Here is a 72,089-nt window from a genome sequence, read left to right as displayed (position 1 = left end):
TTATTGATGACCCAAAAAGTTTTATAGAGAATTGGGAAACAAGGTAAAAGGAACTGAAAGACCACCAAACAAAGAAGAAATAGCTATATTTTGGAGAAGTATTTATGAAGACTATGGACCAAGTTTATAAAGTGCAGCACTGCAAACCATATAGTTTGTTTTGCTGCTTGTACCCTGTACTTGTCTCAGCATTTCACTACAACCTCCTCCCATACTCGCGGTCAGTTCAAGAAACTCCAGACTCAATTCCAGTGATTATAGACTATGGGCCAAGTTTATAAAGTGCAGCACTGCAAACCATATAGTGTAGGTTCCAGAAACCTCTAAGTTTATCAGTATTCACAGTTTGTATTTTTATAACTGCAGTCCCCTTTTCACTTTCTTCAGAAGATCTGCTCTGTCCCCATCTTCACAAAGTAGCTGAGCATTATAATTCATTGCCCCAAGACCTATTTGATATTTTTAACATATACCTCCCTCAAATGATGTAAAATAGAACACTCCTAACTTTGTTTAGTTGCTGAAAATTTAATCCCTAGGTTCTCAATTGACAGTCTTTTTCTAGGCATTCAACAGTTTATTTAGACCAACTCACTATATATATATATATATATATATATATATATATATATATATATATATATATATATATATATATATATATAAAATGTATATATATATATATATATATATATATATATATATATATGTGTGTGTGTGTGTGTATATACATATATATATATATATATATATATATATATATATATATATATATATATATATATATATATATTTATAGGTTCATAGGTAGGTACTAGGCTATTGGCCCTAGGGCCTATATAAGCCAAGCCAAATGGTACCCTGGCTTTTGCCAACCAAGAAAATTATTTTCCTGTGTCCCTGTCAAGCAGAGCCACAGAAGTGATCCCTGGGGTGAATTTCCTATCTCCCATCCAATCATCAAGATTTTTCTTAAAGAGTGCTAATGAGGAGCTTTGTTTGATATAGATAGGTAGTTTGTTCCAGAATATGGGAAGTCTCTGGGACAGGAATCTATCCCTCCAGCATGTTCTGTTTATTGTGGTGACAAGGTTTAGGTCCCTAGAGCGTGTAGCTTGGAGGGATTGGGATTTCTTTACGTGGAACATGTCCACCAGCTCTGGGTTTGACATAGCTTTGTATGTTAGGCAGAGATCACCTCTGAGTAGGCGATATGTGACAGAGTAAAGCTGAAGTTTTTTGAGACGGTCTGCATAGGGCATCTGTTTGAGGCCGGTAATCCTCTTTGTGAGGTATTTCTGTGGCCTTTCCCATTGTTGTAGATGTCTTGTGAGGTACATACCAAAAGGGGCATTGTACTCTATAATGGGTCTAATGAGTGATAAGTAGAGGGGAACAATGACCTCTTTTTTCCTGGATGAGAAACCTTTTGTGATGAGGTGTGTGGCACATGGCGTAGAAGGATTTCTTGACTACTGTAGCGATGTGATGATCAAAGGAGGGACTACTGTCCACCTGTGTCCCAAGGTCTCTTATCACACTTTAGGTGTTAAGTAGACTACCGCCTATGTGGTAGATCATGGGTACAGAGTTTTTACCAAAAGGGACGTTAATGCACTTTTTGGCATTGAGCTTGAGGCCATGGCTTTGACACCAGGCATCTGTCTCAGTGACACCCTTTTGTAGGATGTCCACATCGTTAGGAGTTTTGATTATGGCTCCTAGTTTGCAGTCATCTGCAAACTTTTTTAGCCAAAGACCTTCTGTGTTAGTCTGTACTTCAGAGAAGTAGATACCAAACAGGAGAGGACCTAGGACTGAACCCTGTGGTACTCCACTTGTTACTGGTCTGAAGTTGGATTTATAGTCTGCTACTTTCACAGTGTGGGTTCTGTCAGTGAGCCAGTTGGCAACCTATCTTGTGACATAGGGATTTATACCTAGTTTAGTGAGTTTGTCTATAATTCCAGAGTGGGGGATGGTGTCAAAAGCCTTGGCAAGATCTAGATAGGCTGTGTGAACCACCTTACCCTCATCTACGGCTTTGGTGACCTCTTCAAAGAAGTCTGTCAGGTTTAGGAGACATGATCTGTCTTTTACAAACCCAAACTGTGTAGGGTCCAGAGTTTGGAGATTACCAATGTCATTGTTTATAAGTTCCATGATGATACGCTCCATAGCCTTGCAAACCAGGCTTGTCAGGCTAATGGGGTGGTAGTTCCTGGGGTCCGTGGTGGCTCCTCCTTTGTGGAGTGGGATAATCATTGCTGTGCGCCATTTAGTGGGCACAAAGCCTGAGGTGAAGCTATGACTGAACATGGTACTTAGGTGGGGTGCCAGTTCGTTCTGTTGTTCATGTAGAATGCAGCCTGGGATGTTGTCAGGTCCCATGGATGCTGTGTTCTTGGCTTTGGAGAGTGTATTTTTTACCTGTGCAGCCATGATTACAAGTACTTTGCATTCTTCCAGTATAGAGATGGGCCCTTTAGGGGATGAGAGAGGGGTAAAGTTAGCACTGAACCTATCTGCCAGGATGTTGGCAATATCAGTTGGTTCTGTATATTTAGTGCCATTGCGCTGTAATTCAGAGCAGATCTGAGTTTTGCCATTGAGATTCTTGACATAGCTATATAATGCTTTGTGGTTGTCTTTAGAATCAGTGGTGATTTTGTTTTCATAACTAGCTTTGGAGGATTTTATGAGGGATCTCAGCTTCTTACTGAGGCTGACCATGGAGTTCCTCCAATCGTGGGATTTTACTCTTTTTTGCAACAGTTTCTTTCTTCTGTTGTAGAGTTTATTTATAGCAGGGGACCACCAGATTGGCTTCCTTTTTTTGGAGGATAGCATCTTGGATCTGTTAGGGATTGCATGATCGATGCACTCGTGTAAGTGCTTATAAAGTGCAATTGTATAGGATTCAGCAGTCGTATCTGTATTGTGCATCAGCATGGGTGTCATGAAGTTTGCCACTTCTGTCTTAAGAAGCGTGAAGTTGGCTTTGGAGAAATTTTTTACGGTGGCTTCCCTAATAGGGGGTGGGGGTGGGATATGAATGTCTAGGGTGATTTGCTTGTGGTCAGATCTGACCAATGAGGAATTGACCTCTGGTGTGGAACACCAGTTGCCCATGTTGGTAATGACCAGGTCTAGGATATTGCTGCCCCTGGTGGGGGTGTGGATAAGTTGATCCAAGGCATTGGAATTTAAGAATTCCAGAAAACGGTGAGCGCAAGAGTTGGTACATGAGTAGTTTTCCCAGTTAATGGTGGGGTAGCTGAAATCGCCCATTATTAGGGTGTTAGGTTGTACCCTAATATTTTACAGTGTATCAAGAAATGAGGAGAGGGAATCCTGGGGCATGGTGGGGGAACTGTAGCAAGCTACAATTTGCATTGCGGTCTTGCCCAGAGTTAGTTGCACTTGGATAATCTCAGATGCATTATGCTGAGCAACTATCCTGGAGGTGTGGATAACCTTAATGAATATGGACACGCCTCTGCCTTTAGTGCTTCGGTCCAGGTTAGGTGGTCGATAACTGTGATATGAATTAAAGCCTGGTAATGCAGGGGTGCTCTATGGAGCCTTGAACCAGGTCTCTGTCACTGCACAGATGTTGATGTTCTCCATTTTAAGGAATGCCTCGAGTGAGTGCATTTTGAGGTTTAGACTTCTAGCATTAAGTAGCATTACCCTCAGATTTTGCTTGCTTGTACTTGTTACAGTGGTGAATTTGTCATTGAATCTTGCCTAAAAAAGGCACTATCAGGGTGGCAAGAGCCTTAGCCAGTATCCAGAATCCCAATGGCGACAGGTGCCGGCCATCTCTGGCAAAGCATCGTGGTTTGTCGATCATGTCATCCCAGGCAGACAAATACTGGATCCCCTTAGAATGACACCAGAAGCTTAGCCAATTGTTGAAGTCAATCATTTTGTCCTTGTACCGTGGTGTCATTCTGGGTGATGGCAAGATGCTACTCAGGGCTAGGGTCATACCTGTCTGGGCTACATGATCAGAAAGCTCCTCCATGTCTCTTTTCATGTAGTCCAGGGAGGTATGTCTCAGGTCATTCACACCAACATGGACAATGACAGAGTCATATTTGCACTTGCTGTGGAGTGACGTGAGTGCATGCGTTATGTGGTGGATCCAGGCACCTGACAGGCAGCTGACAGTAACTTTCTCCTTGTTTAGCCTGGTGAGTGGAACATCAGTGTGCCTAACTATAGAGTCACCTATGACTAGAGAGTTTGGTGCGTTGTTATGCCTTATGGGTTGTGGTTGAGTGGCACACAGAGTTTGTGGGCTATGTGTCATTTGGGCTGTTTTGGGGGGGTGAAGGTTACTTGCGTTTCTGCTTTGGAGGTCCCTGCAGCTTGGGTAGATTTTTTTGAGAGCATCAGCGAATGTAGGTGTGTGTTTTGTGTTTCTATGTGTGTGTTTTGGTGGTGTAGGTTTTGAGGGACTGTGTGATGAGTGTGGCGTGGTGCAAGTGTTTACCTTCTCTTCTTGACTGTCTAGTCCAGTCTTGGGTGAAGACAGTTTTGCTTCCAGTTTGGTTATATAAGTGCATCTCTCACAGGTTGTAGTGTTGGGTGGTAGGAAGAGAGGGTTGTCTGTGTATATGAGGCAATTGCTGCATTGCCCCAAGATGCCCAGATTCATCAGGTAGACAGGAGAAAACACCAGGAGCTGACCCTTAGACATGCCTGGATAGGTGTTTATTTATTAGGTACTAAAAACTGTTCTCCTCTAGACAAGTGAGGAAAGTTGAGTGCTTTAGTAAATTGTAGCTTATTTAGTGCTTACAATGAGTTCTGAACAAGTGCTGAGCTAAAAAAAAAAACAGATTTGAGTACTGAAACTAGAAAACTGGCTAGTTCTAAAAACAAAATTAGGCTAGAAGGCTTCCCTCCAACACAGAAAGGCTTGGAGGCTAAGAAGCGTACAAGCAGTCCTGGATACAGCAAATATGTATCTGGACTAGACAACTTATATGAAAGGCAGGAAACAAGCTGAGAATTATTTTTTTCGTAAAGTGGAAAGGGGAAAGGAGGAGCAAAAGCTAACAGGTTTCGCCTTCTCAAATGCTCTCCCTGGAATAGGTAGACTGAGGTAATGACACTAGACTGGGAGGAGTGTCCCAGATCAAATTTACAGTAGGGGTGGGCAACTGCAAAGCCATCAAGTATAAAAACAGGATACCAAGAGAGGGGGAGGGTGGGAAACAAAAATCAGTAAAAAACAAACCCAACCAGATGCTTAACAATTGTAGAAACTTCTACTAAATACCTCACACACAGTGAGTAAAATAAAAGTGCTAAAAATAACTCAGAAATAAACAAAAAACAGGATAATTAATTTTATATATCACAGATTAGTTAGCTCAGAGCCCTTACTCTGACTTCCTCTGATTAGCTCAGTGTGAAATGGCAGAAACAGTCACAAGTTAACTTCTTAAGTAATGAAGTTGAAACCTGAAACAACTTTAAAAAAAGCTTGAAAGATCCAATGAGTCACTTACTCCAAGGCATAGTCCAGGCAACCCCAGTCAGCCAATGACCACAAATAATTCACTCTCACTGAAATGCTATACTGGCTTTGACTAAGCTATGTTGGCTTGGGACATGTGCTCTGACACACAGCCTCTACTAGCAAATAACTAGGCCCAAAACACAAGCCTGAATATGGATAATGCTACATTACCAACACTACTTAGATAGAAAAAACTGCAGAAATGTTTAAACAGATAAATGATCAAAGAGGCTCTAGTGAATGCTACTGAATGCAAACAAGTTATATGACACAACACCAATAAACGAAGCTCCAGCTACTAAGAAACAAAGCACTGATCCACGCCAGATAGAAGTAAAAAATCCACAGATTTTATTTGCGTACTAGCGGTAAAAAACGGACAGTGAAACCATAAAAAATACACGTAAAGCGCTTTTCGTCTGGATATGCATCCGGACTTCTTCAGACAAACACTTCATTCCACATACACTGAATTCAAATAGTTAGCGCAAGATGCACTAACCAATCAGGTAAAAACAATGCAGTAAATTGTTAAAGTAACAAGCACGCTTTTTTTAAAAAAATGTTAATACTATCCCTACTTTACAATTTAGCATTTATTCTACCATAGGTAACTATTTCTTCTTCGTACTTCCTTTAAATGGTCAGGTCCACAACAGTTAATGAATATATGTTTCCTACAGAGTTTATATAGCAGTCAGTAGTATATCATGACAACGTAAATTTTACTAAACATCCTATACTGTTTACAGTTTACTATAGAAATAATATAGAAGTCAGTAGTATATCATGACAACGTAAATTTTACTAAGAATCCTATACTATTTAAATGTTATTAAAATATTCTTAAAATGATGCGCTCAACAAACAAAATGAGCGAATTTCGTTTATAAAACTAAGTTAATAAATTCTTTAATAGAAAATGATATGTTCGTGAAATATTTCTTCCACGCAGTGTATTGTGTCTAATAACTAATAAATACATTAAAAATATATGAAAAACATTGTGTCATTCGACAACTACAAGTAAGTAAGTGTAAAACTGAATGTTTGGACAATCCAAACCTAAACTGAAATATATACACATAGAGCTATGAATACTGATAGTGTTTCTAAACATCTATTTATACCTTGTTAAATTATTACAATCCAGTTCTATTAATAATTACTACTTAAAGTACAGTTGGTAACCTAACATTTACACCAAGAATAAGGAATTCCTGTTCATTTGCTTAATACTGTCATAATGACATCTTAGTAATTGTCCTAAAAAGTAAGCCTTATGTATATATATATATATATAAATGTCTTTTGTCCAGTCATAGTTAAATCCCCTCGATGTTCTATAAGTGGATGTTTTACCCCATTAAACTGACAAACATGCCTATCTCAAAATACTTTTTAGTTTAAGTACACATGCTATTGAGCATGTTTCATTTAACCCTGGTTTTATACATGCTCTTAAGCGCAATTGCCAAATCAATTCGCTTTTTTCAAGCTCTAATTTCAAATATTTGTCATTATAATATTTTCCTCCTATATTTTGATTGTTAATTTGGCTGATAATCATAAAGTTAAATTTATGTCCAACATTTTGCTCACAGTGCCTTGCTAACGCGTTGTCACATTTTTTCCTTTTTATTGCGTATAGGTGTTCATAAATTCTATCTCTTAACCGGCGATCCGTTTTTCCAATATAGAATGACGGGCATTGTAGACATTGGGCCAAATATACTATAGAACTTGTATTACAATTGTAGATGTCTTTAATAATAAATGTTGCTTTTCTTATTGTAAACATGTTTGAAGTGTCGATATATGCGCAATATTTACATCTACCACACTTGTGTGTACCACCATTATTTTTCTTAGTTTTACATTTAGTTTCCAATAAGTTTTTCATATTGGGTCCCCTTCTAAAAGTGATTGTTGAACCATAATCTAGTTTGTTGGAAATATCTTTATCCATAGATAAACAAAACCAATATTTTCTCACTATTTTTTGTATCTCACCAGCTTCTGGACAGTATGTAAATGTGAATGCTAGTGAGTAATTCTTTCTTATATTGGGGGTAACTATAGTGGTATCTCTTTCCACTATCGACGTTAGTTCCCTACCATCTTCGTTACAGATAAATTCCATATTTAGACTTTCTTTTCGGTTAGTCATTGTAGTATTTAAAATTGGGGTATATATCCCATTCTTCCTCTTTCTTGTAACTTCCTGGAAGATTTCACTAAGCAAGTGACTTGGGTATCCTCTGTGGGTGAACATACTGTGTAGTAAGTTGCACTCACTTTCAAATTCTTCATCTAGTGTAATCATCCTCGCCGCTCGGACGAGCTGGCCCTTCACCACCGATTTCTTTTGATGGTGAGGATGTGAACTTGAAAAGTGTAAAAATGTGTTTGAATATGTTTTTTTTTCTATAAATTTTTGCTGTGTATCTATCTTCGTGTAAGTTCTTTCTTAGTTCCACATCCAGGAAGTTAATCATATGTTCCTGGTAATTTTTTGTGAATTTTAAAAATGGAGTTGTTGAATTTAAAAAACTAACTAATTCTTCTGCCAAGAAACTATCCCCATTAAAAATTATGAAAATGTCATCTAAGAATCTCTTATACATAAGAATTCTCTCTTTCCATTGACTGTTTAGTATGAAATTAGTTTCCCAGTAGGCCATAACCAAATTTGCAAAACTTGCACCTACTGGTGAACCCATTGCTATTCCTATCTTCTGTAAGAATAGTTTATTGTCGAAAGACATGAAGTTGTTCTTCAAAATTATGTCCAGGAGTTGTTCTATTAAAAGGCATTCATTTATTGTTGCACCTTTTTCCCTAATGAAATCCACTACCCATTTAGTTCCTATGTTTTGTGGTATACATGAATAAAGGTCGCAAACATCCACTGTTAGGAAGTTTAAATGGTTATTGAATGGTATTTTATCCATTTCTTCCAAGAAAGACCAGGAGTCTTTTAAAATTTGAGTTTCCTTCACCACATATTTTTTCAAGATTGTGTCTGCAAGTTTTGCACATGGATATGTGATAGACTGTCTTGCATCGACTAATGGTCTAAAAGGTGGGTTAACTAAATCCTTGTGGATTTTTGGCATACCAAACAGTTGGGGAATCTTGGGGGACAACATAGTTAAGTAGTGGTTTAAATTAGTATCGACTAAACCATCAGTATATAAGTCACCTATAAACATTTTTATTCTAGTGTATGCTTGATTTAATTGGTGGCGACTTACTTCTTCATAAGTATCTTTTTCTAAAACTGATGTCATTATTCTGTTGTAATCTTCGTTGTACATTACAACCAGACCCCCACCTTTATCAGGTTTCATAAGTCTAAGGGGGAGACTCCTGAACATTGCTAAAAGTTGCCTTTCCTCAAATGTGATGTTTTCAGTCTGCTTGTCTTTCCTAAAACTTTTTAATACTTGTCTAAATTCTTGTTCACACAGTTGTTCAAACATAGCAATTGTTATGTTACATGGGGGGTTGAAAGTGCTAGTCACACTTAATTCATTGTTACTATATGAAGTGTTTCCTAATAAAACGCCTAAGTTCAGTTTACGAATAAATTGTTTAAAATCTATTAATAATTCAGCAATATCACATTTCTTTGATGGAACAAATGTCAAACCTTTTGCAAGAAGTTCGACCAAGGTACCATCAATACTACATTCAGTGTAATTGAAGATTTTAAAGTCACCTGCTCTATTAGTGATGACTGAAAATAAAGTCAAACCTAAAATTTGCTGTTGCTGCGTGTATTGTATTTCTTCTTGGGGCCTTGTTGCAAATTCGGCTTCCAATTGTTCCCCCTCCCACCTCTGTAGTTTTTTTGATTCAATTGTTCATGCCATTGGTTGTCATCTGGGGGGTGTTGTTGTACGAAACGTTGGTTTTGGTACTCTGGTCTTCCTTCATCGTTAAAAGACCTCCCTATATTTTCATTTATAAAATCTGTGCTATTGTGCATGTCTTCATTTCTCACAGTACTATTCCTTCCATTAGGAACCATCCTTTGTTCTTGTCTTGTCCCAAAGTTGTTGTTCATTTTATTTCTGTTCTCATAATTCTGTGACCCTGGTGGTTTTGGATATGCATAGCCTTCATTGTATGCTTTTAAATCCCTTTCTAATTTCTTAATTTTAGTTGACTTTTTATCAGAAAAACAAACCCAACCAGATGCTTAACAATTGTAGAAAATACTAATCACACAGTGAGTAAAATAAAAGTGCTATAAATAACTCTGAAATAAGCAAAAACAGGATACTTAATGTTATATTCAAGATTATTAGCTCAGAGCCCTTCCACTTCCTAATACTCAGTGTGAAATGGCAGAAACAGTCACAAGTTAACTTCTTAAGTAACTAAGTTGAAACGTGAACAACTTTAAAAAGCTTGAAAGCCTGAGGTGCTTCTCCAATAGTCCAGAACCCCAGTCAGAATGACCACAAACATTACTCTCATGAAATGTATTGGTTTGCTAAACTATGATGGCCTGGGACATGTGCTCAGACAGCCTACTACAAACACTAGGCCCAAACAAAGCCTGAATATGGACAATGCACACTACCAACACTACTTAGTAGAAAAACTGCAGAAATTTTTAAACAGATAAAGGATCAAGGAGACTCTAAGAATGCTTTTAAATGCAAATAAGTTATATGATCACTCCTGAGGAAATCAGAACAAACAAAACCAGATGCTTCAATTTTAAAATTTCTAATTTAATTAGTTGACTTTAGTCTTTCTATACTTGTAAATGTTCTGTTAAATTAATATAAATATTGAATCTCATCTACTTTAATTGAATCAAATAAGTAATTAATATTGATACTAAAGAAAATTTAAAATGACTTATCAGTGAAGTGAACTGACCTGAACATTTCAATGCTCTTATAATATGCTTCGTTTAAAAATTACCCAAAAATTTTAAAAAAACAATGAGTTGAATTCCCATACTTTAAAAAACAACCAGGTTAATGTAAATACTCCCCAACTTAGAAATTGAATTTGCAAAACAGATGAAAACTTAATTCAAAAAATTAAATTTAGGTAACCATCGGGGGAAAAAAATTAGATTTAAAAAAATATAGAAATTAAAAATTTATTAGTAAGCCAATATATGTTAAGAAACATTTATTCGTTTTAACAATAACAAACAAAAAAAGCTAAAAAAAAACCAGAAAAAAAGAAAAATCCAAAATTAGAAAAAGGTTTAACCAATAAAAACAGAATACCACCCTTACAAAACCCAATCCTGAATATGAAAAATGCCACCAACTTAAAAAAAAGAAAAAAAGTTAAAATTAAAAACTATTACAAAGTAATAAATTTTAACAAAACCATCAAAGGCGTCAAACATTTTAATGAAATTTTCCCAAAAAAAAATAAATATAAATAAAATTTTAAATCCAAAAAACTTTACTAGAATAATTATAATAGTATTAATAAAAATTTCAAATTTTAAAAATAAATAAATATTTAAAAATTAAGAACAAGGAAAAAGGGGGGGGAACAAAGTTATTTTTTTTTTTCCCCTTTTTTTTTTGCAAAAATTTTTTTTTTACAAATTTTTTTTTTTTTTTTTGAGGGGGGGCATTTTTTTTCAAATTTTTAATTTTTTAATTTTTGGCCTTTGGATTTTAAAAAAAAATTTTTTAACCATCAAAAATTTTTTTTTTTAAAAAAAAAAAAAAAAAGAGGGGGGGGAGAAAAAGGAAAAAATTTTAAAAAAATTTTTTTAATAAAAATTTTTAAAAAAAAAAAGTTTAGAACTTGCCTGCATACTGCCCAAAACTCATTATTCAACCAGGATTTAATGTCATACTCACTGGAACTGCCTTTGATACGGTTCCCTTTTGTGGGTCAACCTTTGCCCCATTTTTAACTTTTTTTTTCCCAAAAGGGTAAAAAAGTTTGAGTTTGTTGTTGTCCCTTATCTGGTTAGTGCTCCCCCCTTTTTGCTTGACAAAGGTCTACAGCTGAAATGTCCAAACATTCATAATTTCCCTTTTGGGGTTACCCCTTAAAGAAATTTTTTTGTTTTTTTTTAAAAAAAAAAAAAAAAAAAAAAAAAAAAAAAACCAATTTTGGGAAAAAAAAGACATAAACCATAAAAAAACAGGGTTAAATCCGACTTTCAGACAAACACTTCATTCCACATACACTGAATTCAAATAGTTAGCGCAAGATGCACTAACCAATCAGGTAAAACAATGCAGTAAATTGTTAAAGTAACAAGCTGCCTTTTTAAAAAATGTTAATACTATCCCTACTTTACAATTTAGCATTTATTCTACCATAGGTAACTCTGTGTAAGTACTTCCTTTAAATGGTCAAATTCCGCAACGGTTATTAATGAATATATGTTTCCTACAGGTTTATATAGTAGTATATCATGACAACGTAAATTTATAAACGCCTACTGTTTACAGTTTACTATAAATAATATAGAAGTCAAGTAGTATATCAAATAATAAACACAGAATCTATTTAAATCATTATTAAAATATTTCTTCAAAATGATCGCTCAACAAACAAATGGTAATTCGTTTATCAAAACTAAGTTAATAAATTCTTTAATAGAAAATGATATATTAAGTGAAATATTTCTTACACGCGGTATGTAATCTAATAACTAATAAATACATTAAACTCCTAGAAAAACATTGTGTCATTCGCTTCTTCTAAGTAAATAAGTGTAAAACTGAATGTTTTGAAATCAAACTGATATATATAAGGCTGTAATGCGATGTTTCAACGTCATTTGCCTTGATTATTTACGATCAGTTCTATTGTGTTTACTAACAAGTACAGTTGGTAACCCTAACATTTACACCAAAGAATAAGGAATTCCTGTTCATTTGCTTAATACTGTCATAGCCAGCATCTTAGTAATTGTCCTAAAAGTAAGCCTTATGTATATATATATATAAAAAGTGTCTTTTGTTCAGTCATGATAAGATCCTCGGTGTTCTGCTAAATTGGATGTTTTAACCCATCAACTGACATGCTATCTCAAAACTTTGGTTTAATTATGCTATTAGGCATGTTTCATTCTCTGGTTTCTGCTCTTAAGCGCGGTTTCAATCAATTTATTTTTTGATACACTCCTAGCAGGAAATCAGAACAAACAAACCTAACCAGATGTTTAATAATTGTAGAAAATTCTACTAAATACTTCATGCACACTGAGTAAAATAATAGCTCTATAAATAATTCTGAAAAAAGCAAAAAACAGGATACATAATGTTATATATCACAGATTAGTTAGCTCAGAGCCCTTCCTCCGATTAGCTCAGTGTGAAATGGCAAAAACAGTCACAAGTTAACTTCTTAAGTAACAAAGTTGAAACCTGAAACATCTTTAAAAAAAGGCTTGAAAGAACCAATGAAGTGCTTACTCCAAGGTGTAGCCCAGGCAACCCCAGTCAGCCAATGACCAGAAACAATTCACTTTCACTGAAATGCTATACTGGCTTTGGCTAAGATATGATGGCCTGAGACATGTGCTCAGACACACAGCCTGTACTAACAAACAATTAGGCCCAAAACACAAGCCTGAATATGGACAATGCTACACTACCAACACTACTTAGGTAGAACAAACTGCAGAAATGTTTAAACAGATAAAGGATCAAAGAGACTCTAGAGAATGCTATTAAATGCAAACAGGTTATATGATCCACTCCTAGCAGGAAATCAGAACAAACAAACCCAACCAGATGCTTAATAATTGTAGAACATTCCACTAAATACCTCACAAACAAAGAGTAAAATAAAAGTGCTACAAATAACTCAGAAATAAGCAAAATACAGGATACTTTATGTTATATATCACAGACCAGTTAGCTCAGAGCCCTTCCTCCAACTTCCTCCCATTAGCTCCGTGTGAAATGGCAGAAACAGTCACAAGTTAAATTCTTAAGTAACAAAATAGAAACCTAAAACAACTTTAAAAAAGCTTGAAAGAACCTATGAGGTGCTTACTGCAAGACGTAGTCCAGGTAACCCCAGTCAGCCAATGACCACAAACAATTCACTCTCACTGAAATGCTATACTGGCTTTGGCTAAGCTACAATGGCCTGGGACATGTCCTCAGACACACATCATCTACTAACAAACAACTAGGCCCAAAGCACAGGACTGAATATGGACATGGCTACTACCAACACTACATAAGTAGAAAAAAACTTCAGAAATGTTTAAAGAGATAAAGGATCAAGGAGACTCTAGAGAATGCTTTTAAATACAAACAAGTTATATGATACACTCCTAGCAGGAAATCAATCTAACAAACCCAACCAGATGCTTAACAAGTGTAGAAAATTCTACTAAATAGCTCACACACAGTGAGTAAAATAAAGGTACTATAAATAACTCAGAAATAAGCAAAAAACAGGATACTTAATGTTATATATCACAGATTAATTAGCTCAGAGCCCTTCCTCCGACTTCCTTCGATTAGCTCAGTGTGAAATGTCAGAAACAGTCACAAGTTAACTTCTTAAGTAACAAAGTTGAAACCTGAAACAACTTTAAAAAAAGTTTGAAAGAACCAATGAGGTGCTTACTCCAAGGCGTAGTCCAGGCAACCCCAGTCAGCCAATGACCACAAAAAAATTCACTCTCACTGAAATGCTATACTGGCTTTGGCTAAGCTATGATGGCCTGGGACATGTCCTCAGACACACACTCTCTACTAACAAACAATTAGGCCCAAAACACAAGCCTGAATATGGACAATGCTACACTACCAACACTACTTAGGTAGAAAAAATTGCAGAAATGTTTTAACAGATAAAGGATCAAGGAGACTCTAGAGAATGCTTTTAAATGCAAACAAGTTATATGATATACTCCTAGAAGGAAATTAGAGCAAACAAAACCAACCAGATGCTTAACACTTGTAGAAAATGCAACTCAATACCTCACACACAGTGAGTAAAATAAAAGTGCTATAAATAACTCAGAAATAAGCAACAAACAGAATACTTAATGTTACATATCACAGATTACTTAGCTCAGAGCCCTTCCACCGATTAGCTCATTGTGAAATGGCAGAAACAGTCACAAGTTAACTTCTAATGTAACAAAGAAGAAACCTGAAACAACTTTAAAAAAAGCTTGAAAGAACCAATGAGGTGCTTACTCCAAGGCGCAGCCCAGGCAACTCCAGTCAGCCAATAACCACAAACAATTCACTCTAACTGAAATGCTATAGTGGCTTTCACTAAGCAATGATAGCCATAGCCATGTGCTCAGACACACAGCCTCTACTAACAAACAACTAGGCCCAAAACACAATCCTGAATATGGACAATGCAACACTACCAACACTACTTAGGTAGAAAAAAGTGCAGAAATATTTAAACAGATAAAGGATCAATGAGACTATAGAGAATGCTTTTAAATGCAAACAAGTTATATGATACACTCCTAGCAGGAAATCAGAACAAACAAACCCAACCAGATGCTTAACAATTGTAGAAAATTCTACTAAATACTTCATACACACTGAGTAAAATAGTAGCTCTATAAATAATTCTGAAATAAGCAAAAAACAGGATACATAATGTTATATATCACAGATTATTTAGCTCAGAGCCATTCCTCCGATTAGCTCAGTGTGAAATGGCAAAAACAGTCACAAGTTAACTTCTTAAGTAACAAAGTTGAAATCTGAAACATCTTTAAAAAAAGGCTTGAAAGAACCAATGAGGTGCTTACTCCAAGGTGTAGCCCAGGCAACCCCAGTCAGCCAATGACCACAAACAATTCACTTTCACTGAAATGCTATACTGGCTTTGGCTAAGATATGATGGCCTGAGACATGTGCTCAGACACACAGCCTGTACTAACAAACAATTAGGCCCAAAACACAAGCCTGAATATGGACAATGCTACACTACCAACACTACTTAGGTAGAAAAAATCTGCAGAAATGTTTAAACAGATAATGGATCAAAGAGACTCTAGAGAATGCTATTACATGCAAACAAGTTATAAGATACACTCCTAGCACTAAATCAGAACAAACAAACCCAACCAGACGCTTAATTGTAGAAAATTGTAATAAATAGCTCACACACAGTGAGTAAAATAAAAGTGCTATAAATAACTCAGAAATAAGCAAAAAACAGGATACTTAATGTTATATATCACAGATTAATTAGCTCAGAGCCCTTCCTCTGACTTCCTCTGATTAGCTCAGTGTGAAATGGCAGAAACAGTCACAAGTTAACTTCTTAAGTAACAAAGTTGAAACCTGAAGCAACTTTAAAAAAATGTTTGAAAGAACCAATGAGGTGCTTACTCCAAGGCGTAGTCTAGGCAATCCCAGTCAGCCAATGACCACAAACAATTCACTTTCACTGAAATGCTATACTGGCGTTGGCTAAGCTGTGATGGCCTGAGACATGTCCTCAGACACACACTCTCTACTAACAAACAACTAGGCCCAAAACACAAGCCTGAATATGGACAATGCTACACTACCAACACTACTTAGGTATAAAAAATTGCAGAAATGTTTTAACAGATAAAGGATCAAGGAGATTCTAGAGAATGCTTTTAAATGCAAACGAGTTATATGATATACTCCTAGATGGAAATTAGAGCAATCAAACCCAACCGGATGCTTAACACCTGTAGAAAATTCAACTCAATACCTCACACACAGTGAGTAAAATAAAAGTGTTATAAATAACTCAGAAATAAGCAAGAAACTGGATACTTAATGTTATATATCACAGATTACCTAGCTCAGAGCCCTTCCACCGATTAGCTCACTGTGAAATGGCAGAAACTGTCACAAGTTAACTTCTAATATAACAAAGAAGAAACCTGAAACAACTTTAAAAAAAGCTTGAAAGAACCAATGAGGTGCTTACTCCAAGGCACAGCCCAGGCAACCCCAGTCAGCCAATAACCACAAACAATTCACTCTAACTGAAATGCTATAGTGGCTTTCGCTAAGCAATGATGGCCAGAGGCATGTGCTCTGACACACAGCCTCTACTAACAAACAACTAGGCCCAAAACACAATCCTGAATATGGACAATGCAACACTACAAACACTACTTAGGTAGTAAAAAGTGCAGAAATATTTAAACAGATAAAGGATCAGTGAGACTATAGAGAATGCTTTTAAATGCAAACAAGTTATATGATACACTCCTAGCAGGAAATCAGAACAAACAAACCCAACCAGATGGTTAACAATTGTAGAAAATTCTACTAAATACCTCATACACTCTGAGTAAAATAATAGCGTTATAAATAATTCAGAAATAAGCAAAAAACAGGATACATAATGCTATATATCACAGATTAGTTAGCTCAGAGCCCTTCCTCCGATTAGCTCAGTGTGAAATGGCAAAAACAGTCACAAGTTAACTTCTTAAGTAACATAGTTGAAACCTGAAACATCTTTAAAAAAGGCTTGAAAGAACCAATGAGGTGCTAACTCCAAGGTGTAGCCCAGGCAACCCCAGTCAGGCAATGATCACAAACAATTCACTTTCACTGAAATGCTATACTGGCTTTGGCTAAGATATGATGGCCTGAGACATGTGCTCAGACACACAGCCTGTACTAACAAACAATTAGGCCAACGACACAACCCTGAATATGGACAATGCTACACTACCAACACTACTTAGGTAGAAAAAACCTGCAGAAATATTTAAACAGATAAAGGATCAAAGAGACTATAGAATGATATTACATGCAAACAAGTTATAAGATACACTCCTAGCACTAAATCAGAACAAACAAACCCAACCAGATGCTTAACAATTGTAGAAAATTGTACTAAATATCTCACACACAGTTAGTAAATTAAAAGGGCTATAAATAACTCAGAAATAAGCAAAACACAGTATACATAATGTTATAAATCACATATTAGTTAGCTCAGAGCCCTTCCTCTGACTTCCTCCGATTAGCTCAGTGTGAAATTGCAGAAATTAAAGTAACAAAGTTGAAACCTGAAACAACTTTAAAAAATCTTGAAAGAACCAATGAGGTGCTTACTCCAAGGTGTAGTCCAAGCAACCCCAGTCAGCCAATGACCACAAACAATTCACTCTCACTGAAATGCTACTGTCTTTGGCTAAGCTACAATGGCCTGGGACATGCGCTCAGACACACAGCCTCTACTAACAAACAACAAGGCCAAAAACACAAGCCTGAATATGGACAATGCTACACTACCAACACTACTTAGGTAGAAAAAAACTGCAGAAATGTTAAAACAGTTAAAGGATCAAAGAGACTCTAGAGAATGCTATTAAATGCAAACAGGTTAAATGATACACTCCTAGCAGGAAATCAGAACAAACAAACCGAACCAGATGCTTAACATTTGTAGAAAATTCCACTAAATACCTCACACACAAAGAGTAAAATAAAAGTGCTATAAATAACTCAGAAATAAGCAAAATACAGGATACTTAGTGTTATATACCACAGATTAGTTAGTTCAGAGCCCTTCCTCTGACTTCTTCTGATTAGCTCAGTGTGAAATGACAAAAACAGTCACAGATTAACTTAAGTAACAAAGTTGAAACCTGAAACAACTTTAAAAAAATCTTGAAAGAACTAATGAGGTGCTTACTCCAAGGCGTACTCCAGGCAACCCCAGTCAGCCAATGACCACAGACAATTCACTCTCACTGAAATGCTATAGTGGCTTTGGCTAAGCAATGATGGCCTGAGACATGTGCTCAGACACACAGCCCCTACTAACAAACAGCTAAGCCCAAAACACTATCCTGAATATAGACAATGCTACACTACCAACACTACTTAGGTAGAAAAAACTGCAGAAATATTTATACAGATAAGAGATCAATGAGACTATAGAGAATGCTTTTAAATGCAAACAAGTTATATGATACACTCCTAGCAGAAATCAGAACAAACAAACCCAACCAGATGCTTAACAATTGTAGAAAAGTCTACTAAATAGCTAACACACAGTGAGTAAAATAAAAGTGCTGTAAATAACTCAGAAATAAGCAAAAAACAGGATACTTTATGTTATATATCACAGATTAGTTAGCTCAAAGCCCTTCCTCTGATTAGCTCAGTGTGAAATGGCAGAAACAGTCACAAGTTAACTTCTCAAGTAACAAAGTTGAAACCTGAAACAACTTTAATAAAATGCTTGAAAGAACCAAATGAGGTGCTTACTCCGAGGTGTAGTCCAGGCAACCCCAGGCAGCCAATGACCACAAACAATTCACTTTCACTGAAATGCTATAGTGGCTTTGGCTAAGCCATGATGGCCTGAGACATGTGCTCAGACACACGGCCTCTACTAACAAAGAACTAGGCCCAAAACACAAGCCTGAATATGGGCAATGCTACACTACCAACACTACTTAGGTAGAAAAAAACTGCAGAAATGTTTAAACAGATAAAGAATCAAAGAGACTCTAAAGAATGCTATTAAATGCAAACAAGTTATACGATACACTCCTAGTAGGAAATCAGGACAAAGAAACCCAACGAGATGCTTAACAATTGTAGAAAATTGTACTAAATACCTCACACACAGTGAGTAAAATAAAAGTGCTATAAATAACTCAGAAATAAGCAAAAAACAGGATACATAATGTTATATATCACAGATTAGTTAGCTCAGAGCCCTTTCTCTGACTTCCTCCGATTAGCTCAGTGTGAAATGGCAGAAACAGTTACAAGTTAACTTCTTAAGCAACAAAGTTGAAACCTGAAACAACTTTAAAAAAGCTTGAAAGAACCAATGAGGTGCTTACTCCAAGGTGTAGTCCAGGCAACCCCAGTCAGCCAATGACCACAAACAATTCACTCTCACTGAAATGCTACTGGATTTCGCTAAGCTATGATGGCCTGGGACATGTGCTCAGACACATAGCCTCTATTAACAAACAACTAGGCCCAAAACACAAGCCTGAATATGGACAATGCTACACTACCAACACTACTTAGGTAGAAAAAACTGCAGAAATGTTAAAACAGATAAAGGATCAAAGAGACTCTAGAGAATGCTATTAAATGCAAACAGGTTATATGATACTCTCCTAGCAGGAAATCAGAACAATCATACCCAACCAGATGTTAACAATTGTAGAAAATTCTACTAAATGCCTCACACACAGACAGTAAGATAAAAGAGCTATAAAAAACTCAGAAATAAGCAAAAAACAGGATACTTAATGTTATATATCACAGATTAGTTAGCTCAGAGCCCTTCCTTCAACTTATTTTGATTAGCTCAGTGTAAAATGGCAAAAACAGTCACAAGTTAACTTCTTAAGTAACAAAGTTGAAACCTTAAACAACTTTAAAAAAAGGCTTGAAAGAACCAATGAGGTCCTTACCCAAGGTGTAGCCCAGGCAACCCCAGTCAGCCAATGATCATAAACAATTCATGTTCACTGAAATACTATACTGGCTTTGGCTAAGCTATAATGGCCTGAGACATGTGCTCAGACACACAGCCTCTACTAACAAACAACTACACCCAAAACACAAAGCGGTGCTTACTCCAAAGTATAGTCCAGGCAACCCCAGTCAACCAATGACCACAATCAATTCACTCTCACTGAAATGCTATTCTTGCTTTGGCTAAGCTATGATACCCTGGGATTCATAGATTCATAGATTCATAGATTCATAGTAGATTCATAGGTTAGTACTAAGCTAACTGCCCTTGCGAGCCATTTTAAGCCTAGCCAATTATCCCTTGCAAGATTCAAACCCTGCACCTTGTGTTTGTAAGGCAAACACCTTAACCATTAGGCCACCCTCCCAACCCTGGGACATGTGCTCAGACACAATGCCTCTACTAACAAACTACTAGGCCCTAAACAAAAGCCTGAATATGGACAATGCTACATTACCAACACTACTTAGGTAGAAAAAAAAACTGCAGAAATGTTTAAACAGATAAAGGATCAAGGAGACTATAGAGAATGCTTTTAAATGTAAACAAGTGTAGAAAATTCTACTAAATACCTCATACAGAGTGAGTAAAATTAAAGCACTATAAATAACTCAGAAATAAGCAAAAAATAGGATACTTAATGTTATATATCACAGATTAGTTAGCTCAGAGCACTTCCTTCAACTTCCTTTTATTAGCTCAGTGTGAAATGTCAGAAACAGTTGCAAGTTAACTTCTTAAGTAACAAAGTTGAAACCTGGAACAACTTTAAAAAAAGCTTGAAAGAACCAATGAGGTGCTTACTCCAAGACGTAGTCCAGGCAACCCCAGTCAGCCAATGACCACAAACAATTCCCTCTCACTGAAATGCTATACTGGCTTTGGTGTAGTTATAATGGCCTGGGACATGTCCTCAGAAACACAGCCTCTACTAACAAACAACTAGGCCCAAAACACAAGCCTGAATAAGGACAATGCAACACTACCAACACTACTTAAGTAGATAAAAAACTGCAGAAATTCTTAAACAGATAAGAGATCATAATGACTCTAGAGAATGCTTTTAAATGCAATCAAGTTATATGATACACTCCTAACAGGAAATAAGAACAAGCAAACCCAACCAGATGCTTAACAATTGTAGAAAATTGTACTAAATACCTCACACACAGTGAGTAAAATAAAAGTGCTATAAATAACTCAGAAATAAGCAAAAAAAAAAAAAAAAACAGGATACATAATGTTATATATTACAGATTAGTTAGCTCAGAGCCCTTCCTCCGAATTCCTCCAATTAGCTCAGTGTGAAATGGCAGAAACAGTCACAAGTTAACATCTTAAGTAAAAAAGTTGAAACCTGAAACAACTTTAAAAAAATCTTAAGAGAACCAATGCGGTGCTTACTCCAAGGTGTAGTCCAGGCAACCCCAGTCAGCCAATGACCACAAACAATTCACTCTCACTGAAATGCTATAATGTCTTTGGCTAAGCTATGATGGCCTGGGAAATGTGCTTAGACACACAGCCTCTACTAACAAGCAACTAGGCCCAAAACACAAGCCTGAATAACGAGAAGGCTACACTACCAACACTACCTAGGTAGAAAAAACTGGAGAAATGTATAAACAGATAAAGGATCAAGGAGACTCTTGAGAATGCTTTCAAATGCAAACAAGTTATATGATACACTCCTTGCAGGAAATCAGAACAAACAAACCCAACCAGATGCTCAACAATTGTAGAACATTCTACTAAATACCTTACACATAGTGAGTAAAACAAAAGTGCTATAAATAACTCAGAAATAAGCAAAAAAATAGGATACTTAATGTTATATATATCACAGATTAGTTAGCTCAAAACCCCTCCTCCGATATCCTCCGATTAGCTCAGTGTGAAATGGCAGAAACCTGTTAACTTCTTAAGTAACAAAGTTGAAACCTGAAACAACTTTAAAAAAAAAAAAAACAGAAAAACCAGTGAGGTGCTTACTCCAAGGAATAGCCCAGGCAACCCCAGTCAGCCAATGACCACAAACAATTAACTGTCACTGAAATGGTATACTGGCGTTTGCTAAGCTATGATGGCCTGAGACTGTGCTCAGACACACAGCTTCTACTAACAAACAACTAGGCCCAAAACACAAGCCTGAATATCGATAATGATTCACTACCAACTCTACTTGGGTAGAAAAAAATGCAGAAATGTTTAAACAGATAAAGGATCATGGAGACTCTAGAGAATGCTTTTAAATGCAAACAAGTTATATGATACACTCCTAGCTGGAAATCTGAACAAACAAACCCAACCAGATGCCTAACAATTGTAGAAGATTCTTTAAAATACCTCACACACAGTGAGTGAACTAAAAGTGCTATAAATAACTCAGAAATAAGCTAAAAACAGGATATGTAATGTTATATATCACAGATTAGTTAGCTCAGAGCCCTTCCTTCGGCTTTCTCCGATTAGCACAGTGTGAAATGGCAGAAACAGTCACAAGTTAACTTCTTAAGTAACAAAGTTGTAACCTGAAACATCTTTAAAAAATCTTGAAAGAACCAATGAGGTGCTTACTCCAAGGCGTAGCCCAGGCAGCCCCAGTCAGCCAATGACCACAAACAATTCACTCTCACTGAAATGCTATACTGGCTTTGGCTAAGCTATGATGGCCTGGGTCATGTGCTCAGAAACACAGTCTCTAGTAACAAAGAACTAGTTCCAGAACACAAGCCTGAATATGGAAAATGCTATACTACCAACACTAGGTAGAAAAAACTGCAGAAATGTTTAAACAGATAAAGTATCAAGGTGACTCTCGAGAATGCTTTTAAATGCAAACAAGTTATATGATACACTCCTAGCAGGAAATCAGAACAAACAAACCCAACCAGATGCTTAACAATTGTAGAAAAGTCTACTAAATACCTCACACACAGTGAGTAAAATAAAAGTGCTATAAATAACTCAGAAATAAGCAAAAAACAGGATACTTAATGTTATATATCACAGACTAGTTAGCTCAGAGCCCTTCCTCCGACTTCCTCTGATTAGCTCAGTGTGAAATGGAAGAAACAGTCACAAGTTAACTTCTTAAGTAACAAAGCTAAAACCTGAAACAACTTTAAAAAAAGCTTGAAAGAACCAATGAGGTGCTTACCCCAAGATGTAGTCCAAGCAACCCCAGTCAGCCAATGACCAGAGACAATTCACTCTCACTGATATGCAAAACTCGCTTTGGGTAAGATATGATGGCCTGGAACACGTGCTCAGACACACAGCCTCTACTAACAAACAACTAGTTCCAAAACACAAGCCTGAATATGGACAATGCTACACTACCAACACTACTTAGGTAGAAAAAAACTGCAGAAATTGTTAAAAAGATAAAGGACCAAGGAGACTCTAGAAAATGCTTTTAAATGCAAACAAGTAATATGATACACTCCTGGCAGGAAATCAGAACAAACAAACCCAACCAGATGCTTAACAATTGTAAAACTTTCTACCTAATACCTCACATACAATGAGTAAAATAAAAGTGCAATAAATAACTCAGAAATAAGCAAAAAAAACAGGACACTTAATGTTAAATATATCACAGATTAGTTAGCTCAAAGCCCTTCCTTCAACTTCCTCCAATTAGCTCTGTGTGAAATGTCAGAAACAGTCACAAGTTAACTTTTTATGTAACAAAGTTGAAACCTAAAACAACTTTAAAAAAAGCTTGAAAGAACCAATGAAGTGCTTACTCCAAGGCGTAGTCCTGGCAACCCCAGTCAGCCAATGACCACAAACAATTCACTCTCATTGAAATGCTATACTGGCTTTGGCTAAGCGATGATGGCCTGGGACATGTGCTCAGGCACACAGCCTCTACTAACAAACAACTAGGCCCAAAACACAAGCCTGAATATGGACAATGCTACACTACCAATACTACTTAGATAGAAAAAAAACTGCAGAAATGTTTAAAAAGATAAAGGATCATGGAGACTGTAGAGAATGCTTTTAAATGCAAGCAAGTTATATGATACACTCCTTGAAGGAAATCAGAACCAATAAACCCTACCAGATGCTTAAGAATAGTAGAACATTCTACTTAATACCTCACACTCAGTGAGTAAAGTAAAAGTGCTATAAATAACCCAGAAATAAGGAAAAAACTGGATATCACAGATTAGTTAGCTCAGAGCCCTTCCTCCAACTTCCTCCAGTTAGCTCAGTGTGAAATGGCAGAAACAGTCACAAGTTAACTTCTTAAGTAACAATGTTGAAACCTGAAACAACTTTAAAAAAAGCTTGAAAGAACCAATGAGGTGCTTCCTCTAAGGCATAGTCCAGGCAACCACTGTCAGCAAAAGACCACAAACAATTCACTCTCACTGAAATGCTATACTGGCTTTGCCTAAGCTATGATGGCCTGAGACATGTGCTCAGAGACACAACCTCTACTAACAAGCAACTAGGCCCAAAACACAAGCCTGAATATGGACAAGGCTACACTACCAACACTACTTAGGTAGAAAAAACTTCAGAAATATTTAAACAGATAAAGGAACATGGAGACTCTAGAGAATGCTTTTAAATTCAAACATGTTATATGATACACTCCTAGCATGAAATCAGAACAAACATACCCAACCAGATGCTTAACAATTGTAGAACATTTTACTAAATACCTCACACACAGTGAGTAAAATAAAAGAGCTATAAATAACTCAGAAATAAGCAAAAAACAGGATACTTAATGTTATATATCACAGATTAGTTAGCTCAGAGCCCTTCCTCTGATTAGCTCAGTGTGAAATGGCAGAAACAGTCACAAGTTAACTTCTTAAGTAAGAAAGTTGAAACCTGAAACAACTTTAAAAAAAGCTTGAAAGAACCAATGAGGTGCTTACTCCAAGGAGTAGCCCAGGCAACCCCAGTCAGCCAATGACCACAAACAATTCACTCTCACTGAAATTCTACACTCGCTTTGGCTAAGCTATGATGGCCTGGGACATGTGCTCAGACACACAGCCTCTACTAACAAACCACTAGGCTCAAAACACAAGCCTGAATATAGACAATGCTACACTACCAGCTCTACTTAGGTAGAAAAAACTGCAGAAATGTTTAAACAGATAAAGGATCAAGGAGACTCCAGAAAATGCTTTTAAATGCAAACAAGTTATATGATACACTCCTAGCAGTAAATCAGAAGAAACAAACCCAACCAGATGCTTAACAATTGTAGAAAATTCTTCTAAATACCTCACACACAGTGAGTAAAATAAAAGTGCTATGAATAACTCAGAAATAAGCAAAAGCACAGGATACTTAATGTTATATATCACAGATTAATTAGCTCAAAGCTCTTCATCTGACTTCCTCCAATTAGCTCAGTGAAATGGCAGAAACAGTGACAAGTTAACTTCTTAAGTAACAAAGTTGTAAGCTGAAACAACTTTAAAAAAGCTTGAAAGAACCATTGAGGTGCTTATTCCAAGGTATAGTCCAGGCAGCCACCGTCAGCCAATGACCACAAACAATTCACTCTCACTGAAATGCTATACTGGCTTTGCCTAAGCTATGATGGTCTGAGACATGTGCTCAGGCACATAGCCTCTACTAACAAACAACTAGGCTCAAAACGTAAGCCTGAATATGGACAATGCTACACTACCAACACTACCTATGTAGAAAAAACTGTAGAAATGTTTAAACAGATATAGGATCATGGAGACTGTAGAGAATGCTTTTAAATGCAAACAAGTTATATGATACACTCCTAGCAGGAAATCAGAACAAACAAGCCCAACCAGATGCTTAACAATTGTAGAAAATTCTTCTAAATACCTCACACACAGTGAGTAAAATAAAAGTGCTATAAATAACTCAGAAATAAGCAAAAGCACAGGTTACTTGATGTTATATATCACAGATTAGTTAGCTCAGAGCCCTTCATCTGACTTCCTCCGATTAGCTCAGTGTGAAATGACAGAAACAGTCACAAGTTAACTTCTTAAGTAACAAAGTTGTAACTTGAAACAACTTTAAAAAAGGTTGAAAGAGCCAATGAGGTGCTTACTAGAAGGCGTAGCCCAGGCAACTCCAGGCAGCCAATGACCACAAACAATTCACTCTCGCTGAAATGCTATACTGGCTTTGCCTAAGCTATGATGGCCTGAGACATGTGCTCAGACACACTGCCTCTACTAATAAACAACTAAGATCAAAACACAAGCCTGAATATGGACAACGCTACACTACCAACTCTACTTAGGTAGAAAAAACTGCAGAAATGTTTAAACAGATAAAGGATCATGGAGACTCTAGAGAATGCTTTTAAATGCAAACAAGTTATATGATACACTCCTAGCATGAAATCAGGATAAACAAACCCAGCCCAATGCTTAACAATTTTAGAAAATTCTACTTAATACCTCACACACAGTGAGTAAAATAAAAGTGCTATAAATAACCCAGAAATAAGCAAAAACAAGATATCACAGATTAGTTAGCTAAGAGCCCTTCCTCAGACTTCCTCCAATTAGCTCAGTGTGAAATGGCAGAAACAGTCAAAAGTTAACTTCTTAAGTAACAAAGTTGTAACCCGAAACAACTTTAAAAAAAGTTGAAAGAACCAATGAGGTGCTAACTCTAAGGCATAGCCCAGGCAACCTCAGTCAGCCAATGACCACAAACAATTCACTCTAACAGAAATGCTATACAGGCTTTGCCTAAGGTATGATGGCCTGAGACATGTGCTCAGACATATAGCCTTTAATAATAAACAACTAGGCTCAAAAACACAAGCCTGAATATGGACAATGCTACACTACCAACTCTATTTAGGTAGAAAAAACTGCAGAAATGTTTAAACAGATGTAGGATCATGGAGACTCTAGAGAATGCTTTTAAATGCAAACAAGTTATATGATACACTCTTAGCATCAAATCAGAACAAACAAATCCAACCAGATGCTTACCAATTGTTGAAAACTCTACTTAATACCTCACACACAGTGAGTAAAATAAAAGTGCTATAAATAACTGAGAAATAAGTAAAAAACAGGCTATCACAGATTAGTTAGCTCAGAGCACTTCCTCTGACTTCCTCCGATTAGCTCAGTGTGAAATGGCAGAAACAGTCACAAATTAACTTCTTAAGTAACAAAGTTGAAACCTGAAACAACTTTAAAGAAAAAGCTTGAAAGAACCAATGAGGTGCTTACTCCAAGGCGTAGCCCAGGCAACCCCAGTCAGCCATTGACCACAAACAATTCACTCTCTCTGAAATGCTATACTGGCTTTGGCTAAGCTATGATGTCCTGAGGCATGTGCTCAGACACACAGCCTCTACTAACAAACCCCTAGGCCCAAAACACAAGCCTGAATATTGACAATGCTTCACTATCAACACTACTTAGGTAAAAAAACTGCAGAAATGTTTAAACAGATAAAGGATCAAGGAGACATTCGAGAATGCTTTTAAATACTAACAAGTTATATGATGCACTCTTAGCAGGGAATCAGAACAAACAAACCCAACCAGATGCTTAACAATTGTAGAAAATTCTACTAAATACCTCACACACAGTGAGTAAAATAAAAGTGCTATAAATAACTCAGAAATAAGCAAAAAACAGAATACCTAATGTTATATATCACAGATTAGTTAGCTCAGAGCCCTTCCTCTGACTTCCTCCGATTAGCTCAGTGTGAAATGGCAGAAACAGTCACAAGTTAACTTCTTAAGTTACAAAGTTGAAACCTGAAACAACTTTAAAAAATGCTTGAAAGAACCAATGATGTGCTTCCTCCAAGGCATAGTCCAGGCAACCCTAGTCAGCCAACGACCATGACCAATTCACTCTCTCTGAAATGCTATACTGGCTTTGGCTAAGCTATGATGGCCTGAGACATATGCTCAGACACTCAGCCTCTATTAACAAACAACTAGGCCCAAAACACATGCCTGAATATGAAAAATGCTACACTAACAATGCTACTTAGGTAGAAAAAACTGCAGAAATGTTTAAACAGATAAAGGATCAAGGAGAGTCTAGAGAATGCTTTTAAATGCAAACAAGTTATATGATACACTCCTAGCAGGAAATCAGAACAAACAAACTCAACCAGATGCTTAACAATTGCAGAAAGTTCTTCTAAATACCTCACACACAGTGAGTAAAATAAAAGTGCTATTAATAACTCAGAAATAAGCAAAAAAGGATACTTAATGTTATATATCACAGATTAGTTAGCTCAGAGCCCTTCCTCCGACTTCCTCCAATTAGCTCACTGTGATATATATATATATATATATATATATATATATATATATATATATATATATTTGGGCAGCACTTTTTCTAAACATATGTAATGTCCTTTTGAAAACAGTTCTTACTTTACAAAGTAGAATGGAGTTCACTCTGGTGCTGGAGATTTTTTAATCTTGTTTTCCGGCGTTTGAATCTTTGGTTGGAGTCTAGGTATCTTTCACCTTCCTACTATTCTATTCCCCCACATGTTATAGTGGCTATCCCCTCCCCCTTCTTTTACCTACATCCTGTAGAAGGTTACTTAGTGTACCTGTTTTTTTAGCACCTTTTTTAAGTTTTACATGGCCATCTGAGTCTCACTGTGTATATGCCAACTAAGTAAAATGGGTTCAACAATGTCTGCTTTAGAATAATAATTCTTATAATTTAGATTGTTTTTGATTGTACTTAGCAAGCTGTTTTGGGCATTGTTGGCCTGCAAATTCTGCCCTCTCTGTCAATACTGTATGTATGTTTGTAACGTAACTTGTTCATATTACAGTGCAGATTTGACTCTGGTGTACTTAATATCTAGCAAGTCAACTAGACATTCATTTTGGCTGATTATGCTTTATCATTGCAGCTTTCACAATGTATTTTAGAGTATGCAGTAAAGTCCTATAAATAATAACTAGTGAAGCAGTCTTGACCATCTAGACTCTCATGTATGAATAATGCCGCTAGGAATGCATCGGTAGCTGTGTAAACTAGGTATAAATCCCTATGTCACAAGATGGGTTGCCAACTGGCTCACGGACAGAACCCACACTGTGAAAGTAGCGGATTCCAAATCCGATTTCAGACCAGTGACAAGTGGAGTACCACAGGGTTCAGTCCTTGGTCCTCTTCTGTTTGGTATCTACTTCTCTGAAGTGCAGGCTAACACAGAAGGTCTTTGGCTAACAAAGTTTGCAGATGACTGCAAACTAGGAGCCATAATTGTAACTCCTAATGATGTGGACAAACTACAAAAGGGGCTCACTGAGACAGATACCTGGTGTCAAAGCCATGGCCTGAAGCTCAATGCCAAAAAGTGTATTGTCATTCCCTTTGGTAAAAACTCTGGACCCATGGACTACCACATAGCTGGTAGTCTACTTAATGCTGAAAATGTGATAAGAGACCTTGGGGCACAGGTGGACAGTAGTCTCTCCTTTGATAATCACATCACCACAGTGGTCAGGAAATCCTTCTATGTGGCTCATCTCATCACAAAAGATTCTCATCCAGAAAAAAAGAGGTCATTGTTCCCCTCTACTCATCACTCATTAGACCCATTATAGAGTACAACGCCCCTTTTGGTATGTACCTCACCAGACATCTACAACAACTGGAAAGACCAGAGTAATACCTCACAAACAGGATTACTGGCCTCAAACAGATGCCCTACGCAGACCGTCTCAAAAAAACTACAGCTTTACTCCATCACATATCACCTACTCAGGGGCGATCTCTGCCTAACATACAAAGCTATGTCAAACCCATAGCTGTTGGACATGCTCCACTTAAAGAAATCCCAATCCATCCGAGTTACACGCTCTAGGGACCTAAACCTTGTCACCACAATAAACAGAACATGCTGGAGGGATAGATTCCTGTCCCAGAGACTTCCCATACTCTGGAACAGACTACCTATCTATGTCAAACAGAGCTCCTCATTAGCACTCTTCAAGAAAAATCTTGATGATTGGATGGGAAATGGGAAATTCACCCCAGGGATCACTTCTGTGGCTCTGCTCGACAGGGGCACAGGAAAATAATTTTCTTGGGTGGTGAAAGCCAGGGTACATTTTTGGCTAGGCTTATATAGGCCCTAGGGCCAATAGCCTAGTACCTACCTATGAACCTATGAATTTAAGACTTACTTGCTGATGATAATTCATTTGTTGGCTATATCTAATCTGCATATTTTAAATGTTCACTAACAATATTTAGTGACTATTCACAACTGTTGCTCACCGACAAATGTGAAAAACTATCTACTGATAGTTGCCGCCCATAAATGGTTGTGACAATTAGTCTATACTACTGTTCCTTGTCTATAGTGCTTTGACTGAAACTGTCCTGTATATCTAATGAAAAACAGTTTTTTTTTCTTATACCAAGTGTTTTATGAACTGCATTCAAAGTCTAGAGTGAGGGCATTATTCTTCTAACTATTTCTCTCTCCACTATTATTTTTCTTTTTTCTTTTAGTTATTTTGTTGCTTGTACCCTGTACTTGTCTCAACATTTCAGTGAAACCTCCTCTCATAGTCAGTGCAAGAGGCTCCACACTCAGTTCCAGCGGCTATAGACTACGAACCAAGTTTATAAAGTGCAGCACTGCAAACCATATAGTGTAAGTTCCATAAACCTCTAAATTTATCAGTACTCACACTTTGTATTTTTATAATTGGCATGCACTCAGTCTAAGCCTGCAGTCCCCTTTTCATTTTCTTGAGAATATCTCTGCCCTGCCCCGTCTCTGTCCCCAGCTTCCCACAGTAGCTGAGCATTATAATTCTTTTCTCCAAGACCTATTTGATATTTTTAACATACCCCTCCCTAAAATGATGCAAAATAAAACACTGCTGATTTTGTTTAGTTGCTGAACATTTAATCCCAAGGTTCTTAGTTGGCAGCCTTTTTCTAGGCATTCAACAGTTTATTTTGACCAGCTCACTATTCATATATTTGATATTTCTGTGCTAACTCATTCTGGGCAGCAGTTTTTCCAAACATCTGTGATGTCCTTTTGTAAAGAGTTCTTAATTTACCTGGTGGAATTCAGTACACTCCGGTGTTAGAGATTGTTTAATTTTGCTTTCCCGCATTTGACTCTCTGCTTGAAGTCTAGGTATCTTCCACCTTCCTACTATTCTATCCCCCCATGTGGCTATCCCCTCCCCCTTCTCTTACCTACATCCTGTAGAAGGTTACTTAGTGTACCTGTTTTGTTAGTGCCATTTTTTTAATTTTTACATAACCATTTGAGTCTCGCTGTGTGCTCGCCAAGTAAGTAAAATGGGTTTTGCAATGTCTGCTGTAGAATAACAGGTTTTATCATTTCAGATTGTTTCTGATTTTGCTTAGCAAGCTGTTTAGGGGCATTGTTTGCCTGCAAATTCTGTCCTTTCTGTCAATACTTTATGTATATAACATAACTCGTTGATGTTACAGTGCAGATTCGACTCTGTGTGCTTACTATCTAGCAAGTCAACTAGACATTCATTTTGGCTGATAATGCATCATTGCAGCTTTCACTATGTATTTTAGAGTATGCAGTAGAGTCCTATAAATAATAACTAGTGAAGCAGTCTTGACTGTCTAGACTCCCATGTATGAATAATGTTTCTAGGAATGCACCGCTAGCTGAGTAACTGCTGTATAATACCATACTTTAAGATTTACTTGCCGCTGATAATTCTATTTGTTGGCTGTATCTAATCTGCATATTTTAAATGTTCACTAACAATATTTAATGACTACTCACAACTGTTGCGCACTGACTAATGTGATAAACTATCTCCTGATAGCTGCCGCAAGTAAATGGTTGTGGCAATTAGTCTATACTACTGTTCCTAGTGTATGGTGCTTTGACTGAAACTGTCCTGTATATCTAACAAAAGACTGTTTGTTTTCTTTCTTATGGCAAGTGCTTTATGGATTGCATTAAAGGTCTAGAGTAAGGGGAATATTCTTCTAAAGATTTCTCTCTCCACTATTGTTTTTCTTTTTTCTTTTAGTTATTTTGCTGCTTGTACCCTGTACTTGTCTTGGCAGTTCACTCCAACATCCTTCCATAGTCGCGGCCCTTGCAAATGACTCCACACTCCATTCCTGCAACTATAGAATATGGGCCAAGTTTATAAAGTGCAGCATTGCAAACCATATAGTGTAGGTTCCATAAACCTCTAAGTTTATCAGTATTCAAAGTTTGTAGTTTTATAATTGGCATGCCCACAGTCTGAGACTGCAGTCCCCTTCTCACTTTCTTGAAAATATCTGCACCCCATCTCTGTCCCTGTCTGCCCAAAGTAGCTGAGCATTATAATTCATTGCTCCCAAGACCTATTTGATATTTGTAACACATACTCCCTCCAATGATGTAAAATAAAACACTCCTAACTTTGTTTAGTTGCTGAACATTTAATCCCTAGGTTCTTAGTTGGCAGTCTTTTTCTAGGCATTCAACAGTTTATTTATAACAGCTCACTATTTATATATTTGCTCTTTCTGTGCTAACTCATTCCGGGCAGCAGTTTTTCAAAACATATGTGATTCCCTTTTGAAAACAGTTCTTACTTTACCTGGTCGAATCCAGTACTCTCCAGTGTTGGAGAGTGTTCAATTTTGCTTTCCGGCGTTTGACTCTCTGCTTGGCTCTACCCGCTCTATTCGCCCTCACTATGCTCAGGCTCACTCCGCTCCCCTACCCTGCTCGCATTCCCACCCTCCCTCTCTTTTATTACATTTATACTTTTCTAACCAATCCCCCTTTACATTCAACCAATCTCTCTCCTCTTGTCTCCTCCCCACCACTTCCTTTCAATTCGGTTTCATCACTTTCTGCCCCTACATCATAATACCACAAATGCCTCCCATTAGATATAAAATGTTATCCCTTATTGCTTTTTCCCTACTCCCTATGGGTTTATAGGTTCATAGGTAGGTACTAGGCTATCGGCCCAATGGCCTATGTAAGCCTAGCCAACAAGGTTCCCTGCCTTTCGCCACCCAAGAAAGTTATTTTCCTGTGCCCCTGTCAGGCAGAGCCAAAGAAGTGATCCCCGGAGTAAATTTCCTAATTCCCATCCAATCATCAAGATTTTTCTTGAAGAGTGATAATGAGTAACTCTGCTTGATATAGATAGGTAGCTTGTTCCAGAGTATGGGAAGTCTCTGGGACAGGAATCTATCCCTCCAGCATGTTATATTTATTGTAGTGACAAGGTTTAGGTCCCTAGAGCATGTATCCCAAAGGGATTGTGATTTCTTTAGGTATCGCATGTCCAACAGCTCTAGGTTTAACATAGCTTTGTATGTTAGGCAGAAATCACCTCGGTGTAGGCGATATGCTATGGAGTAAAGATGGAGTTTTTTGAGACAATCAGTATAGGGCATCTGTTTGAGGCCTGTAATCCTCTTTGTGAGGTACTTATGTGGCCTTTCCAGCTGTTGCAGATGTCTTGTGAGGTACAATCCAAAAGGGGTGTTGTACTCAATAAAGGGTGTAATGAGAGCAGAGTAGAGGGGAACAATGACCTCTTTTTTCCTAGATTAGAACTCTTTCATGATGAGGTGTGCCACGTAGAAGGATTTTCTGACTACTGTGGTGATGTGATTATCAAAGGAGAGACTACTGTCCACCTGAGTCCCAAGGTCCCTTATCACACCTTCAGCAATGAGTGGACTGCCACCTCTGTGGTAGTTCATGGGTACAGAGTTTTTATCAAAGGGGATGACAATGCATTTTTTGGCGTTTAGCTTGAGGCCATGGGTATGACACCAGGCATCTGTCTCAATGAGGCCCATCTGTAGGATGTCCACGTTATTTGGGGACTCAACTATGGCATCTAGTTTGCAGTCATCTGCAAATTTCACCAGCCTAAGGCCATCTGTGTTAGCCCTTACTTCAGAGATGTAGATACCAAACAGAAGAGGACCCAGGACTGAGCCCTGTGGTATTCCACTTGTCACTGGTGTGAAGTCAGATTTAGAGTCTGCAACTTTTACAGTGTGGGTTCTGTCAGTGAGCCATTTGGCAACCCATCTGGTGACATATGGATTTATACCCAGTTTAGTGAGTTTATCTATAATTCCAGAATGGGGGATGGTGTCGAAAGCCTTGGCAAGGTCAAGATAGGCTCTGTGAACTGCCGTACCCTCTTCTACGGCTTTGGTGAGAGTTTCAAAGAAGCCGATCAGGTTCAGGAGGCATGATCTGCCTTTCACAAACCCGAACCAGATGGAGTCCAGAGTTTGGAGGTTACCAATGTCTTTGTTTATGAGTTCCATGATGATACATTCCATGGCCTTGCAGACCAGGCTTGTCAGGCTAATAGAGCAATAGTTCCCGGGGTCCGTGGTGGCTCACCCTTTGTGGAGTGGTATAACTATTGCTGTGCACCATTCAGTGGGTACACAGCCTGACGTGAGGCTATGATTGAACATGGTGCTTAGGTGGGTGGGGGGGGCAGTTCGTTCTGAAGTTCATGTAGAATGCAGCCTGGGATGTTGTCTGGTCCCTTGGAAGCTGTGTTCTTGGCTTTGGAGAGTGCAGTTTTTACCTGCGCAGTTGTGATTGTAGGGGCTCTGCATTCTTCTGGTATAGATATGGGCCCTTTAAGGGGTGAGAGGGGGGTAAAGTTAGCAATGAACCTATCAGCCAGGATGATGGCGTTATCAGTTGGTTTCATAATTTTTGTGCCATTGGGCTGTAACTCAGAGCAGACCTGGGTGTTGCCATTGAGATTCTTGACATAGCTATAGAATGGTTTGTGGTTGTCCTTAGAATCAGTGGCAATCTTGTTTTAATAGCTAGCTTTGGAGGATTCTATGAGGGATCTCAACTGCTTACTGAGGCTGACCAGGGAGCTCCTCCACTCATGGGATTTTACTCTCTTTTGCAACAGTTTCTTCCTTCTGTTGTATAGTTTGTTTATAGCAGAGGATCACCAGATTGGCTTCCTTTTTTTGGAGGATAGAATCTTGGTTCTGTTAGGGATAGCACAATCCATGCACTTGTGTAAGTGCTTATAGAGTGCATTTGTGTAGAATTCTGCAGACATAACTCTATTGCCCTTCTGCATGGGTGTCGTGAAGTTTGCCACTTCTGTCTTAAGAAGGATGAAGCTGGCTTTGGAGAAATTTTTTACAGTGGTTTCCTTAATGTGGGGTGGGGGTGGGGTGGGATGTGGATATCTATGGTGATTAGCTTATGGTCGGATCTGACCAATGAGGAGTTGACTTCAGGTGTGGAACACCAGTCACTCATGTTGGTAATGACTAGGTCTAGGATATTGTTGCCCCTGGTGGGGGTGTGGATAAGTTGATCCAGGGCATTGGAATTTATGAATTCTAGAAAGCATTGAGCAAAGGATTTGTTACATGAGTAGTTTTCCCAGTTAGTGGTGGGGTAATTGAAATTGCCCATTATTAGGGTGTTTGGTTTAACCCTAATATTTTCCAGTATATCAAGAAAAGAGGAATGGGAGTCCTGGGGCATGGTGGGGGATCTGTAGCAAGCTACAATTTGGATTGCAGTTTTGCCCATAGTTAGTTGCACTTGGATAATTTTGGCTGTATTATGTTGGGCAACTAGCCTGAAGGTGTGGATATCCTTAACGAATATGGACACACCTCCGCCTTTGGTATTACGGTCCAGATTAGATGGGCGAAAGGTATGGTATGAGTTATAGCCTGGTAATGCAGGGGTGTTCTCCAGACCCTTGAACCAGGTTTCAGTCACAGTACAGATATCGATGATCTCCATTTTAAGGAGTGCCGCAAGTGAGTGCATTTTGAGTTTAGACTTCTAGCATTGAGTAGCATTACCCTCAGTTTTTGTTTGCCTGTACCTGTTACTGTGGTGGGTTTGTCATTTGAACCTTGCCTAAAAAAGGCAATATAGGGGCGGCAAGAGCCTTAGCCAGTATCCGGAATCCCAGGGGTGACAGGTGCAGGCCATCTCTGGCAAAGTGTCATAGCCTGTCGACCATGTCATCCCAGGCAGACAGATACTGGATCCCTTTAGAATGACACCAGAAGCTTAGCCAATTGTTGAAGTCAATCATTTTGTCCTTGTACTGTGGTATCATTTTTGGCAAAGGTAGGATGCTACTCAGTGCTAGGGTCATACCTGCCTGGATTACAAGATCGGAGAGCTCTTCCATGTCTCTTTTCATGTAGTCCAGGGAGGTACATCTCAGGTCATTCACACCAACATGGACAATGACTGAGTCATATTTGTACTTGTTGTGGAGTGACCTGAATGAATGGGTTATGTGGCGGATCCTGGCACCCGACAGGCAGCTAACAGTAACATTCTCCTTGTCTAGTCTTGTGAGTGGAACATCAGTGTGTCTGACTATAGAGTTACCTATGACTAATGTGTTGGGTACGTTGTTTTGCCTTATGGACTGTGGCTAAGTGGCACACAGAGTCTTTGGATTATGTGTCTTTTGGGTTGTGTTGAGAGGTGGAGGTTATAACTCTAGTCAAAGCCACAGCACTAAAACCCCTCTCTCTATCTCCTAAATCATACTCTTCCCCCTGCTACCCATGTCCTCCATTTAATACTTAAAAGACCAATGGATCAGGCTCGCAGCAAAATGTTTAATTCCGGATAAGTGCTTTTCGTCTCCCACACAATACACGGAGACTTCTTCAGACCAGTAAAAAACACTAACAAGTAATAGAACTTCACTTTTAAAATACTGTACATTAACAAACAACCAATCAGTGATTGTTTTACCTGTGATGCAGCAAGCTCATTAAACCAAAGGTTCAAAAAATAGATCATAGAGGTAAAAACCTTTTCGTAAAGTTCCACTTTTGCTGAGAATTCACATACTACAAGTTATTACATTCTACAACTATCACAATGTACCATTGTAAAATGTAAATATGTTCATAAAAATATAAAATGTATACATACATACACATGTATACATATATATGTATAAGAAAATGCATACACACATAAATAATTTAACCTATCACAACAACAATAAATAACAAAATATAAAGAAAATCTTTTAACTACCTCAGTAAACTCCTCAATTTTAAAATACATGCAAAGCAGGTAATTTCATTTAATCCAGGGGCACTATAAGAATTCAACCTGAGTTGCCAAATTAATTCTCTTTTCTCCAAAATTAACTGAAATGGACCACCCTTATGATTAACAGTAACTTGATCAATTACTCTAAAAGTAAAACTATGATCAGGGTTCTTATTACAGTGTCTAGCCAGGGCATTGTTCTCACTCCTTTTCCTAATGTTGTAGGTATGCTTATATACCCTGTCACAAAGCCTTCTATCCATCTTTCCAACATAGAAGGCCGGGCATAACTGACACACAGCCAGGTATACCACAGCCCTTGATTCACAATTAAATCTAGCATGTACCTTAAACTCTTGCCCCCGATGGTAAAATTAGAACCAGTGGTGATAAACCTACAGTAATTACAATGCTCACATTTGAACATTCCTTTTGTCCTATTACTGTTCATGCCTCTCATCTCCATAAATTCCTTTAAGTTGATACCTTTCCTAAAAATAAAATTGGGACAACTACCCAATTTGACCGATAGGTCACCATCACTAAGGATGATATTCCAATTCCTACGAAGGATCCCTTTTAAAAGGCTGGTTTCTAAACTAAACATAGTAATAAAACTTCTCACAAATCTATTGTCATGATTGCCAGATGACCCTGCAATACTTTCCATTACCTTATTGGGGTTTATTAAAGGGACCAAATCAACCGGACTATCATGCACAGAACTATCTTGTACAAAGTTAGGTTGTACTGTTCTCAATCTAACTGTAAGAATAGGTATATAGAACCCAGTTGCCCTCGTATGTTGCACTTCACGTATCAAATCAATAACCAGTTCAGTAGGGTAACCACGACTGGTAAACATAACCTTTAAGGTCTCACATTCTTCCATGAAGACAACATAATCACTGGTCATTCTAGCTGCTCTAACCAGCTGCCCCTTCAATACCGATCTTTTTTGGTGCAAAGGGTGACAGCTGGTATAATGCAACATAGTGTTAGAATATGTAGCCTTACAATGTATACGTGCAACAAAACACTGATTAATCCTATCCTTTCTTAGGTCAACATCCAAATAACAAATACGCTCCTTGTTTACGGCATAAGCAAACCTAAAAAAAAAAGATGTGCTGCTGTTCAAAAAATCAACAAATTCATGTGCCTCAGCTTCAGACCCTTTAAACATTAAAAAGGCATCGTCCAGAAACCGCGTGTAAAACCCCATCTTTTCTGTAAACCTATTGTTACCCAAAACAGTTTGAGACTCCCACTGTGCCATTACCAAGTTCGCATAGCTCTCATCACAAGGGGAACCCATGGCTACACCAACAATCTGTCTATAAATGGTGTTATCAAAAGTGACATAGTTGTTACTTAAAATTATATCCATCAATTCCTGGAACAATCTAATCTCACTAATAGAAGCCCCATGTGATATTAACCTATCAGCAACCATTTCAATACCAATAGTATGGGGAATCGAAAAATATAGATCAACCACATCAATGGTCATAAACAGAATGTCATCTTGGTAGCTAAAGTTTTCTATAGCTGTTAAAAAGGCCCATGAGTCCTTACATACTTGCTTTTCCTTGGCAACAAAATTTTTAAAAAGGAATCAACATATTTATCACAAGAGTAGGTAACCAAAGACCTAGCATTTATTAATACTCTCACTGGGGGGTCTACCAGGTTTTTATGAATCTTCGGCAACCCAAATAATGATGGTATCCTAGGGTGCAAGGTAGATAAATAATAGAAGGTATCTAAATCAATCAAACCTTCAATAAAAAATGGGCCTTTTTAACAGCTATAGAGAACTTTAGTTACCAAGATGACATTCTGTTTATGACCATTGATGTGGTTGATCTTTATTTTTAGATTCCCCATACTATTGGGATTGAAATGGTTGTTGATAGGTTAATATCACATGGTGCTTCTAATAGTGAGATTAGACTGTTCCAGGAATTGATGGATATAATGTTAAGTAACAACTATGTCACTTTTGATAACACCATTTATAGACAGATTGTTGGTGTAGCCATGGGTTCCCCTTGTGATGGGAAGCTATGCGAACTTGGTAATGGCACAGTGGGAGTCTCAAACTGTTTTTGGTAACAATAGGTTTACAGAAAAGATGGGGTTTTACACGCGATTTCTGGATGATGCCTTTTTAATGTTTAAACGGTCTGAAGCTGAGGCACATGAATTTGTTGATTTTTTGAACAGCAGCACATCTTTTTTTAGGTTTACTTACGCGGTTAACAAGGAGCGTATTTGTTATTTGGATGTTGACCTAAGAAAGGATAGGATTAATCAGTGTTTTGTTGCACATATACATCGTAAGGCTACATATTCTAACACTATGTTGCATTATACCAGCTGTCACCCTTTGCACTAAAAAAGATTGGTATTGAAGGGGCAGCTGGTTAGAGCGGCTAGAATGACCAGTGATGATGTTGACTTCATGGAAGAATGTGAGACCTTAAAGGTTATGTTTACCAGTCGTGGTTACCCCACTGAACTGCTTATTGATTTGATACGGGAAGTGCAACATAAGAGGGCAACTGGGTTCTATAGACCTATTCTTACAGTTAGATTAGGAACAGTACAACCTAACTTTGCACAATATAGTTCTGTGCATGATAGTCCAGTTGATTTGGACCCTTTAATAAACCCCAAGATGGTAATGGAAGGAATTTCAGGGTCATCTGGCAATCATGACAATAGATTTGTGAGAAGTTTTATTACTACGTTTAGTTTAGAAACCAGCCTTTTAAAAGGGATCCTTCGTAGGAGTTGGAATATTATCCTTAGTGATGGTGACCTATCGGTCAAATTGGGTAGTTGTCCCAATTTTATTTTTAGGAAAGGTATCAACTTAAAGGAATTTATGGAGATGAGAGGCAAGAACAGTAATAGGACAAAAGGAATGTTAAAATGTGAGCATTGTAACTACTGTAGGTTTATCGCCACTGGTTCTAATTTTACCATTAGGGGCGAGAGTTTAAGGTACAGGGTAGATTTAATTGTGAATCGAGGGCTGTGGTATACCTGGCTGTGCATCAGTTATGCCCGGCCTTCTATGTAGAAAAGACTGATAGAAGGCTTCGTGACAGGGTATATGAGCATACCTACAACATTAGGAAAAGGAGTGAGAACAATGACCTGGATAGACACTGTAATGAGAGCCCTGATCACAGTTTTACTTTTAGAGTAATTGATCAAGTTACTGTTGATCATAAGGGTGGTCCATTTCAGTTAGTTTTGGAAAAAAGAGAATTAATTTGGCAACTCAGGTTGAATTCTTATAGTGCCCCTGGATTAAATGAAATTATCTGCTTTGTATGTATTTTAAAACTGAGGAGTTTACTAAGGTAGTTAAAAGATTTTCTTTATATTTTGTTATTTATTGTTGTGATAGGTTAAATTATTTATGTGTGTATGCATTTTCCTATATATATATATATATATATATATATGTATATATATGGTTCTACCTGACATCGAAGCGAGAAGACCCGCCTTTAATCGCGGGTTGCAGAACATCGACAATGCAGAAGACCGACCACGACGATGACAAACACCAACGCCGAGGATGCCGACATGGGGAAAGGCTGTGTGAGTTGGTAGTGTGACGGTAGGGGTGCGAGGCAGGTAAGTGTGGAGTTAGGAGCGATAGGGGTGGGTTAAGTGAGTTAGGGTTGGGTTAGGGGTAGGTAAGTGTGCGATAGTGGCCGGACCTTAGGGTTAGGGTAAGGTTTAGTTGTGTTGTGTGTGTGGTTTGTGGAATGGGGATGTGTTTTGTTTTGTATGGGTTATGGACTGTAATATGTGGTGTCGGTGATGTGGTTGTCGGTGTTGTGTGGTTTCGATTATGTCAGGTAGAACCATATATATATATATATATATATATATAATGTGTGTGTATATATGTGTATGTATATATTTTATATTTTTATGAACATATTTACATTTTACAGTGGTACATTGTGATAGTTGTAGAATGTAAAAACTTGTAGTATGTGAATTCTCAGCAAAAGTGGAACTTTACAAAAAGGTTTTTACCTCTGCGATGTATTTTTTGAACTTTTGGTTTAATGAGCTTGCTGCATCACAGGTAAAACGATTACTGATTGGTTGTTTGTTAATGTAGAGTATTTTAAAAGTGAAGTTCTATTACTTGTTAGTGTTTTTACTAGTCTGAAGAAGTCTCTGTGTATTGTGTGGGAGACGAAAAGTGCTTAAACTGAATTAAAAATTTTGCTGCGAGCCTGATCCATTGGACTTTTCTGTTTTTTTACTTTGTTTGTTTTCCATTCAGTAAGTCCATTTAATACTTACTCAGACAATAGCCCTAGCCTTTATCACTCAAATCCTATTCTGCATGCGAAAATACACCTATTCCCTCAAATTACACCTTATTTTATACTCATAAATCTCACTGCCACTCCCTTCTCTACATTTTTTCTAAACTGTCTTACCTCATTCATCATTCTTCTCATATCCTTTCCATTCCTACCTGCTCCTGTGACATCCTCCCCATTCCAAGATCCACTAACTCATACAACCTCACAAAGTGTAACTTCTGCAAATGCCCTAAATCACTTCAATTTCCACAGTATCTGTAATAAAACTTCAGAGCTGGATGCCTGGCTCTCCCAAATCAAAACTGACATCCTAGCAGCCACAGGTTAAAATCCTCTATTCAAGATTCTGAGCTTCTTCCTCCAAACTTTAATATTATTAGGGCAGATCAACAACAGAAAAATGGAGATGGTGTGGCCCTCATCTAACCCAACTCCCTCAAAATTAATCCATAGAAATACCAGATCCCTCCGTTCCAAAATGCTGAGATATTGATCTCCTACTTGACATTAACCACTCTAAAAGACTTTGTATCATTGTCCTATACATCCCTCCTGGAAATAACATCCCAATTTAGAAGACATTTTATCTTGGCTTTCCTGTACTATAAATAATGAAACAATTATCCTCAGGGACATGAATATTGATTGGTCCTCTATTTCTTCCTATCAGGCTTCCACAAGCATAAACCTATTTCACTTCACCCAACTTATTACTACTACTACTAGGTACAACAACAAAACCAATGAAGGGTCCATCCTTGACTGGATTCTAGTCTCAGATCCTTCTAAATTTATAACGTCTGGCACTATGTCCAACTCTATTAGTGACCATCTTCCTGCCTATGCAATCTGAGCATGCTCAGCCATCCCAAAAAACATAATATTAAATTAGTCTAAAACCTTTCTAAATTTGACCCCAACAATTCAACAGAATCTTGAAAAGCATTAACTGGAATATCCTTAAGATTCTGCCTTTGGATGATGCTTTGCCCTACTTTAATAGTTGTTTTAAAAAAAATAGACAGCCTAGCCCCTTCAAGAACCAAAAGAACTAAAACTAATAATGCCCCCTGGCTAACTAAAACTACTAAACAAATTATGACTGATAGGGACAAAGCACAGAAAGTCTGGCTTAAACCTAAGAATACATCCAACCTTATTCATTATAAACAGCTCTGCAACAAGCTAAGAAACTCATCTCTAAAGACAAACAGCACTACTTCTGGAACCTGAAAATTAGTAGAAAAACAGTCCCCTAAAATCTTCTGGTCTTCTATCAACAATCTACTCAACTCCAGCACTAAGCCCAGCCCCTACCCACACCCCGACAAACCTCCAGAACAAATTACAAGTATCTTTAATTCTTACCTTATTGACACTATTGCCAATATTACCTCTACCTTTTCCCATCCTCTCCCTATCACCACCACTGCTTCTTCCCCATCTCCTATACTACCTTAGTAATCTCACAACACTTCATATTCTTCTTATCACCCCTCTCCATCCACTGACACTCCATTGCCAAATAGCATACAACTGACACCTCCACCACATTTCATTCTCTCTCCTATCCCTACGACCTATATCAAAAAACTGCTTCTAAAATTACAGCCCTGCTCCAACTTTGCTGACAGTATCTCTGCCAAATTTCTCAAACTTGCAGCAGACTCAGTAGCATACCCCATTAGCATTCTGATAAATAGATCCATACAGGAATCTTACATCCCTGGCCTCTGGGAAAAAAAAGCTATAATATAACTGCTTCATAAAGGTGGTCCCTCAGCCGATATCTCCAATTTTTGATCCATTGCTATACTTTCCCCAACTCCAAAATTCTAGAAAAATGTGTTCAAAAACAACTTTTAGACTACCTTGTAAAACATAATCATCTCTCCCCTACTCAGCATGGTTTCTGTCCTGGACATAGCACTTCCATTGCACTAATCTCTTTCTTAGACATTGTGAACAAAGCCTGAGACTCTGGAAACACTGTGTCAGCACTTTTTCTTTACTTATCAAAAACATTTGATACTATCTCCCACTCCATCCTCCTCTCCCAGCTCTCCAGTATTGGTCTATCTCCCCAGTCTCCTAACTGGTTCAAAACCTAACCCTCCAACAAAGATCATGTGCTTAAATGGCAGAACTCCATTTCCCCTTACATTCACAGCCCTACAGGTGTTCCCCAAGAGTCAGTTTTAGGCCCTCTTCTGTTTAACATTTTTATTAATAATCTCCACCAAACTATCTAGCAGGTCTCTCTAGTCCATTATGCAGACGACTCCAAAATAGTCTACTCTGCTCACAATTCAAACACACTAAAGCAAATCACCCAAGCTACATTTAACACAGTAGAAACCTGGCTTCACAAAAATCACCTTTCTCTAAATCCTAAAAACAACAAACTTATGAGTTTCACTCCCAGAAGAAATTCACCCATTAATATAACTGACTTCAAAATTTTCTTCCTTAACTCCACCAAAATTGAGTTAGTAACCTACAGTAAGCTATTAGGAGTAATTATTGATGAAAACCTTAAATTTGATCATCACATTCAAAATAACATAAACAAGACCCACAAAAACTGGGGCTACTATATAGACACAACAAATTCCTCTCCCTCTCTTCTAAACAAGAATTAGCACTATCATACCTTCTACCATCGCTAATTTATGATTCTCCCTTATTAACTAATCTGCAGTCTTCCCTAATGGCTAAATTAGAAACATGCTATAATAAGATTGCTAAATTTGCTACAAATAGTCACCTCTCCACTCATCACTGTATTGCCCTAAAGCAACTACAATGGCTTGAATTCTCCATTACCTTCTCCTCCTCCAGCTCACAATGTCTCATAAACTTATATATAAACCTCAGGACTGTCCAGTACTCAGCTCCCTTTTTACCCTGTACAATCCAGCTCATCTTCTATATTCTGAGCAGCAATATCTTCTTCAAGTACATAAACCCAAACTACCTGCAGGTCTATGTCCAAAATATGGAATAATCTTCCAGCATCTATACACCTGTAACCAAGACCTTCTAACTTCAAAAGTGCACTGCACAGTCACTTCTCTTCCAAGTGAATTTGTAACTGTTCAATTCCCCCCTCAGCCATTACTTAAAGTCAATATATCCAGCTTTATTACTCACAATTCCTTTCTTATTTTTAAACTCCCAATGAACCTTTCACCTAACTCCCCATTTGTCATCACTTAACTCCTAACCTCTTTCCCCCACCTTTCTCTCACTAATTTCCACTCTCCTACTAAGTTATTAAACTTCCTTCTCCCCTATTTTTCTTACTGACCTTTAACTTTTACTAATCACCATGTACCACCTTTTCTGATTTTTCCTCTACTTATTTCCTTACCCCATGCCATCATAAACTCCTATCCATATGCCTTTTCACTAATCTATGCTTCCATGTTTCTACTTCTTGATTTAAATAATGATTCAAATGATACACTCCTTTACTTTTGAATATAGCAGCTTTTTTCTGCCAAAAATCACTGTATTATGCTCTGTACAATTTACTATTTTTTACTGTCGCTTTCTGTTTATAGATTGTTATATTCAATCACACCTTATAATATGTACTTTTTTAAACTTTTTAATAAGTTTATGTATTATCTTTTTTCATGTAATTTTATGTATTATTTTTTAGGTATTTTTTATGCATTATGTTTTTAATTTTATGTATTCTATGTGTGTACCTTGGCGCTTTTCTTCCCAGGCCTCCACTGAAAATGGGCTAGCTTGGCCCAGTGGACTTTCTTGGTAAAGAAATGTAAATAAATAAATAAATAGAGATTCCAAGATGGTGGATTGCCTGTGAGCACTCTCTCCCTACAGCTCCTCACCTCTCTAACTTAATCTTCGTAATCAAAAAGCATCAGTCTGCAATCTCATCTTAATGGTGATCCTGCTTAAACCAACAAGCTATTTGAATGCATCTGATCTCAACTGACTTAAGTTTTACTCTCCAAATGCTGTTTATCTTTACCCAGGGAACTATTACAACACAGGCACATGGTATTTTGTGGCCTAGTTCCACTAGTAATAAAGGTAGTAAATAGTAAACAAACTGTATACTTGCAAAAAATAACCATGCCTAATGAACTGGAACAAATGGACTTACAAACAAGCAAAACTAAGCTTTCAGAAATTGTTTCACCTGAAAAATAAACTTTATCAAAAAGGCAACTAACATTAAACAACAAGAAATAAGTAAATCTAACACTAAGACTAAATCTGAGGCAGCCTGCAGCATGGATGATCTGAAATCAGCTCTAATGTCTATACAAACTACCACTGAAAATTTCTCTGATCAACTATCAAACTTTGGTACTTCATTGGAGCAAGTTGTTTCTCATTTAGATCATGCTGAAGCTAAATCAACAGCCAATGAGCTAAAAATTGAGGAACTACAAAAACAATTAAAAGCTAAAGAATCTGTTCTAGAAGACATAAAACAAAAGCTTACTGATCTTGAAGCTCTGAGCAAAAGAAACAATGTTCTCATAAGACAAACAACCAAACCAAAAACCACCTCCAGAGGAAGCTTTAATAGGCAAAAATAGTAAAATGAAAAAAAGGCTTCCACCACAACGAAAAGTTCACCGAAAAATTCTGTTAAAATGTAGGCTTTAATAAAATGAAGAAATAAAAAGCACAAATTGTGCTGTTCAAGTTGCAGCTCATCCAATAGTAGTTCCTATTAAACCTATTTTGAAAGAGAGAAGCCTAATTAAGAAATGAAATGGGGGCTTAAGGAAGTAATGCATCTGATTGCTGTATGTGATTAGTTGAGCAATTAAGGATCTTTATTTAACAGCAGTAAGTCAGGTCTACACGCTAGGATCTGAAGAAGGTTTTTTAACTGAAAGCGCTTATCCTGTTTGACCTGCAACCTGAACAGCACAATTTGTGCTTTTTATTTCTTCATTTTATTAAAGCCTACATTTTAACATAATTTCTCAGTGAACTTTTCGTTGTGGTGGAAGCCTTTTTTTATTTTACTAATGTTCTCATAAGAGGAATTCCCAAAACATATGATCATTCCCAACTTCAGGATACTTTAAAGCAGATTTGTAGCTCCTTGCTGAATAGCAAGTCTATTGCTAAAGATAGTGTAATAGAAAGATCACATAGAGTTCTCCAAAAGTCTCAAAACCCTACCACCCTCGTCAGGTGTATGCAAAACTATTAAATTATCAGCAAGTCCAAGAAATCTTAAGTGCAGCAAAACAAAACAAAAAAATTATTAACCTGGAATGGCCATAAAATTACATTTGCGCAGGATTTACCAATGCAGATTAAACAAGCTAGGCAATTGCTTGCACTGTTTTGTGCTTTTCTTCTTACTAAAAAGATTACATTTCAAATGAAATATCCAAGCACCTTAACCTTCTCACAAAACAACTAAAAGTTCTCAGTAAACACTCTGTCTGAAGCTAAAGTGGCTTTTTTAAAAGCTTTTGGAGAACTCCTGAAACATTGAAAAGCAAAAGCAGCAGTTCACCTGGCCACCGATTGATCCAAGCCTTCTTTTGAAGTGAATATTGCTGCATAAGGAAAACCCAGTTAATTTTATCCTTTGCGGCAGAGATCCCTTGTTTTGTTCAGATTTGCTTACTATGGGTTCCCATTGTCAGGCTGCAAGCTCTGTTTCAACGTTCTATGATTTCTGGTTGTTACAATTAACTTGGCAAGCATGGAAATGCATAGATATCTTTGTTGGCCCTACCTGCCTCTGTTGCTGTCAGTCCCACTTATGAAGCTGCAGTCCACATTGAACTACTTCCATGTCACTTTCTTCAACGAGTTTGATTCAAGAATAAACAAATCTCTACCCAAAATGGAGTAATGATGAATTCTTGGACAGTAGATAATCCAGCTGTATCTCTAGGCAAGTACTTTCTAGGTGACTTTGTCTTACAACAATCGTCAGGAAGCTGTAACAATTAGCAATTGCCTAACTGTTTTCATATTTGTAATTGCAGCTTAAGTCTGATGCACTAATATGCTGGGTGCTCCTGGTAATTATTTACAGACTAACTCTTAATCAGCTAGTTAGAAGACTTGGAATTGTTATTGGGCAAATAATGAAGGGCTGCAGTTTAGTGAATAAAGAAGGGAAAAAAATAATATTTTTGTAATTTCATTAGGTAGTTTTCGGTTGTTGTCTAGCAATCCTGTTTTGATAATTATAACCTTAGTGCGGTCTATGTAATCACATCCAAATCTGATAATAAACCAAGAAAAATCATACATTTTATAATACAAAATGATTGCCAACACATGAAAAAGCATAGACTTGTAAATTAAACAAAGATGCATCAGGTGTACACGTTCATATGTGCTCCTTTATTAACATTACCATCCAGCCTTAGGCTTAAAGTCTACAGATTTTGCTGTACATGTAATTTTTGTGGAGGCATGCATTGGAAGGTGTGGTAAAGCTGAGAGGAGGGTATTGGTTTATACACTGTCAGCATGTCAAAGAGTTTTGTCTTCCTTTAGCATGGTACAAAATGCAATACATCCATTTGGTTGCAAGAAGTCATGTGCAAGGCAGTTAGCATGAGACATCTGCCTGCTATTCCAATCTCTTCCAAGTACCTACCCCGCAAAATTAGAAGAACCTTGTCTATCCCCCAGTGACCTTGCGCGGTTATGAGACAGGACTGAATAGAGCTGCATTTGGGATGATATTGTAATTGTAATTATGTGTTTAAGTTACCCAAGTAAATGGATTTCAATCACTCCTGGCTACATGAAGGTTTTTCTTTTTTTTTTATATTTACTGGCCTGGTTCAAGGTGATAGATAGATTCAAGTTTTTATTGGCCCTGAAGATAAAAATAAAACTAACAGACTCTTATTTCTGTTCTGGATCCAAACAAAACAGACCGCTTTATTCTTAGCAGATGCTGGTGGGTCTGGAAGGCTGCTTTACTTGTCTTAGCTACTGGATTAAAAGCTATGAATAATACTGGGATGCTATTCTGTTTTATAATTTTATAAACTCATCAAGCACTAGCTGCTCTGGTTTTTATGGCTAATCTGTAAGTAATTGTTATTGTCTGGAGATAATGGGCTGAATAGCATGCCATTCTTCTTGATGCTCTATAAACCAGTAGACTTCCAAACATAGCATCGTAAATTGTAGTACTGCAATTTGTTTAATCTGGTCTATAGCAAGGTGGTAGCTATTTTAATATGTAAGCAGAATATCAGAGACCCTAAATCAATTGCATCTTATAGTGAAGTATCACATTGTCAGTGCCAATAATCCCCAGTATACAAAGCATAGTGAATGGAATATGAATAAACAATGGAGCTATAAATGAAAATGAGAGAATGCAGGCATGAAAAGATGCAAATGTTGTTGTTGTGTCTTTCGGCTTTTCCCAGTTAGGGGTCGCCACAGCGGAACTCCGGTCTGCTAATGTTTGGTAGTGGATTTTTACATGCTGAGTTACCAGCCCTGATGCACAACCTTCAACGAAGGCACGCCCATTCACGCATGCCTCCACACAGAAGACGCTCTAGCTGAGAACTGAATGGGACAACGTCTTGCTGTGAGGCGACAACGCTACCGCAGCACCACTACCGCGGATCATGAAAAGATGAAAATGATAGGTAAATTTATTGCAAACTAAGTAATAATACACTAATCTCACTGGATATTCACATCCCGACCCCACCTCTGCCCAGAAAACCACAGTGAAAAACTTCTCTAAAGCAAATTTCACACTCCTCAAAACCGAGGTGGAATCCTTCAAAGCCTCCGGGCCTGTGGAAAATACGGCCCAGACCACAGAATCCTTTATAAATGCATTCTATGAACACCTTCAGGAATGCATGGATCATGCGATCCCAAATAAAACCAAGACCCAATCCTCCAAAGGCAGACGTCCTGTCTGGTGGACCCCAGCCATAAACAAACTATACAATAGAAGGAGGAAGCTACTAAATGATAGAGCAAAATCCCAAAAAGGGAAGGCATCACTGATCAGTATTAGCAAAAAACTACGGGCACTCATAAAATTGTCTAAGGCCAGCTTCGAGAGAAAAATTGCACAGGACACTAAGGATAATCACAGGGCTTTCTTTAGTTATGTTAGGAACCTGGGTGGTAATTCCCAGATATGCTCAGAATTAGTCCAAAATGACAACAAATACACTGAACCCACAGACATTGCCAACATCCTAGCTGACAGGTTCAGCACAAACTCCCCCCCCCCCATCAAAAGGGCAAATATCTATCCCAGCAGAGTGCTGCCCCCCTGACATCTCAGATGCTCAGGTAAGAGCCGCCTCTCCAAAGCAAAAAACACAGCATCAATGGAACCAGATGGTGTCCCGGCTGTGTCCTACATGAACTCCAAGAAGAGCTAAACCCAAACATAAAACTACTGTTCAATCTCAGCCTTACTACAGGATATGTGCCCAAAGAGTGGCGTACAGCAACAGTGGTCCCTCTCCATAAAGGTGGTGCCTCAACGGATCCTGGAAACTATCGCCCCATAAGCCTGACTAGCTTGGTCTGCAAAGCTATGGAAGGATCATCATGGACCTCATAAATAAAGATATTGGGGACTTACAGACACTGGATCCTACCCAGTTCGGCTTTGTTAAGGGCAGATCCTGCCTCTTAGCCTGGTTGATTTCTTTGAAACAGTCACCAAGGCCATTGACGAGGGGAAGGTGGTCCACACAGCCTACCTGGACCTTGCAAAAGCCTTCGATACAATACCCCACTCGGGCATTATAGATAAGCTCACCAGCTTAAATATAAACCCCTATGTCACTAGATGGATTGCAAACTGGCTCAAGGACAGAACCCACATGGTTAGAATTGCTGGAGCCATGTCAGACTCCAAACCAGTTACAAGTGGTGTCCCACAAGGCTCAGTCCTGGGACCTCTCTTGTTCGGTATATATTTCTCGGAGGTACAGACCAACACAGAAGGACTGTGGCTGACCAAGTTCGCAGATGACTGCAAACTGGGCACCATAATCAACTCTCCAGCCGACACAAGCATCCTCCAAAAGGGCCTCATAGAAACAGACAACTGGTGCCAGAGCCATGGCCTCAAGCTAAATGCCAAAAAGTGTATAGTCATCCCCTTTGGCAAAAACAAAGTACCCACAAATTACCACATAGGTGGTAATCCATTAAGTACAGAAGAAGTAATTAGGGACCTGGGGACCCAAGTTGATAGCAATCTCTCATTTGACAACCACATGGCCAAAGTGGTTAGAAAACATTTTATATAGCCCATCTAATCATGAAGGGATTCACATCTAGATCAGGGGAGGTCATCGTGCCTCTTTACTCATCCCTCATCAGGCCCATAATTGAGTACAATGCCCCTTTTGGGATGTACCTTACCAGACACCTGCAGCAACTGGAAAGACCCCAAAAGTACCTCACCAAGAGGATCAAAGGGCTCAAACAGATGCCATATGCTGCCCAGTTAAAGGAACTCCAGCTCTACTCAGTGGCATACCACCTGTTCAGAGGCGATCTGTGCCTGACGTATAAAGCTATGTCCAACCCGGAATTAATGGACATGCTGCACCTCAGAAAATCCAAATCCCATCGAGCTACATGCTTGAGAGACTTGAACCTCAGCACTGAAATAAATAGGACATGCTGGAGGGACAGATTCATAACCCAGAGGTTCCCTTCACTCTGGAATAAAATCCCAGTCCAGGTTAGGCAGAGTCCCTCATTGACTCTCTTCAAGAGGAATCTTGATGAGTGGATGGGAGATCGTAGGTTTACCCCGGGTATCACTTCTGTGTCACTGCTAGACAGAGGCACAGTATACTAACCTCGAAAAAGGGCATAGCAAAATAAATTTAAAATGGGTGGTGAAAGCCAAACACATTCTGGCTAGGCTTATAAATGCCCTAGGGCAGATAGCCTAGTATGAACCTATGAATCTATGAACCTATGAAATTTATGAGTTTCAGTGTAATATAATAATGAAAACTAATGCTCCATCTATTTGTAGTAACTAGGCTGGATATATATAGAAGCAATTTACTGCTGCATCCTTTCTGGGCAGTAATTAGACATGTATGCACCGTTCACAAAGTTGCTAATTCTCTCTATATAAAGAGAATATAAAATAAACATATAAAATGAATCTATCTGTTGTTGTGTTAGTAATTAGTTTATCTTCAGTGTTCTATCCTTTTATCTTCAGTGCCAAGAGGCGCAGAAACTTATCCACATCTTTAGCAGATTAGTATAATCTTATTTTGTTATTATTGTATTCATGCATTTATTTCCTATACGATGTGGGTTGTTAGTGCAATAACTCAATTAATAGCATTAGCCCTTTTAAATTTGTGGACCTGTTCTAAACTGCATATGTACCTGTTTTTAATATATAAAGATTAAAATTTCCCCTTTGCCTTGCTGTGATAATAGTGTTATTGGCTTAACCGCTCTATAATCCTAAAGATAAATATCTTACCTACACCTACATGAGCATGTTTAGGCCAGACTAAGTAATCAGTTATAATTATGTTTCAATTTACCTCTACCTTAGTGGATTGCATCCCAGGATGGCTCTCTACTATTTCAGTGGCCTAGACTTTTTAACTACAATTCTTGAGTCTCGCAATCCTTATTAGTTATAGTGGACTAAAAAGGTTTACAACAATTGACCAACCCCAACCAAAGATATAAACCTTGTTATTTGTTATATAAGTTAGGGAAAGAAGAAAAAAGGGAGGAACAAACACTCTGCTTTGTTCATTAGTATTGAATAATATCTAAAGCTTCCTGCCACTAAACTAAGGTTATAAATAGCTAATTTTGAGTGTAGTAGTAGAGTGTTTTGATATTGTGGTACTATACATCTTGAGTTTAATAGCTTTTGTATATAATGTCATTGTATTCAATTATAAAGTCATGGGTTTTTGGGAACTGTATAAATATTTTCATTTTAAAAGTTTGTGTGTTAATTAATAGGTTATATATATTGCTTAATTCTCTCTCAGATTTAGTAGTGATGTGGTTAGGCACAGTGGTAGCTTTGAGAGACTTTAGTGCTACAGAAAATCTAAAAAATTATGATTTTTGTTCTTTTATCTCCAATCATTTCATGAGAAAAAGACTTCCAAAATTCACATTTAAAACAATACGGACCAAGTTTAAGGTTAGAAAATGTGGGTGGTAGATTCATGGAATGTCAAAGGTCTACAGGATAAGAAGAAAAAGAAACTACTTTTTCATCTACTTTACTAATCAGAGGCGAATGTTATCCTTCACCAAGAAACTCATTTATTTAATGATGATTGGGATAAGGATAGAAATAAATCTTGGCTAACCTGAATTATTGCCTCTGGTAGTAAGTCAAACTCAAAAGGAGTAGCTATCTTTATCAAAAACCCATTCAATGAGGATAGATGGTGTTATTTTTGTTGTGTAAACTCTATATCCTGTAGATCCACCCTCTTTCTAAATGTCTATGGTCCTTGTGCAATCAACATGAGTTTATCATACAAATCTATAAATTATTATTAAAGTTTCCCAATCATGACTATGTAATAGTTGGGGTCTGGAGTACAGTTATTGACCCTTTAAATGATAGATCTAGCAGAAATAAGTCACGCAAAGCTTAAGCGTCACTGGGTCTAGAAGATCTAATGTTAGATTTTGCCCTAGCTGACCCTTTTTAATCAAAATGTTACTCTAATTCTGGTGGGAAGTAGACATATTACTCCCCATGCTATAAATCCTGGTCCAGGATTGACTTTCCTGATCTCAGAAACTCTCCTAAATGAAAACATCATATATTAAGCCACTCTTAGATTCCTCCAAAAAGTCCTCCAAAAACAAGAAATTTCCTAACATGGTCTTTAAATCCAAATCTTCTCGATAAAGAGGAAATAGTAAAATAAGTTAACAGTGCACTGGAAGACATGGAAATCAGTCTACCAACCTCTGATATTCCACTAGATGTTCTCTGGGCAGCTAGTAAGTCCAAAATAAGAGGGCTGTTGATTCAGAAAGCTTCCTACTACAAAAAACTGTCACTTTACATTAGAATTAGAAATCCAGTTCTTCAGCCTACAAAAAGAGTTATACTTATTGCACTCGCAAAGTCTCTTTTTCCTGGAGATAAAATTCCTTGCTAATTACTCAGAATTGGCTCAGCAGCCCTCAAAGTTACTTGCTAGACTCAAACATTTATCAAAAAACCCCACAATTTCGCAAATGACTTATAATAATAAAATGTTCACTTCTAATCAAGAAATAATGTATATATTTGAAAAAATATACAGGAAAATGTCTGGTCCCCGAGATATGCCTTCTCCAGAGACCTACAACATTTTCTTTAAGAATCTTAAATTTCCAAATATTGAAAAATACCAAGCTGACTCCTTGGAGGCCCATTTCTTGCCAGAGGAAATTGCAGAGGCAATTAAGAGCTTAAAAAAATCAAAGCCCCTGGCCCTGATGGTTTTACCTTGAATTTTTACAAAACCTTTGCTACCAAACTGATCCCTATCCTTCTTAAGGTCTTTAATCATATTATTAAATTTGGCTTTAAAGATTTGTATCTAAATAATTCCAAAACCATTTTTATTCATAAACCCAACACTGACAAAACTAACCCATCAAATTATGGGCCAATATCACTTATTAACACAGATATTAAAATCTTTTCTACTATATTAGCAAACAGACCTGAAATAATTCTACCCACAATTATATTCCCAGAGCAATCGGATTCAGGCAGGGAAGACAAACATGGGCTAATACCCTTACATTGGATGCAGCTGTACAGTTATTGGCAAAGGAGAAGTTTTCCAGATAGCTTCTGGCACTTGATGCCACTAAAGCATTTGACAGAGTTAATTTAAATTTCTTGTTTTTAACATTACAACATTTTAAAATTCTAAACATGTTCATAAACATAATTAAAATACTTTATAATTCTTCATATACCACACGGATCATTAATAAAACCTATTCTAACAGGGTCAATTTATTTAATGGTACAAGGCAAGGTTGCCCCCTTTCACCCTACCTTTTTAACATATACATCAAACCTCTATTCATATATTTATCACAAAGAACCTTCCACTATATACCCAATATACTGAACAACAACCTTCTATTATCAGCCTATGCAGATGACCTCAACCTGTATTTTCAATTACCTAACACTGATTTAAATAAAATTTTAAAAATGAATGACATTTTCTCGAAAACATCCAATTATGAAATCAATCCTTCTAAATCTCTCATTTTCCAATTAACCCACTAGGTCACAACTCACCTCTTTTTCCAGAATCTGAAATTAAACTAAAATATGCATTCCAGTATCTGGGTATAAAGTTTAAACACAATCAAAAAAAAAATGAAAATAACCTTCTTAAATATTGGACAAATATTTAACATGACCTGTATAGATGGAAAAACATGAAACTTCCCATCTTATCCAAAGTAGCAGTGATAAAAATGAACATTCTTCCCAAAATATTAGATCAACTTAATGCAACTAATTCTATCATTCCTATGAACCTCTTTAAGAGAATCAACAGATCTCTAACTAAATGTATCTGGTTTCCAAAAACTCCTAGAATTGCTTTCTTGAAACCAATGCTTCAAAAAAAAAAACAAGGGAGGACAAGGATCACCAGATTTCAAATTATACTATGACATAATTTGTTCCAGTTGAATCACTTTAAAAGCAGATCATAACCCCAAATATATTACCCATTTTCCACTATGGATCAAACTAAGGTATGCTCATGTCAGAATATTAAACATTAACCCCAAATCTTTATGTTTCATGGATAAATCCATATTAAAAGGCCTCAAGTTACATAGTTTAATTAAACATAAAATCAACACATTCCAAAATCTTTCTTATCTGCAAATAGTGAACATACTTGTTCTTCTGAAACCAATTCATCTAAATCCAAAGCTTAAAATAAGCAATAAAATAATAAATTTAGACCAATACCCCCAATTAAAAAATATACCATATGGGACTTTTGCAGACTAAAAGATAATTCTTTAAACAATATTAAAAAAATCTCAATTTAAACACCAAATATACAACAATGCTGAGACAAATTAAAGCGGTTGTGTCCACTATTAAAGGCATCCCAGACAATGTAGTCAAATAGGTAAATCTTGCACAATCCCTACTGAAAGTTTAAAAACAAGATGCTCTCAGTTACATATAAGTTGATTTCTTCTATCAGATACCAATCTTCTGTCACATACGCAAAGTATTGGAAGGACAAAAATGCCAGATTAACTGAAGTTCGACTCTCTCATGATATAGAAAATACAATCAAATTCTCTCTCTTTAAAAAACTTGTTAACACCCAATTTCAGGCTTGCTAGGTGTTGCTGAAGCACCTACCAAGGGGAAAAAATGCTGAGAGAAGAAAAGGAGCCACTTTTGTGATTTTAAGTATTTTCTTCTGATTTTTTTGTTAAGTTTTATTGCTTTGCCACCTATATTTTGGCATTTACCAGCTTGCTAAAGTTTATATCTGTAACAGTAACAGTACTTGGAACACATCTAGAGCCTGTTTACTCCATTTCCTGTGTTGCAGTTAATTTAAAATCTTTTTTTCTCTAAAAACTGCATTTTACCTGATTTTGGCCTAGCACTCAAGTGTGGGGTCATTTATTGCACTGTTGTGAATGTTTTGCTGCTTGTGTATCTCTGCTACCTTTAAACTACAACAAAAAGAAAACAAAAACAAAAAAATCTTGCTTTTTTCCCCACTTTCTGAAAGTTAAGAAAGTTCAGTTACAGATTTGCTGTTCTGAACTGTTTGGAAGTTTCTAGAAGGCCAGTGCTTGCTTGGGCTAAAGGAAAGTCTGTGTTCACCAGTGGGAGTGGTTAACACTGAACAGCCTGCCTGTCCCTGGAGGAGTGGTTACTACCTAGAAGCTGTAGTTTTATTGGCCATTTTGGGTCAATTCTAAACTCCTTGATCTGTCTCTCTTAAAATCCAGCTGCCTCGTGGTTTTGGCATATTTTCAGGCTTGCTAGTTGTTGCTGAAGCACCTACCAAGGGGAGAAAATGCTGAGAGAAGAAAAGGAGCCACTTTTGTGATTTTAAGTTTTTTCTTCTGATCTTTGTTAAGTTTTACTGCATTGCCACCTATTTTTTGGCATTTTCCGGCTTGCTAAAGTTTATATCTGTAACAGTAACAGTACTTGGAACACATCTAGAGCCTGTTTACTGCATTTCCTGTGTTGCACTTAATTTAAAATCTTTTTTTCTCTAAAAACTGCATTTCACTTGATTTTGGCCTAGCACTCAAGTGTGGGGTCATTTATTGCACTGTTGTGATTATTTTGCTGCTTGTGTATCTCGGCTACATTTAAACTACAACAAAAATAAAAAAAAAAAAAAAATCTTGCTTTTTTTCCACTTTCTGAAATTTAAGAAAGTTCAGTTACAGATTTGCTGTTCTGAAATGTTTGGAAGTTTCTAGAAGGCCAGTGCTTGCTTGGGCTAAAGGGAAGTCTGTGTTCACCAGTGGGAGTGGTTAACACTGAACAGCCTGCCTGTCCCTGGAGGAGTGGTTACTACCTAGAAGCTGTAGTTTTATTGGCCATTTTGGGTCAATTCTAAACTCCTTGATCTGTCTCTCTTAAAACCCAGCTGCCTCATGGTTTTGGCATCTTTTCAGGCTTGCTAGTTGTTGCTGAAGCACCTACCAAGGGGAGAAAATGCTGAGAGAAGAAAAGGAGCCACTTTTGTGATTTTAAGTATTTTCTTCTGATTTTCTGTTAAGTTTTACTGCTTTGCTGCCTAATTTTTGGCATTTTCCAGCTTGCTAAAGTTTATATCTGTAACAGTAACAGTACTTGGAACACATCTAGAGCCTGTTTACTGCATTTCCTGTGTTGAACTTAATTTAAAATCTTTTTTCTCTAAAAACTGCATTTTACCTGATTGTGGCCTAGCACTCAAGTGTGGGGTCATTTATTGCACTGTTGTGATTATTTTGCTGCTTGTGTATCTCTGCTACCTTTAAACTACAACAAAAAGAAAAAAAAACAAAAATCTTGCTTTTTTCCCCACTTTCTGAAAGTTAAGAAAGTTCATTTACAGATTTGCTGTTCTGAACTGTTTGGAAGTTTCTAGAAGGCCAGTGCTTGCTTGGGCTAAAGGGAAGTCTGTGTTCACCAGTGGGAGTGGTTAACACTGAACAGCCTCCCTCTCCCTGGAGGAGTGGTTACTACCTAGAAGCTGTAGTTTTATTGGCCATTTTGGGTCAATTCTAAACTCCTTGATCTGTCTCTCTTAAAACCCGGCTGCCTAATGGTTTTGGCATCTTTTCAGGCTTGCTAGGTGTTGCTGAAGCACCTACCAAGGGGAGAAAATGCTGAGAGAAGAAAAGGAGCCACTTTTGTGATTTTAAGTATTTTCTTCTGATTTTTTGTTAAGTTTTACTGCTTTGCCACCTTTTTTTGGCATTTTCCAGCTTGCTAAAGTTTATATATGTAACAGTAACAGTACTTGGAACACATCTAGAGCCTGTTTACTCCATTTCCTGTGTTGCACTTAATTTAAAATCTTTTTTCTCTAAAAACTGCATTTTACCTGATTTTGGCCTAGCACTCAAGTGTGGGGTCATTTATTGCACTGTTGTGATTATTTTGCTGCTTGTGTATCTCTGCTACCTTTAAACTACAACAAAAGAAAAAAAAAATCTTGCTTTTTTCCCACTTTCTGAAAGTTAAGAAAGTTCAGTTACAGATTTGCTGTTCTGAACTGTTTGGAAGTTTCTAGAAGGCCAGTGCTTGCTTGGGCTAAAGGAAAGTCTGTGTTCACCAGTGGGAGTGGTTAACACTGAACAGCCTGCCTATCCCTGGAGGAGTGGTTCCTACCTAGAAGCTGTAGTTTTATTGGCCATTTTGGGTCACTTCTAAACTTCTTGATCTGTCTCTCTTAAAACCCAGCTGCCTCATGGTTTTGGCATCTTTTCAGGCTTGCTAGTTGTTGCTGAAGCACCTACCAAGGGGAGAAAATGCTGAGAGAAGAAAAGGAGCCACTTTTGTGATTTTAAGTATTTTCTTCTGATTTTTTGTTAAGTTTTACTGCTTTGCCACCTTTTTTTTGGCATTTTTCTGGCCTGCAAAAGTTTATATCTGTAACAGTCATAGTACTTGGAACACATCTAGCGCCTGTTTACTGCATTTCCTGTGTTGCACTTAATTTAAAATCTTTTTTTCTCTAAAAACTGCATTTTACCTGATTTTGGCCTAGCACTCAAGTGTGGGGTCATTTATTGCACTGTTGTGATTATTTTGCTGCTTGTGTATCTCTGCTACCTTTAAACTACAACAAAAAGAAAACAAAAACAAAAAAATCTTGCTTTTTTCCCACTTTCTGAAAGTTAAGAAAGTTCAGTTACAGATTTGCTGTTCTGAACTGTTTGGAAGTTTCTAGAAGGCCAGTGCTTGCTTGGGCTAAAGGAAAGTCTGTGTTCACCAGTGGGAGTGGTTAACACTGAACAGCCTGCCTGTCCCTGGAGGAGTGGTTACTACCTAGAAGCTGTAGTTTTATTGGCCATTTTGGGTCAATTCTAAACTCCTTGATCTGTCTCTCTTAAAACCCAGCTGCCTCATGGTTTTGGCATCTTTTCAGGCTTGCTAGTTGTTTCTGAAGCACCTACCAAGGGGAGAAAATGCTGAGAGAAGAAAAGGAGCCACTTTTGTGATTTTAAGTATTTTCTTCTGATTTTTTGTTAAGTTTTCCTGCTTTGCCGCCTATTTTTTGGCATTTTTCCGGCTTGCTAAAGTTTATATCTGTAACAGTAACAGTACTTGGAACACATCTATAGCCTGTTTACTGCATTTCCTGTATTGAACTTAATTTAAAATTGTTTTTTTCTCTAAAAACTGCGTTTTACCTGATTATGGCCTAGCACTCAAGTGTGGGGTCATTTATTGCACTGTTGTGATTATTTTTCTGCTTGTGTATCTCTGCTACCTTTAAACTACAACAAAAAGAAAACAAAAACAAAAAATCTTGCTTTTTTCCCACTTTCTGAAAGTTAAGAAAGTTAAGTTACAGATTTGCTGTTCTGAACTGTTTGGAAGTTTCTAGAAGGCCAGTGCTTGCTTGGGCTAAAGGGAAGTCTGTGTTCACCAGTGGGAGTGGTTAACACTGAACAGCCTGCCTGTCCCTGGAGGAGTGGTTACTACCTAGAAGCTGTAGTTTTATTGGCCATTTTGGGTCAATTCTAAACTCCTTGATCTGTCTCTCTTAAAACCCAGCTGCCTCATGGTTTTGGCATCTTTTCAGGCTTGCTAGTTGTTGCTGAAGCACCTACCAAGGGGAGAAAATGCTGAGAGAAGAAAAGGAGCCACTTTTGTGATTTTAAGTATTTTCTTCTGATTTTTTGTTAAGTTTTACTGCTTTGCCACCTTTTTTTGGCATTTTTCCGGCTTGCTAAAGTTTATATCTGTAACAGTAACAGTACTTGGAACACATCTAGAGCCTGTTTACTGCATTTCCTGTATTGAACTTAATTTAAAATCTTTTTTTCTCTAAAAACTGCATTTTACCTGATTTTGGCCTAGCACTCAAGTGTGGGGTCATTTATTGCACTGTTGTGATTATTTTGCTGCTTGTGTATCTCTGCTACCTTTAAACTACAACAAAAAGAAAACAAAAACAAAAAAATCTTGCTTTTTTCCCACTTTCTGAAAGTTAAGAAAGTTCAGTTACAGATTTGCTGTTCTGAACTGTTTGGAAGTTTCTAGAAGGCCAGTGCTTGCTTGGGCTAAAGGAAAGTCTGTGTTCACCAGTGGGAGTGGTTAACACTGAACAGCCTGCCTGTCCCTGGAGGAGTGGTTACTACCTAGAAGCTGTAGTTTTATTGGCCATTTTGGGTCAATTCTAAACTCCTTGATCTGTCTCTCTTAAAACCCAGCTGCCTCATGGTTTTGGCATCTTTTCAGGCTTGCTAGTTGTTGCTGAAGCACCTACCAAGGGGAGAAAATGCTGAGAGAAGAAAAGGAGCCACTTTTGTGATTTTAAGTATTTTCTTCTGATTTTTTGTTAAGTTTTACTGCTTTGCCACCTTTTTTTTGGCATTTTTCTGGCCTGCAAAAGTTTATATCTGTAACAGTCATAGTACTTGGAACACATCTAGCGCCTGTTTACTGCATTTCCTGTATTGAACTTAATTTAAAATTGTTTTTTTCTCTAAAAACTGCATTTTACCTGATTGTGGCCTAGCACTCAAGTGTGGGGTCATTTATTGCACTGTTGTGATTATTTTGCTGCTTGTGTATCTCTGCTACCTTTAAACTACAACAAAAAGAAAACAAAAACAAAAAAATCTTGCTTTTTTCCCACTTTCTGAAAGTTAAGAAAGTTAATTTACAGATTTGCTGTTCTGAACTGTTTGGAAGTTTCTAGAAGGCCAGTGCTTGCTTGGGCTAAAGGGAAGTCTGTGTTCACCAGTGGGAGTGGTTAACACTGAACATCCTGCCTCTCCCTGGAGGAGTGGTTACTACCTAGAAGCTGTAGTTTTATTGGCCATTTTGGGTCAATTCTAAACTCCTTGATCTGTCTCTCTTAAAACACAGCTGCCTCATGGTTTTGGCATCTTTTCAGGCTTGCTAGTTGTTGCTGAAGCACCTATCAAGGGGAGAAAATGCTGAGAGAAGAAAAGGAGCCACGTTTATGATTTTAAGTATTTTCTTCTGATTTTTTGTTAAGTTTTACTGCTTTGCCGCCTATTTTTTGGCATTTTCCGGCTTGCTAAAGTTTATATCTGTAACAGTAACAGTACTTGGAACACATCTAGAGCCTGTTTACTGCATTTCCTGTATTGCACTTAATTTAAAATCATTTTTTTCTCTCTAAAAACTGCATTTTACCTGATTTTGGCCTAGCACTCAAGTGTGGGGTCATTTATTGCTCTGTTGTGATTATTTTGCTGCTTGTGTATCTCTGCTACTTTTAAACTACAACAAAAAGAAAAAAAAATCTTGCTTTTTTCCCACTTTCTGAAAGTTAAGAAAGTTCAGTTACAGATTTGCTGTTCTGAACTGTTTGGAAGTTTCTAGAAGGCCAGTGCTTGCTTGGGCTAAAGGGAAGTCTGTGTTCACCAGTGGGAGTGGTTAACACTGAACAGCCTGTCTGTCCCTGGAGGAGTGGTTGCTACCTAGAAGCTGTAGTTTTATTGGCCATTATGGGTCAATACTAAACTCCTTGATCTGTCTCTCTTAAAACCTGGCTGCCTCATGGTTTTGGCATCTTTTCAGGCTTGCTAGTTGTTGCTGAAGCACCTACCAAGGGGAGAAAATGCTGAGAGAAGAAAAGGAGCCACTTTTGTGATTTTAAGTATTTTCTTCTGATTTTTTGTTAAGTTTTACTGCTTTGCCACCTATTTTTTGGCATTTTCTGGCTTGCTAAAATTTATATCTGTAACAGTAACAGTACTTGGAACACATCTAGAGCCTGTTTACTGCTTTTCCTGTGTTGTACTTAATTTAAAATCTTTTTTTCTCTAAAAACTGCATTTTACCTGATTTTGGCCTAGCACTCAAGTGTGGGATCATTTATTGCACTGTTGTGATTATTTTGCTGCTTGTGTATCTCTGCTACCTTTAAACTACAACAAAAAAAAAAAAAAAAAAAAAATCTTGCTTTTTCCCACTTTCTGAAAGTTAAGAAAGTTCAGTTACAGATTTGCTGTTCTGAACTGTTTGGAAGTTTCTAGAAGGCCAGTGCTTGCTTGGGCTAAAGGGAAGTCTGTGTTCACCAGTGGGAGTGGTTAACACTGAACAGCCTGCCTGTCCCTGGAGGAGTGGTTACTACCTAGAAGCTGTAGTTTTATTGGCCATTTTGGGTCAATTCTAAACTCCTTGATCTGTCTCTCTTAAAACCCGGCTGCCTCATGGTTTTGGCATCTTTTCAGGCTTGCTAGTTGTTGCTGAAGCACCTACCAAGGGGAGAAAATGCTGAGAGAAGAAAAGGAGCCACTTTTGTGATTTTAAGTATTTTCTTCTGATTTTTTGTTAAGTTTTACTGCTTTGCCGCCTATTTTTTGGCATTTTCCAGCTTGCTAAAGTTTATATCTGTAACAGTAACAGTACTTGGAACACATCTAGAGCCTGTTTACTGCTTTTCCTGTGTTGTACTTAATTTAAAATCTTTTTTTCTCTAAAAACTGCATTTTACCTGATTTTGGCCTAGCACTCAAGTGTGGGGTCATTTATTGCACTGTTGTGATTATTTTGCTGCTTGTGTATCTCTGCTACCTTTAAACTACAACAAAAAGAAAAAAAAAATCTTGCTTTTTTCCCACTTTCTGAAAGTTAAGAAAGTTCAGTTACAGATTTGCTGTTCTGAACTGTTTGGAAGTTTCTAGAAGGCCAGTGCTTGCTTGGGCTAAAGGGAAGTCTGTGTTCACCAGTGGGAGTGGTTAACACTGAACAGCCTGCCTGTCCCTGGAGGAGTGGTTACTACCTAGAAGCTGTAGTTTTATTGGCCATTTTGGGTCAATTCTAAACTCCTTGATCTGTCTCTCTTAAAACCCAGCTGCCTCATGGTTTTGGCATCTTTTCAGGCTTGCTAGTTGTTGCTGAAGCACCTACCAAGGGGGAGAAAATGCTGAGAGAAGAAAAGGAGCCACTTTTGTGATTTTAAGTATTTTCTTCTGATTTTTGTTAAGTTTTACTGCTTTGCCGCCTATTTTTTGGCATTTTCCGGCTTGCTAAAGTTTATATCTGTAACAGTAACAGTACTTGGAACACATCTAGAGCCTGTTTACTGCATTTCCTGTGTTGCACTTAATTTAAAATCTTTTTTTCTCTAAAAACTGCATTTTACCTGATTTTGGCCTAGCACTCAAGTGTGGGGTCATTTATTGCACTGTTGTGATTATTTTGCTGCTTGTGTATCTCTGCTACCTTTAAACTACACCAAAAAGAAAAAAAATCTTGCTTTTTTCCCACTTTCTGAAAGTTAAGAAAGTTCAGTTACAGATTTGCTGTTCTGAACTGTTTGGAATTTTCTAGAAGGCCAGTGCTTGCTTGGGCTAAAGGGAAGTCTGTGTTCACCAGTGGGAGTGGTTAACACTGAACAGCCTGCCTGTCCCTGGAGGAGTGGTTACTACCTAGAAGCTGTAGTTTTATTGGCCATTTTGGGTCAATTCTAAACTCCTTGATCTGTCTCTCTTAAAACCCGGCTGCCTCATGGTTTTGGCATCTTTTCAGGCTTGCTAGGTGTTGCTGAAGCACCTACCAAGGGGAGAAAATGCTGAGAGAAGAAAAGGAGCCACTTTTGTGATTTTAAGTATTTTCTTCTGATTTTTTTGTTAAGTTTTACTGCTTTGCCGCCTATTTTTTGGCATTTTCCAGCTTGCTAAAGTTTATATCTGTAACAGTAACAGTACTTGGAACACATCTAGAGCCTGTTTACTGCTTTTCCTGTGTTGTACTTAATTTAAAATCTTTTTTTCTCTAAAAACTGCATTTTACCTGATTTTGGCCTAGCACTCAAGTGTGGGGTCATTTATTGCACTGTTGTGATTATTTTGCTGCTTGTGTATCTCTGCTACCTTTAAACTACAACAAAAAGAAAAAAAAAAATCTTGCTTTTTCCCACTTTCTGAAAGTTAAGAAAGTTCAGTTACAGATTTGCTGTTCTGAACTGTTTGGAAGTTTCTAGAAGGCCAGTGCTTGCTTGGGCTAAAGGGAAGTCTGTGTTCACCAGTGGGAGTGGTTAACACTGAACAGCCTGCCTGTCCCTGGAGGAGTGGTTACTACCTAGAAGCTGTAGTTTTATTGGCCATTTTGGGTCAATTCTAAACTCCTTGATCTGTCTCTCTTAAAACCCAGCTGCCTCATGGTTTTGGCATCTTTTCAGGCTTGCTAGTTGTTGCTGAAGCACCTACCAAGGGGAGAAAATGCTGAGAGAAGAAAAGGAGCCACTTTTGTGATTTTAAGTTTTTTCTTCTGATTTTTGTTAAGTTTTACTGCTTTGCCACCTACTTTTTGGCATTTTCCAGCTTGCTAAAGTTTATATCTGTAACAGTAACAGTACTTGGAACACATCTAGAGCCTGTTTACTGCATTTCCTGTGTTGCACTTAATTTAAAATCTTTTTTCTCTAAAAACTGCATTTTACCTGATTTTGGCCTAGCACTCAAGTGTGGGGTCATTTATTGCACTGTTGTGATTATTTTGCTGCTTGTGTATCTCTGCTACCTTTAAACTACAACAAAAAGAAACAAAAAAAAAAATCTTGCTTTTTTCCCACTTTCTGAAAGTTAAGAAAGTTCAGTTACAGATTTGCTGTTCTGAACTGTTTGGAAGTTTCTAGAAGGCCAGTGCTTGCTTGGGCTAAAGGGAAGTCTGTGTTCACCAGTGGGAGTGGTTAACACTGAACAGCCTGCCTGTCCCTGGAGGAGTGGTTACTACCTAGAAGCTGTAGTTTTATTGGCCATTTTGGGTCAATTCTAAACTCCTTGATCTGTCTCTCTTAAAACCCAGCTGCCTCATGGTTTTGGCATCTTTTCAGGCTTGCTAGTTGTTGCTGAAGCACCTACCAAGGGGAGAAAATGCTGAGAGAAGAAAAGGAGCCACTTTTGTGATTTTAAGTATTTTCTTCTGATTTTTTGTTAAGTTTTACTGCTTTGCCACCTATTTTTGGCATTTTCCGGCTTGCTAAAGTTTATATCTGTAACAGTAACAGTACTTGGAACACATCTAGAGCCTGTTTACTGCATTTCCTGTGTTGCACTTAATTTAAAATGTTTTTTTCTCTAAAAACTGCATTTTACCTGATTTTGGCCTAGCACTCAAGTGTGGGGTCATTTATTGCACTGTTGTGATTATTTTGCTGCTTGTGTATCTCTGCTACCTTTAAACTACAACAAAAAGAAAAAAAAAATCTTGCTTTTTCCCACTTTCTGAAAGTTAAGAAAGTTCAGTTACAGATTTGCTGTTCTGAACTGTTTGGAAGTTTCTAGAAGGCCAGTGCTTGCTTGGGCTAAAGGGAAGTCTGTGTTCACCAGTGGGAGTGGTTAACACTGAACAGCCTGCCTGTCCCTGGAGGAGTGGTTACTACCTAGAAGCTGTAGTTTTATTGGCCATTTTGGGTCAATTCTAAACTCCTTGATCTGTCTCTCTTAAAACCCAGCTGCCTCATGGTTTTGGCATCTTTTCAGGCTTGCTAGTTGTTGCTGAAGCACCTACCAAGGGGAGAAAATGCTGAGAGAAGAAAAGGAGCCACTTTTGTGATTTTAAGTATTTTCTTCTGATTTTTTTGTTAAGTTTTATTGCTTTGCCACCTATATTTTGGCATTTACCAGCTTGCTAAAGTTTATATCTGTAACAGTAACAGTACTTGGAACACATCTAGAGCCTGTTTACTGCTTTTCCTGTGTTGTACTTAATTTAAAATCTTTTTTTCTCTAAAAACTGCATTTTACCTGATTTTGGCCTAGCACTCAAGTGTGGGGTCATTTATTGCACTGTTGTGATTATTTTGCTGCTTGTGTATCTCTGCTACCTTTAAACTACAACAAAAAGAAAACAAAAACAAAAAATCTTGCTTTTTTCCCACTTTCTGAAAGTTAAGAAAGTTCAGTTACAGATTTGCTGTTCTGAACTGTTTGGAAGTTTCTAGAAGGCCAGTGCTTGCTTGGGCTAAAGGGAAGTCTGTGTTCACCAGTGGGAGTGGTTAACACTGAACAGCCTGCCTGTCCCTGGAGGAGTGGTTACTACCTAGAAGCTGTAGTTTTATTGGCCATTTTGGGTCAATTCTAAACTCCTTGATCTGTCTCTCTTAAAACCCAGCTGCCTCATGGTTTTGGCATCTTTTCAGGCTTGCTAGTTGTTGCTGAAGCACCTACCAAGGGGAGAAAATGCTGAGAGAAGAAAAGGAGCCACTTTTGTGATTTTAAGTATTTTCTTCTGATTTTTTTGTTAAGTTTTACTGCTTTGCCGCCTATTTTTTGGCATTTTCCAGCTTGCTAAAGTTTATATCTGTAACAGTAACAGTACTTGGAACACATCTAGAGCCTGTTTACTGCTTTTCCTGTGTTGTACTTAATTTAAAATCTTTTTTCTCTAAAAACTGCATTTTACCTGATTTTGGCCTAGCACTCAAGTGTGGGGTCATTTATTGCACTGTTGTGATTATTTTGCTGCTTGTGTATCTCTGCTACCTTTAAACTACAACAAAAAGAAAACAAAAACAAAAAAATCTTGCTTTTTTCCCCACTTTCTGAAAGTTAAGAAAGTTCAGTTACAGATTTGCTGTTCTGAACTGTTTGGAAGTTTCTAGAAGGCCAGTGCTTGCTTGGGCTAAAGGAAAGTCTGTGTTCACCAGTGGGAGTGGTTAACACTGAACAGCCTGCCTGTCCCTGGAGGAGTGGTTACTACCTAGAAGCTGTAGTTTTATTGGCCATTTTGGGTCAATTCTAAACTCCTTGATCTGTCTCTCTTAAAACACAGCTGCCTCATGGTTTTGGCATCTTTTCAGGCTTGCTAGTTGTTTCTGAAGCACCTACCAAGGGGAGAAAATGCTGAGAGAAGAAAAGGAGCCACTTTTGTGATTTTAAGTATTTTCTTCTGATTTTTTGTTAGGTTTTACTGCTTTGCTGCCTATTTTTTGGCATTTTTCCGGCTTGCTAAAGTTTATATCTGTAACAGTAACAGTACTTGGAACACATCTATAGCCTGTTTACTGCATTTCCTGTATTGCACTTAATTTAAAATCTTTTTTTCTCTAAAAACTGCATTTTACCTGATTTTGGCCTAGCACTCAAGTGTGGGGTCATTTATTGCACTGTTGTGATTATTTTGCTGCTTGTGTATCTCTGCTACCTTTAAACTACAACAAAAAGAAAACAAAAACAAAAAATCTTGCTTTTTTCCCACTTTCTGAAAGTTAAGAAAGTTCAGTTACAGATTTGCTGTTCTGAACTGTTTGGAAGTTTCTAGAAGGCCAGTGCTTGCTTGGGCTAAAGGGAAGTCTGTGTTCACCAGTGGGAGTGGTTAACACTGAACAGCCTGCCTGTCCCTGGAGGAGTGGTTACTACCTAGAAGCTGTAGTTTTATTGGCCATTTTGGGTCAATTCTAAACTCCTTGATCTGTCTCTCTTAAAACCTGGCTGCCTCATGGTTTTGGCATCTTTTCAGGCTTGCTAGTTGTTGCTGAAGCACCTACCAAGGGGAGAAAATGCTGAGAGAAGAAAAGGAGCCACTTTTGTGATTTTAAGTATTTTCTTCTGATTTTTTTGTTAAGTTTTATTGCTTTGCCACCTATATTTTGGCATTTACCAGCTTGCTAAAGTTTATATCTGTAACAGTAACAGTACTTGGAACACATCTAGAGCCTGTTTACTGCATTTCCTGTGTTGCACTTAATTTAAAATCTTTTTTTCTCTAAAAACTGCATTTTACCTGATTTTCGCCTAGCACTCAAGTGTGGGGTCATTTATTGCACTGTTGTGATTATTTTGCTGCTTGTGTATCTCTGCTACCTTTAAACTACAACAAAAAGAAAAAAAAATCTTGCTTTTTTCCCACTTTCTGAAAGTTAGGAAAGTTCAGTTACTGATTTGCTGTTCTGAACTGTTTGGGAATTTTTAGAAGGCCAGTGCTTGCTTTGGCTAAAGGGAAGTCTGTGTTCGCCAGTGGGAGTGGTTAACACTGAACAGCCTGCCTGTCCCTGGAGGAGTGGTTACTACCTAGAAGCTATAGTTTTATTGGCCATTTTGGGTCAATTCTAAACTCCTTGATCTCTCTCTCTCTCTCAAAACCCTACAACTCTCTTTTTGTGCAGTTTTGCGCACTGAGCAGCGTCGGGCAGAGCCGCCTAAACAGGTTTAATCTATTCCAGGCTCCACAAAGTCTGCTTTCCACTTTTTCCCTTAGAACTGTTCAAACTCTCAAAGTAATCACTCTATTCTCTTTCTAAATCCCTGCACTTGCTCAGCCCTTGTAAGGAAACACTAACTAACTAAAGCACTACACCCTCTTTGACTTCTCATTAGTATTAGGCTCCCTATTGGTCCTTCTTGATCAAGTGAAAAATCAGTTCCCTTCCCTAATCTGACCAGTAAAAAAACTGTTCCCTATACTAATCTGGTATGTCCAAGGGTCAGTTTCAAGGTTACTCTCCAGTCCAGCTGGTGAATCTGGGAATTTTGAGGCAATGTTACAATTGCCTTATGTACACAGACAACCCTCTCCTCCTTCCAACAAACTCTAATACATGTGAGATATGCAGTTGCACAGCCAAACTGGAGGCAGAGCTCTCTCAAACCAAGACTGGCACAGTCAGTCAGGAGGAAAAGGTAACCACCCACACCACAAATCCAGTCTCACACAGACCTATTGCATCTGCATACCAAACACATAAACACACAAAAACATACTCGGAGGCTCTAAATAAAAATCTGCCTAAACAGCAAAGACCTCCTAAGCAGATATCGAAGCAACAGCCACCACTCAACAATACCCACAAATCACATATCTCACAAAATCAGTGTGCCTCACATTCACAACCCTTAAGGCCAAACAACACACCAAATACACTTGTTATAGGGGACTCTATTATCCGGCACACTGACGTCCCACTCTCCAGGCTGAACAAGGAGAAGGTCACTGTAAGCTGCCTGTCAGGTGCCAGGATCCGCCACATAATGCAAGCACTCAAGTCACTCCAAAGCAAGTACAAGTATGACTCCGTCATTGTCCATGCTGGTATGAATGACCTGAGATGTACCTCCCTGGACTACATGAAAAGAGACATAGAGGAGCTCTCTGACCATATAGCCCAGGCTGGTATGACCCTGACCTTGAGTAGCATCTTTCCCTCACCAAGAATGATGCCACAGTATAAAGACAAAATGATCAGTTTCAACAATTGGCTAAAGTATTGGTGTCATTCAAAGGAGATCCAGTGTCTGTCAGCCTGGGATGACATGCTCGACAAGCCACGTTGCTTCACTAGGGACAGCTTGCACCTGTCACCCTTAGGCTTTCGTATACTGGCCAAGGCTCTTGCCACCCCCATAGTGCCTTTTTTAGGCAAGGCTCAAAGGACAAACCCACCTCCATAGACAACACAAGAAAAAAAAAACTAAAGGTAATGCTACTCAATGCCAGAAGTCTAAACCTCAAGATGCACACACTCGAGGCTCTCCTCAGTATGGAGAAAATCAATGTCTGTGCAGTAACAGAAACCTGGTTCAAGACTCCTGAGAGCACCCCAGCACTACCAGGTTATAACTCATACCATGCGTTTCGGCCCCAAAACTCAGACCAAAGCACAAAAGGAGGGGGAGTATCTATATTCATCAAAGATACCTACACCTCCAGGTTAGTGGCACTGCACGAAGCATCAGAAAACATCAGTGTGCAACTAACAGTGGGCAAAACTGCCTTTCAGTTTGTAGCCTGCTACAGAGCACCCTCCCTATTACAGAAACCCCATTTGACATTCCTGAGAACACTGGAGAATATGAAGGTCTCTCCAAACAATATGTTACTGGGTGACTTCAACTACCCAAGCATTGACTGGGAAAACTACTCAAGCCCAAACACCCTCACCCAACGGTTCCTTGAATTTATAAACTCTAACGCAATGGAACAACTGGTCACCACTCCCACAAGAGGGAACAACATATTGGACCTGGTCATCACCAACATGGGGACTCTATGTTCCACACCAGAGGTAAACCCCTCATTGTTAAGATCAGACCATAAACAAATTTCCCTGGACATCCATATCCCGTCCTCACCCCCAGCCAAGGAAATCACTGTAAAGAATTTCTCAAAAGCCAACTTTGCACTTCTCAAGACTGAGGTGGAATCCTTCAAAGCCCCTGGGCCAGAGGATAATACAGCCCAATCCGCAGAATCCTTTACAAATGCATTCTATGAGCACCTGCAGGAATGCATGGATCGTGCTATCAAAAATAAAACCAAGACTCACTCCTCCAAAAACAGGAGACCAGTCTGGTGGACCCCGGCCATAAATAAGCTATACAACAGAAGGAGGAAGCTACTACATGACCGAGCAAAATCCCAAAAAGGGAAGGCATCTCTGATCAGTATTAGCAAGAAACTTTGATCCCTCATAAAATCATCAAAGGCCAGCTTCAAAAGAAAAATTGCCCGAGACACTAAAGATAATCACAAGGCCTTCTATAGTTATGTCAGGAACATGGGCGGAAACTCCCAGATATGCTCTGAATTGTTGCATAACGGTACAAAATATACCAAACCTACAGACATAGCCAACATCCTGGCAGACAGATTCAGCACAAACTTCTCCCCCCCCTTCCCCCCCAAAGGAGCAAATGCCTATCCCAACTGAATGTAACCTCCCTGACATCACAGATGCACAGGTGAAAGCTGCCCTCTCCAAAGCAAAAAACACAGCATCTATGGGACAGGACAGTGTCCCAGGCTGTGTCTTCCACGAGCTCCAAGAAGAACTGAACCCTCACATTGTCACTGTTCAAACTTAGCCTTACTACAGGATATGTACCCAAAGAATGGCGTACAGCTACAGTGGTCCCACTCCACAAAGGTGGTGCCACAACGGACACTGGAAACTATCGCCCCATAAGCCTGACTAGTCTGGTCTGTAAAGCTATGGAGCGTATTATCATGGAACTCATAAACAAAGACATTGGAAGCCTCCAGACACTGGAACCTACCCAATTCGGCTTTGTTAAGGGCAGATCTTGCCTCTTAAACCTAGTTGATTTCTTTGAAACTGTTACCAAAGCCATAGATGAGGGCAAGGTAGTCCACACAGCCTACCTGGACCTTGCAAAAACCTATGACACAATAACCCACTCGGGCATCATAAATAAGCTTACCAGCTTAAATATCAACCCCTATATCACAAGATGGGTTGCAAACTGGCTCAGAGATAGAACCCACATGGTCAGAATCGCAGGTGCCATGTCCGAATCCAAACCAGTTCCAAGTGGTGTCCCACAGGGCTCAGTTCTGGGACCTCTCTTGTTCGGTATATACTTCTCTGAGGTTCAGGCTAACATGGGGGGATTATGGCTGACAAAGTTCGCAGATGACTGCAAACTGGGGGTTATAATCGAATCTCCAGCTGACACAAGCATCCTCCAAAAGGGTCTCACAGAGATGGATGCTTGGTGCCAGAGCCACGGCCTCAAGCTAAATGCTAAAAGTGCATAGTCATCCCCTTTGGGAAAAACAAGGTGCCCACAAATTACCACATAGGTGGTAATCCATTAAGTACGGAAGAAGTAATTAGAGACTTTGGGACCAACGTAGATAGTAATCTCTCCTTTGATAATCACGTTGCCAAAGTGGTTAGAAAGACCTTCTATATAGCCCACCTTATCACGAAAGGGTTTGCATCTAGATCAAGAGAGGTCATTATGCCCCTCTACTCATCACTCATCAGGCCCATAATTGAATACAATGCCCCTTTTGGGATGTACCTTACCCGACACCTGCAGCAACTGGAGAGACCCCAAAAGTACCTCACCAAGAGGATCATGGGCTACAAACAGATGTCCTATGCAGCTCAACTAAAGAAACTCCAGCTCTACTCAGTTGCTTACCACCAACTCAGAGGCGATCTATGCCT

The sequence above is a fragment of the Protopterus annectens genome, chromosome 1.part2, assembly GCF_019279795.1.
Source record: "Protopterus annectens isolate FY-2018-M chromosome 1.part2, PAN1.0, whole genome shotgun sequence".
Taxonomy (NCBI): domain Eukaryota; kingdom Metazoa; phylum Chordata; order Ceratodontiformes; family Protopteridae; genus Protopterus; species Protopterus annectens.
The sequence above is the reverse complement of the archived record's forward strand: the minus strand, read 5'-3'. Positions refer to the sequence as shown.